The 72,089-nt window shown below is 39.5% G+C and overlaps 2 protein-coding genes, 1 long non-coding RNA gene and 1 pseudogene across 4 annotated transcripts; all 4 read right to left on the bottom strand.

Moving 5' to 3' along the window:
- Positions 1 to 22,547: 22,547 nt before the first annotated feature.
- LOC129534550 (uncharacterized) lies at positions 22,548 to 29,783 on the bottom strand. The gene is made up of 3 exons (XR_008681184.2): positions 29,615 to 29,783; positions 23,376 to 23,569; positions 22,548 to 22,648 (listed from the first exon to the last, which is right to left on the bottom strand). It is a non-coding gene; the product is annotated as an uncharacterized lncRNA (long non-coding RNA).
- Positions 29,784 to 38,689: 8,906 nt separating this feature from the next.
- On the bottom strand, positions 38,690 to 44,697 carry MARCKS (myristoylated alanine rich protein kinase C substrate). Of its 2 annotated transcripts, none has more exons than XM_031012006.3 (2): positions 44,168 to 44,697; positions 38,690 to 42,328 (listed from the first exon to the last, which is right to left on the bottom strand). In XM_031012006.3, exons 1-2 carry the CDS (start codon positions 44,267 to 44,269, stop codon positions 41,432 to 41,434), a joined length of 999 nt encoding a protein of 332 aa, XP_030867866.1. In that variant the 5' UTR covers positions 44,270 to 44,697; the 3' UTR covers positions 38,690 to 41,431. The 2 variants fall into 2 exon arrangements, with proteins under 2 accessions (XP_030867866.1, XP_030867865.1); XM_031012005.3 differs by lacking the exon at positions 44,168 to 44,697 and adding an exon at positions 42,639 to 42,759.
- A 16,459-nt stretch (positions 44,698 to 61,156) lies between these two features.
- Positions 61,157 to 61,245, bottom strand: LOC115935195 (uncharacterized; annotated as a pseudogene).
- Positions 61,246 to 62,443: 1,198 nt separating this feature from the next.
- Positions 62,444 to 69,824, bottom strand: LOC115934993 (large ribosomal subunit protein eL30-like). The gene is made up of 2 exons (XM_055391615.1): positions 69,806 to 69,824; positions 62,444 to 62,838 (listed from the first exon to the last, which is right to left on the bottom strand). The coding sequence occupies exons 1-2, from the start codon at positions 69,822 to 69,824 to the stop codon at positions 62,444 to 62,446; spliced, it is 414 nt and encodes a 137-aa protein (XP_055247590.1).
- Positions 69,825 to 72,089: the final 2,265 nt, after the last annotated feature.

Genomic DNA, 72,089 nt, shown 5'->3' with positions numbered 1-72,089 from the left:
AAGCCCAAAGTCCATAGAGCAGGCAGCTGGGAAGGGAAGGTCATAAGCTAGCTGGAATCCCATGAGCTTGAGCTGAAGCTTGGAGTCTCTGAACTTTAGGAAGAGTCTAGTTGCTCCTTAAAAGGGCTTTGGCTTGACTAAATCAGGCCCAACCAGTATGATGCCCCTTTTTTATTAACTCAAAATAAACTGACTTGGGACTTTAATTATGTCTATACAATCTCTGCTCAGCAGCACCTAGATTAGCATTTGGCAAAACAATTGGGATAAGGTGTGGATAGTCCACAAAATGGCCACTGCCCCCATCCATCCTCCAACTCTGAAGAGAGAATATCCTTGTGGTCCACCCTATCCAGAAACATGCTAGAGAGGGAATTCTGGGGTGTACAGTCCAAGCCATAACACTGCCATTCTAAGACAACTTTTCAGGTGGAGGATACAATTCTTAAGATGCTGAAAGTTGAAAATACAAATTATATTCTGTCTTTAATAGTCATAAGGTATAAGTTTCTCCATGAAGTATTGCAGGACTTTATTACTATTAAATGAGAATGTCTTATTTCAGAAACCATTCACATTGTAGTTATATTTTATTTTGTATTAAGTAATATACACATTTAATTTAACAAAGTAGAATATACATTTATAATTTAAATAAAAGATATTCATAAATAGGACCAAACTTACAATCAGGACACTAATTTTATAAGGAAAATTCAAAGGACCTCTGTTTTCATCCACGGCTTAGCTTCTAATTAGCTTAGTCTCCTTGGCCAAATCAGTTACTCTATATCTGAGTTTTCTCATGAGTAATATGAGGTAGCTGACTAGACTCACTCCAAGATCTTTCAAGATCTAGAAGTCTGTTGGCAGCATTCGCAAAACAAATGATAAATTATTTCTTAAAAACTGTCTATATGACATTATTGACTACTTACATGCAAATTCACTCAAATGATTCAATATCTCCTGCAAAATTAGCAAAAGTTTCTATTGTTTTTTGTATTCATTACTTTCTAGAAATCTGTATTTTATCATGGACCATTGACCTCCTTCAAGCAAATCCTCTTAGGCAAGCTTCAGAATGCGTCAGCCTTCACTGGATGGAAAATTTGAACTGCAGTGGGCTCCCTATATTAAGGTTGAACTGACAGGCTGGTTGTGGTGGCTGACGCCAGTAATCCCAACACTTTATTTGGGAGGCCAAGGTGGGCAGATTGCTTGAGCCCAGGAGTTCAAGACCAGCCTGGGCACATGCAAAACCTCATCTGTACAAAAAAAAAAAAAAAAAAAAAAGAAAGAAAGAAAAATTAGCCAGATGTGGTGGCACACACTTGTAGGTAGACATGCCTGTAGTCCTAGCTACTAGGGAGGTTGAGGTGGGAGGATCTCCTGAGCCCAGGGAGGTCAAGGCTTCAGTGAGCCATGATTGTACCACTGCACCCCAGCCTGAGTGACAGAGTGAGACCCTGTCTCAAAAAAAAAAAAAAAAAAGAGAGAGATGGAACTGACATGTATTAAAAATACCCTTTTCTTTTTCTACCATCAGCATTCCCTCATTCTGAACCCCATGCCTCAGAAAGGCTATGGGGTCGGCAAAGCTGTGCAGGGGAAAGGTGCCTGCAGGTAGAGTTTGAGGAAGAGAGCTCCAGTCAGGTCCCTGCCATGACCCTCCTCTTGGTTTGGTGGGTCATAGCACCTTAGGAAACAGCTAGGGGGGCAGGAAGTGTGTTGTCTTGAACTCAGCCCTGGTTTTAAATTCTGGCTGCAGCTCCTACTAGCTTTGTTCTGGGTGAGCCACTTAAGCTGCAAGCCTCCCTCTCCTCTTCTGTAAAAGTGACAATGTAATCCCTATTTCCCATGATCACAGAGCTCATCCTGGTAAGTGTCCTCCTGGCCTCCCTCTGGGCCTCAATTTCACTAATAATGAACCCCTCTGTAATTTGGGGGCTTCTAACCACGGCAAGAGAGCCTATAATCCAGGTAGAGAACTCTTCAGGGTAGAGACACCAGCCAAGCTCTCTTCAAGTAGAAAAGGGAATCTAGAGACAATGACATTCAGAGAAATGACTGCTTTGGCTTCCAGAGCCAAGGCTCCCAATCTCTATTTGAACTATTGAGCTGCCCTGGAAGCTCAGGGAGCAGGAAAAGAGGATGTGTTGTACTATCTGGTGTTAAAATAATCCAAAGGTCCATGCAGAAAAACAGGTGAGCAAAGCAAGCTGGCTGGCTGCCTTCAAGGACCCCAGCCCTCCTGCATCATGCTGGGCACTGTTTCTACCTCCTTCCATCCCTGTTTTTTCCATGTACCCCCCATCTTGGCTCTCTTAGGTCTCACACTTGTAGGCTGATGCACTATGATTTAAGGGTGATCCTCCCTGGAGGCTTCCAACTCAGAACTGTGACTGCTTCACACACCTTCCTCTCCTTTCCTCTCCTCTTTTACAACTGCCTTTTCCCCAAGTGTTTATACTGTAGTCTGCCAAGAAGAAGCTCTCAGCAAAGACAGTGGCCTGGTTTGGCCCTGCCTGTCACATGAAGACACAACAACTACTCCAGGTACAAATGTCAGATGGGGAGCATGGCCTAAATGACCTGCTGTGGGTCACAGTGGGAAGCAGTGTGCTGCTTGCTTCCTTCTAGGATGCAGTGTGCTGCTTGCTTCCTTCTAGGATGCAGAACAAGCCTCAACAGGTACCACTTTACATTTCTAAAAGATGAGGGAATAGTAACTTAAATTCTTGGAACAAAAAAACTGTGCCAGAGAGAGGAGAGAGAGAGTGAGGGAGAGAGAGAGAGGTAGGGAGATAGAGAGAGAGAGAGAAAGAGAGAGATTAATTCATATCAGAAGGGCTCCAGGGAGATATAGAGAATGCAGAAGAAATCACTGATACATGTAGATGTTCTATTCTTCCAGCCACTGTTCTCCACCATCACTCAGAAGCCTCATTTTCTTTCTTTTTCTTTCTTTCTTTCTTTCTTTCTTTCTTTCTTTTTTTTTTTTTTTTTTTTTGCAGTTGCAAGATTTAATAGAGTGAAGACAGAGCTCCCATACAAAGGGAGGGGACCCAAAGAGGGTAGCCATTGCCAGCTTGAATGCCTGGGTTTATATCCCGATCATTGTCCCTCCAGCTGTGCTCTCAGGCAATAGATTATTGGCTATTTCTTTACCTCCTGTTTTTGTCTAATTAGCATTTTAGTGAGCTCTCTTTACTACCTGATTGGTCAGATGTGAGCTAAGTTGCAAGCCCCATGTTTAAAGGTGGAAGCAGTCACCTTCCCAGCTAGGCTTAGGGATTCCTAGTCAGCCTAGGAAATCCAGCTCGTCCTGTCTCTCAGTCCCCCATCTCAACAGGAAAACCCAAGTGCTGTTGGGGAGGTTGGCTGATGACTGCTCTAACTGCTTCCTGCTGAATTGGGGCGTAGTAGGGGTTTTGCAGTTGAGATTTCCTCGGGAGGGGTGCCTTCGATGTCATTAACATTGGAGCATGGGCTAGCAGGCCGGTCCAGTGGTCTGTGGTAGATCTTAGTCATGGACTGCATCTGGGGCTCCATTTGAAGAATGTAGTTTTATAGCTTTAATTCTAGAAGAGACAAATTTAACAAGGAGGTTAAAGATACAGGGATTGAAATGTATGGCCTGAAGTGCAGGGGATTATTTTTTTGGCACACTTCACAGGCCCTATCTGCTTCATAGTTTTGAAAAGGCCTGGTCCAGTAAATAATAATTTGACTATCTGATGGGTGCTATCAATGCCTAAGTGGAAGGTTTGGTGAAGGGTTTTAAGTAATTTCTATTGGTTAGCTGCAGGCAAAAGTATTTTTCCTTCTTTGGTGGCTAGCCATCCTGAGGGGAGGAAAGTATGTCCTCATGAGGTTCGCTATTCTATTTCTCCTGCTGAGTACTGCGGCTTGGTTTCTCAGAGGGGATTACCCCACACTAGGGGTCCTTCTATAAGCATTTCTAATGGAGGGTCCTGCCTTGCTGCTCTTTTGGCTTCAACATCCGCTTGGTGGCTCCCTTCTAATTTCCTTTCCTTTCCTTTCTGATGACCCCGGCAGTGTAAGACTGCCACCTCTTTAGGTTTCTGTACAGCCAATAATAATCTCCTAAAGGCTTCCTGATGTTTGATAGGCATTCCCTCAGAAGTTAGGAATTCCCTTTCTCTCCATATTGCTGCGTGGACATGGAGGACTAGGTAAGCATACTTAGAGTCTGTATATATATTTACCCTTTTTCCTTCTCCTAATTCTAGTGCCCAAGTGAGGGCTCTTAGTTCTGCCAGCTGATTGTTAGTTCCTGGAGTCAGGGGATTACTTTCAAGTATTCCATTATCACTGACCACTGCATACCCTGTTTTTTGAAGTCCTTTTTCTACAAAGGAACTTCCATCAGTATACAAGCTGAGGTCGGGATCAGTCAAGGGAACCTCTAGAAGGTCCCCTCGAGTGGTGTAGGTTTGAGCAATCACCTGTTGATAGTTATGTTCTGTCTTTTCTTCATTGTCTGGAAGAAATGTGGCTGGGTTAAGAGTTGCACAAGTGCGCAGTCACAGCACTGGCCCTTCAAGTAATAGAGCCTGATATTTAAGTAAACGGTTGTCTGACACCCACAAGTCTCCTTTAGCAGTGAGTATGCCATTTACATCATGAGATGTCCACACAGTAAGATCTCTTCCCTGTATCATTTTAACTGCTTCAGATACTAAGACTGCTACTGCTGCCACTACCTGTAAACAATGTTGCCAACCCTTTACCACTACATCAATTTTCTTACTCGGGTATGCCTCGGGTTGCAAGCTGGTCCCTCGGACCTGTGTAAGGACTCCTAGAGCTATTCCTATTTTTTTTCTGTGACATATAAAGAAAAGTCTTGCCCCGTTGGCAAGCTTAACACTGGGGCTTGGGTTAGGGCCCTCTTTAGGGCCTGGAAAGCCACTTCTGCTTCAGGTATCCATCTTACTGAATGGGTATTGGCTTTCTGAGTTTCCTTAATTAGTGTATATAATGGTCCGGCTATTTCACGGTACCTGGGAATCCATATTCGGCAGAAACCTGTTATGCCAAGGAACTCTCTTAGTTGCTTTAGGGTTTTGGGATGAGGATAAGCCAGTATAGGCTGAATACATTCTTCACTGAGGACCCTGGTGCCTTTGGATAATTTTAGCCCTAAGTATTTAACCTGCTGTGAGCAGAGCTGAGCCTTTGGTTTGGAAATCTTGTAGCCACAGGTGGCGAGGAAATTTAAGAGCACTTGGGTGGCTTGATGGCACAAGGTTTCTGAACGGGCAGCTAAAAGTAAATCATCCACTTACCGAAGGACAAGAGTGTCCAGGTATGAGAACTGGCTCAAATCTTGAGCTAATGCCTGGCCAAATAGATGGGGGCTATCCCTGAACCCTTGGGGTGAAATAGTCCAGGTGAGTTGAGATGCTTGGTTTTAAGGATCTTCAAAGGCAAACAAGAATTGAGAGTCAGGATGTACAGGGATGCAGAAAAAAGGCATCGTTAAGGTCCAGGACTGTAAACCACTCTGCTTCCTGTGGTATCTGGGAAAGCAGAGTATAAGGGTTAGGTACAGAGGGGTATAGAGGAAACAACAGCCTCATTGATAATCCTGAGATCTTGCACTAACCTCCACTGTCTGTTGGGTTTCTGTACTCCTAAAATTGGAGTATTGAAGGGGCTATTGCATGCTTTTACTAGGCCTTGGGCTTTTAGGTCCTTAATCTTTTGGAGTCCTTGTTGGGCCTCGGGTCTAAGGGGGTACTGCCTTTAGTAGGGAAAGGAGGCAGAATCCTTTAGTTTAACTTGAACAGGATGGGCATTCTTTGCTCATCCATATTGTCCTTCTGTTGCTCAGACTTCGGGATTAATTCCTTCCTCAGGCAGGGGACAACAAATGGGTGTTCCTTCTCCTATGTTCAGGTGTATAATGGCCCCTGCTTTTGCTAGAATGTCTCTCCCTAACAAGGGAGTGGAGAAGCCTCATTTTCTTATTTGAAGTGTAGGCTGCCTGCGTCTATAGCTGGCTCTCCATCCCCTGTCCTCCATAGTCCTGACACTCCACTCCTTGTCCTTTTATCCATCACAGTTTTTTTTTTATCTTCAGTTACCTTAAAATAGAAATATCCCCCACATTCCTCAACTTCACCAGTAACAAAGATTGTCCTCTCCACCTTGGCCACCATACATATCATGACTCTCAATGACTCTACAGTCAAGATCTCCAACTCCAAACATCTGCTTGTTCACTGTTACCTGTCACTTTGCCTTGTCCTCCCCCCCAGTGCACATGCATGAGCACAGATGCACACACCCCTACAGGGAAAGACTCGGCCTTCAACTTCCCTGATAAAGTTAAAATGATCCTTCAGTTCGTCTCCACACCTCCAAATTTCTGAATGTCCTCATTCTTTTATTCTTCCTTTCTTTCTATTTAAAAGATGAAGTGTATTTCAGTCTTATTACATCATCCTTTTTAAGGTTAGACCTGTTCCCTTGGTGCCCCACAACTTCTCCAAGATCTGGCTTTACTTATTAATCTTCTTTCTGGCACCTTCATTTCTCCCCTGTCCACTCATCCTTCCTCTTAGAACTCTAAATATGATAAAAAAATATCTTCTTAAACACCAAGATAGCATTCCTATAACCACACTGCCCCCTCAAGCATCTGCCCTGTCCTTCCTATCACCAAACATCTTGAAAGAATAGTTTGTACTGACTTCCTGTCACCCATTCTGGCCTTTCCAATGAGGTCTCTGCCTCTGTGCTGTAGGTTTTTTTCCTAACAGCTGGGTTAATGCCATCTGTTATATTCAGTGGCTTCTTGCCTTCCTCTGACCAAAAGTTTTATGTTAAACTCTGTTTTCATTTTGCATTGTCTTCCTTGACAATTTCACCCTTTCCTAAGGCTTCTAACATTATCTCTATTTCTATAATTGCCAAATCATATCATCATCCCTGAATTCTCTTCATAGAACATAGGCATGACTCACAGACTGCCAAAATGAAAAAATGTATAAAACCCTGAAATGAAAGTGGAGGCAGATGGTCCTAGATGATAGATGGCAGGTATGATTAAAGCTGCCGGGGATGACAGAAGTATGGAGGGATCCCAAGCCCTTCCTCCCCAGGTCAGCTTTTCCCAGCTTTATATTATCTGCCAAGATGCTCATGCTGTGCTCACATATTCTTTTCTCATCAAGACTATCCTTTCCTCTATTCCATCATGTTCTTCCTCAATTCTGAGTTCAGATACCTCTTAGACACAATTCTCAATATTCTTGGCCTTGCCTCTTGTTCTAGCACTGTTTATAACATCCATTTCCACAAAGGCTTGGACTGACTTCAGGCAAGAGCAGGAAAACCCAGTGCCACTACTTGGGATGACTGTGGGGGAATGGCCAGCACAGTGCTAGGGCAAAATGTGAATGACAGAATGCCCTGTGGGACAGTTGTTGACCCACGGAGGATGGAAGGTGATGGATAAATTCTTCCCTTATCTTCTTATTTAGTAAGTCTTCTCAGAAGGTTCCTGTAGAATTGAGCCTCCACAATGGTGGCTACCTGATAAAGCATCTTTGTCCTGGCTTCCTGCTTATTCCCTTTTGCATTTTCTCGTTCCTCATTCCTACTCCCTGCAATCACATTACCAAATAAACTACTGTCAAATGACAAAATTACAACAAATTTACTTATAAATCATACGGGCTTTCATTTGTGATTCATGAATCCAGTCAGCTTCCATTCTAAAAAATAGGATGAGAGTTCCCACTGGGCAATGACAAAATACTCAGTTAGGCAGAAACAAGGAAACAGAATAATGAGGGGAAAAAAGCTGATTGGTTAACATCAGGTTACTTCAGGCTACTTTTTTTGGTGAAGGTTAAAGCATAGGGAACTTCCCAATTACACTGACTCAGCAAGACTGGAATCTCCTGTTTTCAGGAAAAACTGATCTGTTTGGGGATCTGTCTGCTTCCTTAAAGTTTCCGTTCAACTGTGTGGCATTTGATTTGTTCTGTACAACTGGGGCCTCATGGAAGAGCTCAGTAGAAAACAGTGGCTTCCCACAATTTTTGTTTGACATCGCCCACATGTAAGTCTTTCTTTCAGGCTCTACTTTGGGGAAATCCAAGCTAAGATTTGGAAAAACAGTTAATTATATTATGTAGCCTGTAAGATATGTTATGATAAATATGTATTACAGTGAAAACACAAAGGAAGGCACCAAAACTATACATAGGAATTGGGGAACTCTTCCCAGAGGAAGTGATGTCCACTTGACAGTAAAGGGTAAATAGCCAGAGGGAGTGGGAGGAAAATATTGGGGGCTGGGAGAGCAAACTTACAAGACAGAAAAGGATGTGTAAAGGCCTGGAGGTGATAAAGAATATGACACACTTTTATTAATGGTGTCACAATAGTCCCAGTAACCCAGGCTCAAAATCCCCTTGTGACCCTTGATTTTTCCTCCACCCAGGACCTTGACTCCTGATAATCACCAAGTTCCACTGGTGCTGCTTCCTCCACATTCGTTCCACTACCTTTCCTTCTTAGGGTGAAATCCTCAGTTCAGGCCCTCCTCCCTCCCTGTTGGCCATTGCTACAGCCTCCTAACTAGGATCTCATGCTCCTCCACCAATTCATACTGCATTCTGCCGTCAGAACAATATTCTCAAAACTCTGAACACACCTCTTTCCTATTTGAACACCTCCAGTAGTTCCCCCAGTTATGACTGCTTTCCCCTCAAGTTTACTTTATTGCTAAAAAATGCTAATAATTATCTGAGCCTTTGGCAAGTTGTAACCTTTTTCTAGTGGAGAGTCTTGTCTTGATGTTGCTGGCTGCTGATCAGGGTGGCAGTTGCTGAAAGTTGGAGTGGCTGTGGCAATTTCTTAAAACAAGAAAATGAGGTTTGCCTCATCAATTGACTCTTCCTTTCACAAAAGATTTCTCTGTAGCATGCAATGCTGTTTGATAGCATTTGCCCACAATAGATTTTTTTCAGAATTGGAGTCAGTCCTCTCAAACCTTGCTGCTGCTTAATAACTAAACTTATGTAGTATTCTAAATCCTTGGTTATCATTTCAACAATGTTCATAGCATCTTCACCAGGAGTAGATTCCACCTCGATAAATAATGTTATTTGCTCATCCATAAGAAACAACTTCTCCTCCATTTAAGTTTGATCATAAGATTGCAGCAATTCAGTTACATCTTCACATCTTCATCTTCACTTCTAATTTTAATTTTCCAGCTATTTCCAACTCAATCTGTAGTTACTTCCTCCACTGAAGTCTTGAACCCCTCAACATCATCCACGAGGACTGAAATCAACTTCTTTCAAACTTCTGTTAATGTCAATATTTTAATCTGAATCTAATGGCATCTAGAATGGTAAATCATTTCCAGGTTTTCAGTTTAATTTGTTCATCGGAAGAATCACTATCTATGACAGCTATAGACTTATGAAATGAATTCTTAAATAATAAAATTTGAAAGTCAAAATTACTCCTCAATCTATGGGTTTCAGAATGAGTGTTGTGTTAGCAGGAATGAAAACAACATTCATCCCCTTGTATATCTCCATCAAAGCTCTTGGGTGACTAGGTGCATTGTCAATGAACAGTAATCTTTTGAAAGGAATTTTTTTTTTCTTCTGAGCAGCAGATCTCAACAGTGGACTTAAAACATTCAGTAGACAATGCTGTAAACTGATGTGCTGTCATCTAGGCTTTGTTGTTCACTTACAGAGCACAAGCAGAGTAGATTTAGCATACTTTTTAAAGACCCTAGAATTTTTGGAATGATAAATGAGCACTGGCTTCAACTTAAAGTCACCAGCTGCATTTAGCCCCACCAGGAAAGTCAGCCTGTCCTTTGAATCTTTGAAGCCAGGCATTGACTTCCTCTCTCTAGTTATTAAGTCCTAGATGGCATCTTCTTACAATACAGTATAAGGTTGTTTTGTCTTCATTGAAAATCTGTTGTGTTCAACCTGAGAAATCTGATTGAGTAAAAAAGAAGGAAATGTATTGTTTAGTGTAGTCACCTTCATCAGTGACCCTTGGATAACTTGCTGAAGCTTCTTTATCAGCACTTGCTGTTTCACCTTCTACTTTTATGTTATGGAAATGGCCTCTTTCTTTACACGTCACAAATCAACCTCTGCTAGCTTCAAATTTTTCTTCTGCAGCTTCCTCACCTTTTTTTAACCTTTATAGTATTAAAGAGAGTTGGATTCTTCCTCTGGATTAGGCTTTGGCTTATGGCAGTGTTGTGTCTAGTTTGAACTTCTATCCAGACCACTAAACCTTTCTCTATATCAGCAATAAGGCTGTTTTGCTTTCTTTCTTTTTTTTTCTTTTTTTGACAGAGTCTTGCTCTGTGACTCAGGCTGGAGTGCAGTGGCACAATGTTGACTCACTGCAACCTCTGCCTCCCAGGTTCAAGTGATTCTCCTGCCACAGCCTCCCGAGTAGCTTGGACTACAGGTGTGCACCACCATGCCTGGCTAATTTTTATATTTTCAGTAGAGACAGGGTTTCACCGTCTCTACTAAAAATATGGAGTTTCACCATGTTGTCTAGGCTGGTCTCGAACTCCTGACCTCAAGTGTTCTCCCACCTTGGCCTCCCAAAATGCTGGAATTACTGGTGTGAGCCACTGTGCCCAGCCTTTCTTTTCATTCTTGCGTTCATTTGAGTAACATTTGTAATTTCCTTCAAGAACTTGCCCTTTGAATTCACAGCTTTGCTATTTGGCAGAAGAGGCCTAGCTTTGGCCTATCTTAGCTTTGGACATGTCTTCCTCAATAAGCTTAATCATTTCTAGCTTTTGATTTAAAATGAGACACATAGAACTCTTCCTTTCACTTGAATACTTAGGGGCCACTATAGGGTTATTAACTAGCCTACTTTCAACAGTGTTGCATCTCAGGGAATGGGAAGTCTTGAGGAGAGGGAGAAAAATGGGGAACAACTGATCAGTGGAGCAGTCAGAACACAAAACACATATCAATTAAGTTAGCTGTCTTCTATGGGTGTGGTTTTTGGCACCCCAAAACAATTACACTATAACAGCAAAGATCACTGATCACAGATCGCAATAACATATATAATAATAATGAAAAATGTTTAAAAGATTGAGAGAATAATCAAAATGTGACACAGAGAAATAAAATGAGAACATGCTGTTGGAAAAATGGCTCTGATAGACTTACTCAGTGCAGGGTTACCACAAACCTTGAATTAGTAAAAAACACAGTATCTTAAAAGTGCAGTGAAACAAGGTATGCCTGTATATATATGTGTGTACACAAAGACACACAACACCCCACTTTTCTGCACCTTGGATTTTCTCTAACAGTATACCTTGGACATTGTTGTGTTTATTCTATTTTATTTTTACTTATTTACTTTTAGCAACAGGGTCTCACTCTGTCACCCAGGCTGGAGTGCAATGGTGTGATCAAGCTCATCTCCTAGGTTCAAGCGATCCTCTTGCCTCAGCCTCCCAAGTAGCTAGGACTACAGGCATGTGTCACCATACCCACTAACTAAAACAATTTTTTTTTTGTGGAGACAGGGTCCTGCTATGTTGCTCAGGCTAGTCTCAAAACTCCTGGCCTCAAGGGATCCTCCCACCTCAGCCTCCCAAAGTGCTGGGATTATAGGCATGAGCCATGGCACCCAGCCTGTTTTTTCTTTTAAGCTATCTAAACAGCTTAATTTTATTGATATGCCATAGTTCATAAACAATTACCTCAAGATGGTTAAGTTTTTCTGATCTCGTGCTATAAAAATGGTACTGCAATGACTATTATTGAATCTACATCACTTTGCTCATGAATTAAATTTTTTTGTTTTTGACCGAGTTTTACTTTGCCGCCCAGCTGGAGTGGGAGTGCAGTGGTACGATCTCGGCTCACTGCAACCTCTGCTTCTTGGGTTCAAGCAATTCTCATGCTACGGCTAATTTTTGTGTTTTTAGTAGAGATGGGGTTTCGCCATGTTGTCCAGGCTGGTCTCAAACTCCTGGGCTCAAGCAATCCACCTGCCTCTGCCTCGCAAAGTCCTGGGATTACAGGCATGAGCCACTGCACCAGGCTGAATTGAATATTTGATCAACAATTTAGTGACATGGAAGAATTGCATTTGAGATTCTGTTCAAGCTTTATGTTTTGCTGAGATATCGACAGCTATGAAATTCTCACTGTATAATGCTACTTTTTTCATCTTTTGCATATGCCTGACTCATACAACTAATTGTTTAGATCCTAATATAGCTTTGACAGATACAAACATGTTGAACATCCCCAGCATCTTTCTCCTTATCCAGTTTTTTTGATGAGGACACACTAAAAAGTTCAGCTTAAAATCAGTGAAATAAAGGAGAGGAGAAATCACAAAGTCCCATGACTCCATGACTCCAGGGTGCTTCCTACTGAGTGGCCCTTCTGGAACACAGCAACCACATGTGGTTTTCAAAGTGTTACTTTTCAGATGTAAGAAAATAGAAACACATGAAAACAATTACACAGAGAAAAACTCAAGAAAAGTTGGAAGTATTTTTAGGATAACATAATGCAGCAAAAACACAAGTTTAGAAACATCTTTGAAATTCAAACTAGAATTCTTAGGTTATTTTTGAGTAGCTGAAGGCAGTTGAGAAGAAACAAATGTAAGACACCAACAAATCCCATAATTCTGTCACTGTGTGGTAACGGATAGGTAGGTGTGTGTGTGTGTGTGTGTGTGTGTTGCGTTTAAGAATACAGTGTTCAAGAAAAAATGTCAGGCCAACCATGTGTAAACAAATCTCTCCAAGTTCCAAAAATTTCCTGATGGAATATCTTACATCATCTCAGAATTTCAAAGTCCCTGAAAATAAGCTAATTAGTTGAAGGCTGACCTAAGAGGTTACTCTCTAGGCCAAGTGTTTCAAATGCCCATTGCAAAGTGATGGCAATGGATGTCTGAAGGCCATTTCTGCACTTGTCAGGGTATTCATCCCTTGGTAGACTCTTTAAAAATGCAATCTTAGAAGAGGAAGATTCACCTTTGAAGGTTACTTACTGATCTTTCTCCAGGCTTGGTCCATGCAGAAGAAAAAAGTCAGATGCACTTCTGGGTTTCACTTGGAAGAAAAACTGAAGCTGTACCTGCTCTCCTGCCTCTCAGATGAATGAATGTGGCCCTATGGGCTCAGTCTACCCTGCTACCTTGGATCTTAATCATGACTCATAGTGACTTACTAGGAAAAGCCTCTTAGCTCCTAGATTGCAAGGCATATAGTTCCCCAGTTTGAGGTGAGGCTGGGCACCTGTCTGCAGTTGAGCACACATCATTTGTGGCTCACCTCCTGATGTTCCTGGACTGGGACCCTTTCTCTGGGTAGAGCCAAATATGCAATGCCTGCCTTCTTCCTGCTCCCCTTATCACTCATCTCCTCCCCTCACTTAATTTTTCTTTGACCTCTAACTCCATACCTCTTCAGTCTGACACAATGGACCAGATACCAGCTTTGGAAACAAACAGATTTAGTTAAAATCTGGCTCTACCACTGAACCAGTGTGTGGACTCGTTGTTGCCTAGAAGAGTTAGCTCCTGCCTCTCCTCCCAATACCCTAAGCCTAAAGAAACCCATGTTACTGCAAAACAGATCTTAACCTTACATGTGCACATAAAACCAGTCCAAAATTATATTTAAGACACTCAAATACAGATTATCTACTGGAGAGGGCATAGGACCTAGGCTATTGTGGGGCAAAGACGGGAAGTATACTTTCTGTTGCATATTTTTAAAATTTTAAGTATTTGAATCATTTGAATATATTATCCACGCAACAAAAGTATAAGAAGAGAAATGAATAAAAATACATCTTAGAAAATTTTTATGCAAATCAAATGACTTTCCCATAGATAAAATATAACAAATTTATTTTATTTAATATAGAGTTTGACAAATAAATTTACTGAAATAGCCACAAATATGAAATGTAATGAACTGTATTATATCTGAATTATAATCTAAGGCAATGAAGAAAAACTGTATTATTTCAATTCTCTTTCCTTTTCCATCGAATGTGATAAAAATTTATTGAGTAAAATGCTAACGTTTATAGAGCACTTAACAGTTTACAAAGTCTTTCATGCACTCCAATTATGATCTTCCACTCAGAGAAGCAGCCAGGGAAGGCATGATTATTTCACTTCCCAGCTGAGGAAATAAATTCCCATTTGTCCAAAGTCACAGAGCAAACAAGTGGCAGAATTGGAATGTGAATCCAGTTCTCCTGGCTCTGAATGAGGCCATAATGTTTCCCCTAATTTCAGGCAGAATTCATACATTAACTGTTTAAATTAACTTAAGAGACTGGAAAAAGAAAAGTAAAATTTAAATAACTATCCTATTGACATCACCACCATACTCAAACATACTATGTTTTACACCTCACTAGTTCAACTTTTCTATTCTGAGACCACCAGTGTATTGCTCAGGAACACCTGACACCTTCTCAGACTGCAAAGTGGACATATTTATGGTGCATCCCTACTTTGAATGGAGTCAAGAGTAGAGAGTTAGAAACAGATGGTCTAGGTAAAAAATGAAAATCAAGGCCGGGAGCAGTGGCTCACGCCTATAATCCTAGCTCTTCGGGAGGATGAAGTGGGTGGATCATGAGGTCAGGAGATCGAGACCATCCTGGCTAACATGGTGAAACCCTGTCTCTACTAAAAATACAAAAAATTAGCTGGGTGTGGTGGCACATGCCTGTAGTCCCAGCTACTTGGGAGGCTGAGGCAGGAGAATCACTTGAACCCAGGAGGCGGACGTTGCAGTGAGCCGAGATTGCACCACTGCACTCCAGCCTGGGCGACAGAGCGAGATTTGGTCTCAAAAAAAAAAAAAAAAAAAAATCAAGACTTCTCTTACCCCGAAGAGCATGATGAACTAATACTGATACTATACGATGACAAGATATGCTATGTTGCACATCGGAAAAAGAGTATTTTTACATATTTAGTTTATTTAAGGGAAAATGGTAAATTGAATTATGTGTGCACCATGGTATGAAAAAATGTGAAAAAGGAGAATTTCGCTGTTTTGTTTTTTTCTCCCACTCCCACAAGCAATTCTCTTTTTAGCAGTAACTAAAGAAAGCTAAACATTTATTTTTATCTTTTAACTGTTCCATTTTGTCCTGTCATCATCTTTTGGTTGCATATAACTGAGTTTTTTTTTATTTAATCAGAAAGTTTAGGGTGATCTAACTGCAGGCAATCTAAATGCACGCATGTGCACACACACACACAGACACACACACACACACACAAGAACTATTATTTCATAGCATAGTTGTTGAAGGGCTTTGGAATCAGAAGGCCTGGGTCATGCCCTGATATTTAATACCTGTGAGACTTTGGGCAAGTAACTCAGTCATTCTAAAGATGACTTCCTACCTTAGAATGATGTGACAATCAAGCTAAAAAACATAGGTAAGTAAAAGTGTAGTTCTTGGAACATGACATTCATTTGCTCATGTATTCACTCATCATTTGTTCATGAATTCATTCGATGACTAGTTACTAGCACCTATTTCATACAGGCCCTGAGCCAGGTCCTGGAGATACAGCAGGGAACAAAACAGAGCAACTCTGGCCCCAGACAGTTTATATTTTCTGAAAGGAGACCAACAACAATATGTAAGGTAAAATTTTAGAGTGGCAATTAGTCTATTAAAAAAGTAATAGGTATAGGGGACAGTGTTAGGGGTGCAATTTTAATTTGATTGGAGAAGGTTATGCTAAGAAAGAATGGGTTTAATTCAAGTTAGTTGTTAAAATTATTATAATTGTTGCTGGGCACAGTGGCTTCCACCTGTAATCCCAGCATTCTGGGAGGCTGAGGCGGGCAGATCACTTGAAGCCAGGAGTTCGAGACCAGCCTGGACAACATGGTGAAACCTCGTCTCTATGAAAAATGCAAAAAAATTAGCCAGGTGTGGTGGCACATGCCTATAATCTCAGCTACTTGGGAAGCTGAGGCAGGAGAATCCGTTGAACCTGGGAGGCAGAGAATGCTGTGAGCTGAGATCGTGCAACTGCACTCCAGCCTGGGTGACAAAGCGGTACTTTGTCTCAAGAAAAAATTATTATAATAGTAATATATTCTATATTCATATATCATATTTGCAAGTCTTTGTGAGTAAACTAATGACTGTGATATAATTATAATAGCAAGCACAGAAGATCATTAAACACACATGGACAATGGCCACGCTCAGCTTTCCTCTCCGAAAAGAATTTAACATCCTAGAATTGTTCTGTGGCTCCCTATTATTAAACACTTAGTTTACATAAAATTTTATAGCAGATCTTGTATAAAAGTTATAATAATATTATGGTGAAAACTAGCCTGAATTTACAAGGCAAATGAAGAAAATAGATCTAATTCTTCAAAATAAATGCTTTCTGTAGTATGGAGTGTCCATTTTCCAGTTCCTTGACTTCGCAAAGTTACTTGCTCCTGGTCTGAAGCTTCCTTTGAAGCAGTTATTACATCTGGAGAAAACAGGCCCCTGTACCTGGGGTCAGGACATAGGGAAAGGTATTTTATTACTCTTCAGAAAATAGAATCTTTATTCAGATTCCTTTTATTCTCTTGGCCCCACTAGTTCTTCCCTTTATTTCTTATCTTTTAATTTATTTTCTTTCTACCTTTTCCTTTCTTCTTTACTTTCTTCTCTCAGATTCCTCCTCTTCTTCCTCTCTTCCTTCCTTCTTTTTGGTAGCTCTCTTCTCAGTGCAAGCTATGTAAAGAATAGGAAGCATTTTACCATCAAGTGAGAACATTTCAGACTACACAGAATGAGAATCTTCACAGTCGATAGGCTCCCTTCACTCAGGAGAGCTTGAATCATCTGAAAGCTTTGCCCAAATCTCCAGTAAGAGGAGTGGTGCCATGCAGCAGCTGTGTGTCTCCGAGAATTCAACCTCTCTGAATCTCAGTTTCCTCAACAACCGCAATTACACATTCTGGTGGAAGTTTGTTTTATCCATTAGAAATACTAGATGAAAGTGCTTGGCCCTTTGGCATTGCAATGCGGCAACTGCTGAGTGATGTCAATGCATGAAATTTGAAAGGATGGTGATCGATTCATTACATGTTCCAATAAAAATATTAATGAGTTATTTTTTAAAAGTGCTTGGCATTCTATAGGCACTAATGAGTTATTGTTTCCGCACTCGGAGGTGTTCTCTGCAGTTTTCTCTTCGAGCCCAATCCTTCCTTTCTGTCCTCTCGGATGTGTCTGCTCTTCTTCTCAGTCTAATATAAGCTTTTCCTCAGTTTCTTTGGGTTACCAAAGCAGCAGGTCCTTTCTCTCTGATTCTAAAGATCTTTGCCTAGGTCTGTGGTCTTTCTCAGTTAGTTGTTGGCAATGCCAGGGCAGGAACCAGGGCTCCTTGACTATGGGTGTGTGGCTTTTCCTTCATGACACCATATGGCCTCTGAGAGCTGGCATTTGATTTTCATTTAATTGAAATTCTCGTAGAAGATCATCAACAATACCATTAGCAGGAACCAGCTTTTTAAATGGTCAGAATAATCCTTGTCTGTTTTTGGAGATGTTGTCTTCCTCCTAGAACAGCTGTGAGTGTGTGAACTCATCAGTGATGTGGACACTGCCCAAATAGTAATCAGCAAAGAAATCTTATAAAATTACCAACAGATTACTGCTTCAGCCTGCCAGCACTTTCAATGCCAGCCAGCCTGTTTTTGTTTTTCTTTGTTTGTTTTCCACTGCAATAGGTTGCAATTTAGAGTAAGTCTTTGTGGACTATGAATGAAAATAGAGTTTCACACTCAATTGATAAGCTTTGACAAATGAAAAAACACATACATGGTATATTTGAGAGAATAAACAGGAACCTAGAAAACTAGGGATTCATCTCTCCCTTTCCTTTATCTTAATAATATGAGACAAATGTAATAAAACTCTGTCTTACCCCCATCATAATGCTGTACATGTAGGGAATGCCAAAGAAGTATATGATATATCTTGCCCTTCATGGTGGATAAATGTCAGAAATTGTATCACAATGACCATGGTACAAATAATTCACCAGGACAGAAAAGAAAAAGAGGTTAAAAGTTTCCATTTGCATATATTTCAATGCATTTTGAAGTCCAAAGGATACAAGTTACATAACATGTAAGTTAGATGCATTTCCCCAAATGCAAAAGTAAATATCTTAGTGCTACCTCTGCTTGCTGTTGCTCACATTCTCAATTTTCCCCAATGCCTCCTTCAGCTATCGCTCAATGACTTCTCTAAGTTACATTTTATAGATTCCTCAAAGAATCGTTGCTTCTGTGAGGTTACCTAAACCAGGGTCCCATAAAATTAAGACAATGAGACAGGAACCGCTGAGAGCACCGCAGGTGGCAGAGCAGTTCTCAAATCACCAGAGGTTGATGCCACCAAATGGCTCCAGGCCTGAGCTTCTTCCACGTGCTCCTACCTACTTTCTATCTCAAGGGAACTGTTCATTTTTTAAAAAAACAGGTTTACTGCTATTGCTATCCAAACAGCTATGCACTATTTTTTCTACTCTATTCTATGTCCTTCCTCTGGATGCATTTTGAAATTCTGTTTTGAAAGCATTTAGATATTTGGAGAGCATAAAGTTTTTAAGATTTAAATCAGTTTTGTCTTCACTAGTGATTATTTCCTTTTATTTTTAATTGACATAATAATTGTACATACTTATGGGGTACCATGTGATATTTTGACACACCTACACACTGTGTAGGGATCAAATCAGGGTAAATAGCAAATTCATCACCTCAAAACTTTATTTCTTTGTGTTGGGAGCATTCAAAATCCACTCTTGTAGGTTTTGAATATAAATTATTCACAAAAATTGAAAGTAAATTTTTGTTAATTGTAGTCATTCTATAGTGCCATAGAACACTAAGATTTATTCCTCCTATCTAGCAGTAACTTAGTATTTGCTAATCAACCTCTGGCTAGCTCCCTACCACCCCACCCCCAACACACACACCTTTCCCAGCCTCTAGGAGCCACTATTCTACTCTCTACTTCTATGAGGTCAACTTTTTTGCCTTCCATAAATGAGTGAGAACGTGCAGTATTTGTCTCTCTATGCCTGGATTATTTCACTTAATATAATATCCTCCAAGGTTCTCATTTTAACCAGACAACATGTCCTGGTATAGAATGTGAATTTAGATTTAGCAGGTCAACTTTTATTTCAACACTGTGGAGTTTGGAAAGCACCCAAGAAGTCAACAAGAAATCAAAGCTTTTAAGAAGCCTGGGGCAAGTGCATTTAAGTCCATTTTCCCATCTATCACCAGGGCACTGGGCGAGGCCACACAGGCTCTGTCCTGCACAACTTCAAGGAACATGCAAAGAGGCAGCCTGTGTATAACATGACGAAGGATGGACAAATTAACTGATCTTCAAATCCCTTTGAACTGAAATTAAATCATTCTGACAATGGATACTCCAGTATTTCTCTGTATCTTCTTCACATTTGCTTTTTAAAATGTCATTTTTTAACATATATTGTTTTAATAACTGTTGTGGATTAAATTTGGTTTAGAAATAATTTTCAGTTTGTTTGTGTGCTGCTTTATGTAATAAAATGAGATAGTAAATATTTAAAATGTTAATGAATTTTAAAACATTATAAACCTCAGGAAAATCAAAATCTAGTAACTCATCTGTCAGGCCATAGGTACGGTGATTTAAATTGAGATCACTAACAAATGTAAATGGATTATTAGATGTCAAATACTTTTACTTTCCGTTGTAATTCAAATTGAATATGGGTAAGGCTTAAACATCACCATAAACACTATTTGCTCTGGAGAGAACCTCCTTATAAGAATTACTGGTCTTGGAACTCAACAAAGGGAACTTAGTTACTGAATTGCCAACAGGAGACCCAGGGTGAAGTGATTCTGCCTGTTAAGTGACTCTAACAGTGGTAGAATCCAGCTCTTTTGTTTTAGGCAGTAGTATATTTATGTCAAATCATTATACTTCATATCCATAAAAGATGCAGGGAAGCTTCCAAGTTTACTAATGCCATCTTGACTGACATTGAGTAAGTTCTCCTTTCTTTGCAATTTTCAGCTCAATAGTATCTTACAGCGCAATGTGCCAGGAAGTCTACCAACTTGAAACTAAGCCTTTCCTGCTATAAATTAAACGTGTTTCCTCCTTGGTACAAACCAAATGCTTAATTATCTCTCTCCTCTTTCACAATCCCTTCATAGAGGCCAGGGCTCTTTGATCTTCCTATTTTTTTCCACCTCTAGAAATGGGCATTATTTTAAAACTTCCTCCAGTTTTATGGTTCATCTGGAGTCTACACCAACTTAAAAACTGGGCAGAGTATTCACTTTGATGTCTGAGTGTTTACTATGTGCCAGGATTAATGTTCACAATATCGTGTGATACATATATTATTACCTCATGAATCCTCACAGCAATCTTAAGAGGTAGTTCTGTTATCCTCCTTTTACAGGTGAGGAACTTGAGGCAGAGAGAGGCTAGGTAAATTGCCCAAGGTCACGTTGCACAAATTCCCCAAAGCAGAATGTGTGCTCATAAACATTGCTCTGCACTCCTTGTCCGTTACATTAAGCTTGCTGGTTTGGTTACCTAATTCCTAAACACTGATGACCAACATATACTAAATTGCCTCTGGAACATTCTTCTGGTAAGTAGTATTATTGAAGTCTAAAAGCAGGTTTACCCATGAAACACATTCAAGTAATCTGAGAATTTATGCTCTAGGCCTGGCGTAGCAGCTCACACCTGTAATCCCAACAATTTGGGAGGCTAAGGCGGGAAGATCACTTGTGCCTAGGAGTTTGAGACCACCTGGGGAACATAGCAACACCTCATCTATACCAGAAAAAAAAAAGAAAGCCAGGAATGGGGGTGTGCACCTGTAATCCGAGTTACTTGGCAGGCTGAGGTGGTAGGACTGCTTCAGCCTGGGAGGTCGAGGCTGCAGTTATCCACGATCGTGCCACTGCACTCCAAACTGGGTGACAGAGCAAGCAGAGACTCTGTCTGAAAAAAAAAAATAGAAAGAAAGAGAAAGAGAGGTAAAGAAACAAAGAAAGAAAGTAAGTTATGCTCTAAACACATCTCCTCATCCAGCACACTCTCCTCCCAGACCACTCCCATCCAGTTTTGTGGATTTCTTTTTTCAAATGATGATTTTGATATTCAACCCCTTTTTCATGTTGAAAATATGGTATATATACACCAAGGAATACTATATGGCCATAAAAAAGGAGTTCGTATCCTTTTGCAGAAACAGGGATGGAGCCAAAGGCCATTATTCACAGCAAACTAATGCAGGAACAGAAAACCAAATACCACATATTCTCACTTACAAGTGGGAGCTAAATGATGAGAACACATGGACACACAGAGGGCAACAAGACACATGGGCCTTTGAAAGGGTGGAGAGAGGGAGGAGGAAAAGGATCAGGAAAAATAGCTAATGGGTACTATGCTTAATACCCGGGTGATGAAATAATCTCAACAACAAAACCCCCAGGATACAGGTTTACCTATGTAACAAAGCTGCACTTGTACCCCAGAAGTTAAAAGTTAAAAAAAAAAACATTGAATTCTACTTTAACTATCAGATATTGTCTGTGCAGCATTTAAAAATGTACTAAAGCAGCCAAGCCAAGTGGGAGATAAAAATAGTAATAATAAAGGTAAAAAAAGTAATGTACTAAAAATATGGAGATTATATAGAGATTATATAGAAAACCGTAGAAAATTTAGACTAGCATTGGTAACTGAAAAGTAAAATAACAATCAATAAAATGATAAATATAAAAATAATATATTATTCTGAATTGTTCATAAGATAGACTAAAAAGACTTCCTAAGGAACAATTTTCTACACATTATACTCAGCCACTGCATAGTGTAAATGTGTGTTTTCAGATAATTGGGACAAACCTAATAACTTTGAGATAATAGAAATCAAAACAAACTGAAATCCTAGTTTGAAGGCTAAGACTATAATTTCAGTAAGTCTAAATTTAGTGCTTAATCCACTGAGTGTCCTTGGCAGTGAAATTGAGATACAGTACACACCAGTGACCTCTTCGTGTCACTGGTGAGCTTTCCTTGGCTCCCTTCTACCTATCTCTTCAACGGGTTCCCACTCCAGTGCTATCGGTGTGCTTGCAAAGGCGAGAGCTAAAGAGAACAGGTTTTTTAAAAAAAATTTAAATCACAGCTAATCTTTTCCCAAGACAAACAGTATTCAGTGTGAAAAGAAAGCTCCTGGTTAATTTATGTCGCTTAGAAAACCGAAACAGATAAAGGAATATCCTTTAAAAATCACCACCAGACTGTAATATAATCAGGAACTGGGTAAATTCAACAATAGAAGGAAGTCAAATAGACTGACCTTTCCCAAGTTGTTTTAAAACTGACATGTGAGTGGAAGTTACTGGTGTGGTTTTGTTGTCGCTTCTTGTTTTCCTAAGGAATTTGGAATCTGAGCAGGGAAGTCGCCTGTTCTTTAAACTAGCAGTAGAACAAGAAAGAATACACCCATCCTTCTGGGGGATAAAAAAATAAAGTTATTCTAGCTGGAATGCACCTCCCCAAAAGAGATAGATAAAATCACCAACCAAGAATTTAAACGAGAAGTATTATTTATCTCTTACTATTGGCCCGTACTGTCCTAAATATTGATAGTGATGAAGGGAACAATTGTGCAAAAGGAGTATTGAAACACATGGAGTTCATAAATGGTCTCTTCTCTCAAGAAGTTTACAGTCTAACTCAAAATTGTTGTATTTTAAGCATGTTTGGAAGTATTTAATTTTTTGCCTCATTGTTATTTGTCATTCTAAAAGTTACTGCTATAATGGCTACAGAAACTGTGGTTCCTGAGTTTTCTGACATAGAACCAATATATTGTTATATGTTACATATTATTTTGCCTTTTCATATAAATACATTAACAAATTACCAAAATGTAGGGGCTATTGCTAAGCCATCTGCTTTAATTTGGGTTTATAAAATATGATCACTAGAACTATGCCCCAGGTTTTTAAGGGTGCCTATCCAATTTACATTTTTCAGTCAAAAAGTAATGTCTCCAAATAAAACAGCATCAATAGCTTTCCAACAGCCAGTATTAGAAGGAGAACTCCATGGTCAGTCATTCCAGTCTAGGTTGTATCTTCACCCAGAATTGTTTCATGTTTGAAATCTTCAACTTCAAACCAATAATCAAATTATTTTCTATTCATCTAACTTCACTACCTCCTCTCCCATTACCATCTCTGAGTCTGTATGGGTGCTGCTGAGTTTCCATTGTCTCCTGTTTCTTCTGGGTTTCCGTGCAGGACTGCATGGTCAATGGCTTTTAACATCTCTCACATCAGTGTCCTTTCACATTCCTTCATCCTCCTCCCACACCTGTGCTGTTCATCCTCAACCCTGTGTCAGTTCATGATCTGTTTCCTCTGTAACTGAGTAGGCAGAAAAAAATCTCATCGCTGTGTTGATGACAGTGTGGCAAATTCATGTATTTTTTGACCTGGCTATTCTACTTGTTCTTACTTTTTAAATTCATTTCCTATGGAAATGCTGTTAACCTTTTTCATTCTCTTCAAGTCTTCCTCTTTATTCTCAAAAAATCATATTTCAGAGATAACTTTGCCTCTTCTTTCACATAAAAAATAGAGGCTACATGCAATGGCTCATGCCTATAATTTTAGCACTTTGGGAGGCTGAGGCGGGTGGATCACCTGAGGTCAGGAGTTCAAGACCAGCCTGGCCAACATGGTGAAACCCCATCTCTACTAAAAATACAAAAATTAGCCTGGGGTGGTGGCACGCTCCTGTAGTCCCAGTTACTCAGGAGGCTGAGGCAGGAGAATTGCTTGAACCCGGGAGGCAGAGGTTGTAGTGAGCTGAGATCACACCACTGTACTCCAGCCTGGGCGACACAGCAAGACTCTCTCTCAAAGAAAAAAAAAAGAAAAGAAAAAAAAGAAAACCATCAGGTTTGATCCTTTTCAGTCTTCTTACTGCAACTTGCCAATATTTATAGGTCATCACTTCACTCTTCAAGACCTAGCTCAAAAGCCATCCCTTTGTTGTGGCCACCCTGGATCATTCTTTTCCTCTGTCAGTCACATTGTGAATATAATCACTATCAAAATGACAGATATTTTAGGAATGTATTTCAAATTTCCTGCTTTCTACCAAATATCTCTTAATTTTTAGTTCAGGAAATGTAGCCTATAATACTTGTTATAATTTTTAGAGGTTAACTTTTAAAATAAGGTAATACATTCATATTATTCAAAATTCACCAGGCACAAAGATAAATTAGTGACCATTCTTACACTCTTGGGCTTAACTACACAGTTTCTTGTGTATTTTCTAAAGATATTAATGTAATATGTAAGTAATTAATCTTGCATCTTCCCCTGTGCCCATACTTTTTGCATACATACATAGTATATTATAGTATGTACGTATCACTATACTGTACTGATATACACCCATCACTTAACAATAGGTACTAGAAATTATTCCAAATCCATACATAAAGTATTACCTCTTTCTACTTTATAGATACATAGTATAGATTAGAGACTGCCACAAATTCCTGGCCACTTCTCTAATTAAGAGGTAGAGTCCACTTTTCTCCCGTTGTATCTGGGCTGGCTCTGAAACTTATTTTTCTCTATAGAATGAGGTAGCAATGATGCTGTATAATTTCTGAGATCTACAGCTTTTGAGATCTTAAGATATCTACAACTTTATGTCCTGAGAAAACTCTCTGTTGGAAGCTAGCCACCACGCTGGAAGAAGCCCAAGCTATGAAGAGAGGCCACATGGAAGAAAGCTAATGCTAAAACCCTCCAGTTCAACAATCCACGCTGATTTCCCGTCCAACAGCCAGCACCAACTAACAGGCATGTGAGGGAGCCATCTTGGATATTCCAGCTGATTTAACTCTCCAGATGACCCTGTGATGACCCTAGCGGACATCACACAGAACAGAACTTCTCAACTAAGCCCAGTCACCCATGGAATTGTGAGAGAAAATAAATAATTGTTATTGTTTTAAGCCACTATGTTTTGGGTAGTTTGTGACTATCAATAGATAACCAAAACACATAGTAATCCGTCATGTGGGTATATGTTGTTTTATTTAACCCAACCTCTACTGATGGACATTCAGGTTGTTTCTCCTCTTTTGCTATTATAAACAATGTTGTAATTAATAATGATGTAAATATGTCACTTTTCATGTGTGACTGTATCTGTGGGATGAGTTCCTAAAATTAGAATTTCCGGATATAAGAGAATATGCACCTACAGTTTTGATAGATATTACAAAATGGTTATCTGGGAGATTTCACTAACCTACATACTTCCAGCAGTAATATATGAAGTCACTATTCTCCTACACCTTGACTAATACTATGTTATTAAACTTTCTGATTTTTGCTAATCTAATTGGTAGAAAATGGTATAACTCTAATTTGTATTTCCATTTTTAAAATAACGTTGATCATATTTTAATATATTTAAGAGCCATTTGTATTTTCTTTTTTCTAAATAGTCTATGTTCTTTGCTCGGGTTCTATTGGGATGTTGGTTTTTTAAAAAATTGATTTATAAAAACTCTTTAGGGAGTTTAATCATTGATTTATGAGTGGCAAACATTTTTTCTCAGTTTGTCATTTTTCTTTTGGCTTTACTTAGAGTAATATTTGCCATGCATAACTTTTTACTTTTATGTTGTCAAATTTATCAAAATTTTAACTACTTTGATAGTTAGAAATTCTGCCTTGGATTCTTCTAACACTTTTTCTTCACATTTAAATTTTGTTGTATCTTTTAACACTTAAATCTTCTCTGAGATATGAATTTCCTTTTTTAGGTCATTTTCTGTTATATTTAATTATGTTTCAAATCTTGCCTACTGCCTGTGTGCTTCTCAAGGGCAGGAAACCTGTCTTTTTCATGGCTGTGTCCTGAAAACCTAGCACAATGGATCATATATAAAACACTCTCAATAAGTATTGATACCATATGAAATAAACTTTAGGCCTGCACTGGGTTCCAAAGATAAAGCCACTCTTTCTGACATCATCTGGGAGGAATTTGTTGACCACGAACAAAGAAGCTACATTTTGAACAAGCATGTTTGAAACTCTAGAACTTAAGGCTCAGCAATACAGAAATATTTTTGAGTCTTTTTTCTCCAGCTATATTTACTGTCTACCATGTGTGACTTCTCTCTCTTCTGATGCTAATTAATTAATACCCCACATGCCAAACCCTTATTTACCACCCTGCACACACAGATCTCCATTAGAAGTCTGGAATGTTGATGGTTGGGTAGGTATTTTAACCTAGCTTAACCTCTATCACAATAATTAATTTTAATTGCTTTTCATCTTGGTTACGTGATCCCCCAACTCCATGGAAATGATATAACCTTGTAAAAAATAAAAAATAATAATAAAAACCTTGACATGAGCTTCTTAAAGAAACAGACGTGAGATTTGACTTGAGCATTCAGTAACCAAAGGTATAAGATACTCAAAACAAAGGAAATGTGGTGCTTTCACTGCTTGTTTTTAGTGCTGCCACTTCTCTCCCAAGGAATGTCGCTGCCTTAAACTCTGTTCTGTGGCAGATACTTCCTGCCCCTATACATCACCTTCGGATGTACTAAATGATCAAGATCTTTACCATCTGGCCACTCCTCTAGCTCTAGTGTTCCAAATGGCTTACATTTTTAATGGTTCTTTGTGATCTCCCTGATACAGAAATACAGGTATGCAAGGACATGTGCACTCATAAAGAGTCTATCTTCCTTCTTTGCATTCCTGTGTGCTTTAGCCAGAAGAGATGTTTTAGGATGGTGGTACAGTGAGAAATTTATGAAACAAGGGCCACTGGGCCACTGAGATGACTATTTATGGTTAAGTGGAATCCAAAAGGATGATATGGGGTATCTCTTTCTTTACAAGTAGTAGCCACTGCCATTGAACAAATATTTAAATAATACAAACAATTGTTAACAATTATTTAGCTCCTCTTAAATGAGTCACGTGTCCCCTTTCCATGTATAAAAACTGTATTTATACTTTGTGTTTCCCTTGTGCTACTCAAAAGATCACAATAAAAACATTCTCTTGAAAAATTTACTTAGTTTATTTCACTGACTTAAAAAAAAATTTTTTTTACTGCATTTTATGCTAGATTCACACATTTCACATGGTGGTTGAACATATAAGGAAAGATATATTTTTACCACGGCTTGATAACATTTCTTCAAGATGCTATCCTCACAACAGATTATATTTATTCAGAAAATTTGAAGCCATCTATTTGAAATTACCTCTAGTAGTTTGTTAAAATGTAACAGATCCATTTATAGACTTTTAAAAGATGGAATTTTTATAAAGGTACAGTTGTTTGTTTGTTTGTTTGTTTTTTAGACGAAGTCTTGTTCTGTCACCAGGCTGGAGTGCAATGGCACCATCTTGGCTCACTGTAATCTCCACCTCCTGGGTTCAAGCGATTCTCCTGCTTCAGCCTTCCGAGTAGCTGAGATTACAGGCGCGTGCCACCACACCCAGCTAATTTTTGTAAAGATGGGATTTCACCATGTTGGCCAGGATGGTCTTGATCTCCTGACCCATTGATCCGCCCACCTCAACCTCTCAAAGTGCTGGGATTACAGGCGTGAGCCACCACGCCTGGCCAAAGGTACAGTTATATGTCAGTTATACAATAGATTCCCAATAGGGTAAGACCCTGGGGGAGTAACATCACTAGAATCCGATGTGTCCATCTCAAATAGTTTTTTACTGAATTGATTATGTCTCAATAATATTGTGGAATCTTGATAAAAACTTACTTGGCTAAAGTATACCATTAATATGACAATATTCTATAATAAATAAACAATGGTATTTACCATATTACCTTTACTATGTGTATTTGTATCCAAAACACACTCATTTATACCATATCAAGGCATAGCAACTCCAGCTTGTTTGAAGAACATTACTTGATAAACAGCAACGAAGACAGAAGAGTTGATGGAAATTCTGATATTACTACCACCTCCTTCCCCTACTACTGCCCTTGTAAAACACAGAAATAGTTTGTTCATGTGACCAAATTGAAGTCTTCTTTCACTCAGGAATATAGAGTATCCAACATGCATTGTGGTGCTTTAAAGATGGTCAAAATTCTTTGACATTATCTCATCAAGAGGTGGTGTCAATGTCCTTCTTTCCCAGAATCTGGGTGGGCTCAGAGACTGCTTTGACCAATAAAGCATAGTGGAAGTAAAGCTGTGCCAGTGTCTCGGGCTCAGGCTGAAAGAGACTGGCAGCTTTCACTTCCTGTCTTTTGAAAGTCTCTTGAAACTTCGGACCTGGGGGAAGCCAGCTGCCGAGTGAGAAGTCTGACCATCCGGAGATGGCGGTGAGTATAGAGAATTTCTGCTAGGTCTCCTGTGTTTCAGCCATCCCAGCCCAGGCACCACGACACATTATCAAAGGACTATCTTGGACCTTCTCATCCCAGCAAACATCCAATGGAGAAGAATGAAGACCCCAGACATATGATCCCACTCTAGCCATCCCAGGAGCCCCCAGCTATCCAAACAACTACAGCTGTGGCCACAAACATCGTGTATCAGGGACGAACTCTCTGCTTATGGCTGCTCTAATCCTTGACCTACAGAATCATGAAATTTGTGGATACGGTCATGATCTTGATTTTGGCGATCGTTTCACAGGTGTGTACCTATGTATGCTTATCAAAGTGTGCACTTTAAAATGTGCAGTTTATTATATGTCAATTATATATAAAGCTGTTCAAAAATTTAAAAATAATTGTTGTTTTATACCACTGAGTTTTCAGGTGGTTTGTAATATGACAATAGATAACCTGAACATGCACTTCCTATGTTTTATGTTTATTTCTTCCTGATATTTATTAAAATAAAAATATTATTAACATACAAACTTGGCATATAAAACTTTACTAGGTATATTAAGTACTTTTTTTGCAATATTCAATTTGTTTTTATTAAATGTCTATAATCTAGACTATAGATTATACAGTCTAGATTATAATCTAATCTATTATATTAGATATAATAGGTTAAATGAGTTGGCTTTAAAAAATCACATTATGGATTATTATTGATAATTTTAGTATTGTTTTTTACTGAAGTGAATTTCTTACCAGAACAGATTCTAGGCATTTGCACATTCACTCTTAAGTTTCTAGATCCAAGTCCATTCCCTAGAACATATTAGATATTCAACAGGTGTTTGGTAAAAACATAAATGAAATATGGAATAAAATCTAAACCTTTTCTTTTGTTTTAATATCTTTATCTAGTATATCTTAGTTTAAATGTATTGCAAATGATTTCAGGACACCAGTGTCTACCTCAGCTAGATTGCTCTCAAGTTTTAGTTTAATATTCAACCAAAAACGCACATTATAAAACAATGTACCTTCTTTTACAAAAAGTTTGCATGTGATGGAGCCAGGTCCCTTTGAGTCCAGCACCTAAGTGTCTAATCACTAATTCATCCTCGTGACCCCATCAGGAAATAACATGACCACAAGTCTAACCGACAGGAATGAGACCTACAGAAGAACAAAAAAGGAAAAGTTAATAATCTTTTTTCTGTCCATTTTCTTCTTTATTGTAGGTCAGATGTACGTGATGGTTACCATTATAACTACATACTATGAAAGATTAATCAGTGGAAAAAAACAAGTTAAAGACACACAAAAAACTTCAGAGAATCAACTTCTGGTCAAAAAAGTCCTCCTTTAGCCAACTCTAAACCTCATTCAACCATTATTCTCCATAGTCTTAGAAAGCATTCAGAAGACATAATATTTTTTAAGGACTTCAAGCAGCAAATGGCAGAAGTGACAAGAATTGAAAATAGAGGAAAATTTTGTTTTGTTTAAAGAATTCTAATTTTAATGATGGGAAGTATGCATCCATATTTATGCCAGATTCATATATATGAAATATATATATATATATTTCATGTAAATGTACTTTTGCTAACGAAATAGGAATTCAGGACAATAAGAAGGTCTAGAGGAAGCACCCTTTATGAGTAATTGGTTTCAATGTTCGTATTCTTGATCTAAACAATAAAAAAATCAAAACTCTGCATTTTCTCAATGAATATGTTTTTCTCTGTGTTTTAAGTCTCAAGAAGTTATGGTAGAAATGCTTTACAGAAAATATTTTTCAAGCCCGGCATGGTGGCTCACGCCTGTAATCCCAGCACTTTGGGAGACTGAGGCAGGCAGATCACTTGAGGTCAGGAGTTCAAGACCAGTCTTTCCAACATGGTGAGAACTTGTCTCTACTAAAAATAAAAAAAAAAATTAGCCTGGCATGGTGATGCACACCTGTAATCCCAGCTACTTGGGAGGCCGAGGCATGAGAATCACTTGAACCCAGGAGGTGGAGGTTGCAGTGGGCTGAGATGGCACCACTGCACTACAGCCTGGGTGACAGAGCAAGTAAGACTCTGTCTCAAGGAAAAAAAAATTTTTTTCATATGATAATACTACAGCTAGAAAGCTAGAATTCTTTCTTACTGATTGCTATATTAAGTCCTTTCTGTTCACTAAACATTACCAAGCATGAAAAAAATCTTTGTGCTGTGGTAAGAATGCTGAAAAATGTACAATTCAAATCCGGATATATGAATAACAACTTCTCACTATAGTTTGGAAAATAAACTAGTATTGGTATATTTTTTGTTTGTTTTAAATAAACTCATCACTGGAGTTCTAATAAATTTTGCTTCTAGACCATGTGAAAATTTTAAATTAGAAGCTATATAGCAACTAATTTTTAAATTAACATAAAAATTCTCATTTAAAATGTTCTGAAAATTTTTAAACATATGCAGTTGCTGTAATTTAATACATTCCTCTGTCTTCTACTGTCACTTAATACATTTCTCTGTCTTTTCTGTATCCCTTGTTTCCCGGCAGCAACTCATGCTTTCAAAATATCAGGAAGCAAATGAGAAAAGGAAAAAAAGACATTCATTGTATATGGTAAGCCAAATAATGAACTAGCTAGATAGTACCGCAGAGACTGGAGGAAAATGGCATTGTTAACATAATTGTTTTTCCAGTTAATAATTAATATTGTATAATCTGACCTTAATCTATAGGCTTCTTTTTCATTATAATCTCACCAGAAGTCCTTAATTCTATTCAAATGTTACCTATTTTAGATGATCTATTGCCTCATCCAATGGTTCCCAGTTTCTCAAATACACTAAAATAAATAGCTCTAGTTGGTGGTTTACTTAGAAAGAAATGTTACCCCGTGGTCACTTAAATCCAACATCCTCAAAAATTCTTTTTTTATATAAAGCTGTGAAGTAATCCTGCCAAAGGACACTTTGGGCTCTGCAGTGAGTATAATTTTTCCTTAAAAATTGCCAATTTCTTGATCTATATTCTATGATAAAAGTTTTAATATTTTGCTAAGTTAATTAGTATTGCCTATTGACCAACATGTTCTATTTAGTGTACTGCTTCACCAAGTGCCAACATATATGTCTCCAGTGACTGCTGATGGCTGAGTCTCCTTATGTTAGTAAATTTCTAAACATTTTTCTTAGTACATGGAGTAATGTGTTATGTTGATCAATGTTTGATGACACTTAAATGTAACTACATTGCAGTAATTCGAAGGTAAGAAAAAGTTGCCATGACTCCCATTTCTTTGAAATTGTGTACAATGAAAGGCTTCTCAGCATGATACCCCAACTAAAATTTAGGCGTGTGACAGCACTTATAAGTAAATCCATTTTATTTGAGTAAATATTGAGTTCCATTTACCTTTTAGCAAATTCCCAAGTATCATCTCCATAAATTTAAACTGATTTTACTTACTGAGTTCTATTATTAACTTTAAAAGACAATCTACTTTGGATCATTTTGAGCATCACATATTGCTTACATAAAATAAGTTTAAATCTGAGTCAATAATGATACTAAGCAAACAAATAAAATCATTGGTCACTGTATTAAGTCTGTTTTCATGCTGTTGATAAAGACATACCCATGACTGGGCAATTTACAAAAGAAAGGTTTAATTGGACTTACAGTTCCACGTGTGGCTGGGGAAGCCTCACAATCATGGTGGAAGGCGAAAGGCACATCTCACATGATAGCAGACAAGGGAAAAGAGCTTGTGCTGGGGAACTCCTTTTTTAAAACCATCAGATCTCGTGAGACTTATCCACTATCAGCACGGGAAAGACCTTCCCCCATGATTCAATTACCTTCCACCAGTCCATCACATAATACATGGGAATTCAAGATGAGATTTGGGTGGGGACACAGCAAAACCATATCAGTCACCTTTGGAGAATACTAGAGAATTAACTATTCTGAAAATCAGTAAATAAAGGGAAAGAAACAAACATTTTTTCTGTCTTTCCATAAAAAATTGTACTTTGAACAACCAAATGGGTGATAATGAAAGAAAGTTCCTCTTTATAAAAGTAACTGAAGAGGCCAGGTGTGGTGGCTCATGCCTGTAATCCCAGCACTTTGGGAGGCTGCGATGGGCAGATCACTTGAGCCCAGAAGTTTGAGACCAGCCTGTGCAACATATCTAGACCCTGTCTTTAAAAAGAAAGAAAAAATTTAAAACAGTAACTGAGCATCAGCTATTGTGGGCACACTGCCTATGGGTAGCCCTGCTCCACAAGGAGCAGTTAAAAAAAAAAGTAACTGAGTAGATAAATGAGAAAGGAATGATAATTACAATAACAAGATGTGGCAATCCTGATTTAATTAATGAATCTAAGCAAAAAGCAATGACTTTGAATAGAACACAGAAAAGAAACAACTAAATATTATGTGCCTCCTGGTTGAAATATACACTATTATCTATGATTTCATCTTTTGAACCTGAATCTGATCAAGCCTCTAGATCTATTCATCAATTTATATAAAGCACAAGAGACACAGAAAAGACAAAGGAATGTACTAAACTACAGCATGAGGTACAATCAGCAAAATTCATACCATGGAAACTATAGAACAAACAATTTAGTTTCTTGCAGAAATAAATTGCAAGGGAAAAATAAAGACATGGTTAAAGACACTTCGGAGATATGCTTACCAGATGCAATTTATGGATGTGTATTAGCGTTCTCCAGAGAAACAGAACCAAGAGGATATATATATGGGTATATAAGAGGGAATTTGTTACGGAAGCCAGCTCACATGATTATGGAGGGTGAGAAGTTCCACAGCATCCCATCTGCAAGCTGTACAACCAAGGAAGCCAATGTTGTAATTCAGTCTGAGTCCGAAGGCCAGAGAAACTGGGGCCATTGGTGTAATCTTGGAGTCTGAAAGCTCAATGAAGTCAGGAGAAGATGGATGTCCCAGCCCCAAGAGGGAGAGAATTTGCCCTTCTCTTTTTCTTCTATTGGAACCCTTAACAGATTGGATGATGCCTGTCCATATTGATGAGGGTGGTTCTTCTCTACTCAGTTTACTGCTTCAAATGCTAGTCTCTTCTGAAAATTCTCTCACAGACCCACCCAGAAATGTTTTACCAGCTATCTGGCTATCCCTTAACCCAGTCAAGTTGACACATAAAATTAACCATCACAGAATGTTATTTGGATTCAGATTTTAATCAACAAAGTGTGAAAAAATAATAATATTATTGGAGAAATTTGTGTGTTGGCTGGATATTTAATGATGACAAGAAAGTTTTCATTTTTGCAGGTGTGCTAATGGTATTGTGGGTTTTGTTGAGTCTTTATCTTCTAAAAATACTTCCTAAAATAGTTACAGAAGAAAAGATTTATAATCTGAAATTTGCTTCCAAATTATCCAAGAGTCTGGTGTTGGGGTTGGGGACTGAGTGGAAGTACAGACAAGGCAATCTTGGCCATGGGTTCATGCCCAAATTTCTTATTCTTATTATAAGGACACCAATCAGATTAGATCATGGCCCACTCTAATGGCCTGATTTTAACTTAATCACCTTTAAAGTTCTCTTTCCAAATACAGTCACATTCTGAGGTACTGGGGGTTAAGGCATTAGTGGGAATTTGTGGGGACATAATTCAGTTCATAACAAGTCCATTCAGAATCTTGCTCTGTTTATTTGTGATATCAATGCCATATAAACTGCTTAAAATGGTTACCTTCAATATTGGCTCAAAAGCTAAACTTTGTAAGCTCCTGGCATTAATCACCATGCTATACTTTGCAAAGTCCACAGCCCAACAATCCTAACCACTCCTTCACTTTCAGACTAATTCTATAGTTCTATTTTCTCCAATATGGTAGTCACACATGAACTAGTAAACACTTGAAATGTGGCTGATCCAAACTGAGATGTGTTGTAAGTATACATTACACTGGATTTCAAAGACTTAGCAAGAAAAAAAGAAAGATATCTCGTTACTAGTTTTTGTATTGATTACATGTTGAAATGATAGTTTGGATATACTAAATTAGATTATTAAAGTTAATTTCAGCTGTTCCTTCTTCCTTAAAAAAATATGGCTAGTAAATAACTTTAAAATTATGTGCTCACTTTATATTTCTATTGGATGGCACTTTTCAAAAATACAGGTACCTGTCATTTGACCTAAGATTCGCTTCAAAGACTTTCTTTGACTTCCAATTTATAACTCTCCCCAATAATCCCTTTCCTTTTTGCACCACACATTTAATAACCTAGGTGCAGAATTCTAGCGCTATATACAGTCCTTAATTCACATTTCAAACCTGAAGAACATGTGCCTACTTCTTAGGCAGGCAACATGTAATGCTAACTGAAAAAATGCCACTGAAATTTGTTATATTTATTGAAATCCTAAGTGATGGATAGTTCTGTTGCCTTTTACCATTTCCAAGGAAAAAGAGAAGCTATAATAATAGCAATTGACAAAGATACTCTCATTTTTCCTTTACCAGTGGTACTAGATATTCTCAGGTTGCCACAGTGGCTTACACCTGTAATCTCAACACTTTGGGAGGCCAGTGTGGGAGGATCACTTGAGTCCAGGAGTTCAAGACCCCATCTCTACAAAAAAATAAAAAAATTGGCTGGGTATGGTGGTACACGCCTGTAATCGCAGCTACTTTGGAGGCTGAGGTGGGAGGATCACTTGAGTCTCAGAGGTCGAGGCAGCAGTGAGCCATGATTGCACCACTGCACTCTGGCCTGGGCGATAGAGTGAGACTCTATTTCAAAAATAAATAAATAAATAATGTAAAAAAGATACTCTCATATTTCATTTATAAACAACACTAGAAAAAGTCTTATGCCCCAATTTTACCAAAAACTAGAACTGGGCTTATACAGATTTCTAGAAATTTTTGCAATACTTACATATTTGCAGCTGCTAAATTTTGTGACAAAGATAAATACTTCATTTTGCTTAAAAGTTGATGCTGAGAGGAGGAATTGTAGTTACGAGTATTTCAGCATCAGTAATTTTTTACTTTTTCAGGAACATAAAATATGATTAACATCCACTGCTTGTATTTCTTGGCAGGCTCAGTTGTATCTTACCCAGATTTTCATTTTAGTACAATTAATCCATACAGGTTTAATTAGGTAGATTTAAATGCTCATCAAATGAGTATACTTATTTGGCAGCACAACAGTGGCTCAAAACCTACAGGATTAAAAACTTTGCATTTTGGCTTATCATCTATATCCCTGAACGATAGTTTCCACAATCATCAAAGTAACCTTTAAGAATTGTCAAGAAATCAAATAATGAAAATGTCAGTTTTAAAAATAATTTTAAGGCATTGAAATAGGAAAAAAAAGGTTTTTGGAGTGTCAAGTTTTTATCAAGACTCCTTGTAATTAGATCTCTTTTTCACATCCTTAATTTTGATTGTCTCCTGTAAAATTATCCTTATTAAGTAAAGTCAACATAGAATCTCAGAATAATTATTTTTATAGTTGAAGTATCCTTCCAAACATTTCCTCAAGCAGTACTTTTGCAGCATTTTGGGGTAATTGGATTACCCGTTTGGAGGATTGAGATGGAGGAAAAAGGGGAGAGGGAGAGTACCCTGTTACAGAGAAAGCAAAATACTACAGAAGTGGATTGCTGAATACCTTGTTCCTTGAATGCACTTCAACACTGCACATTAGTAAGCATTATAAAGAATCAATGCAAACATTAATTTAGCTTTCTCAACATTACAGTCTGTAAATGAAATTCTTTAGATTTAAATTGATTACTATAAAAGGTTTACTTTTTTTCCCTTCTTGTATTTCCAAGGGCATACTATGCCACTTAGCTGTGTATGTAACTTCATTTAGCCTCTATCAAGGACCTGAAACAAAATGCTTATAAAGAATGCTATTTTGTCTTGGCGTGGTGGCTCACGCCTCTAATCCCAGAATTTTGGGAGGCAGAGGTAGGCGGACTGCTTAGGCTGGAAGTTCGAGACCAGCCTGGACAACATGGCAAAACCCCGTCTCTACGAAGAACACAAAAATTAGCTGGGAATGGTGGTGCATGCCTGTAATCCCAGCTATTTGGGAGGCTGAGGCACAAGAATTGCTTGAACCCAGGAGGTTGCAGTGAACTGCACTCCAGCCTGGGCAAGAGTGAGACCCTGTCTCAAAAAAAAAAAAAAAAAAAAAAAAAAAGCTCATATTTTGATACTAGATGGTTGTTAACTTTGTAATGTGGAGTTTGAGACCATAATTACCCCAGAATTCTATAAAGAGTTACACAGTTTATTTTTGAACATTCAAATTTCAAGTCTCATAAGCAAAAATTAAAAAAAATGTTTCATTTACATTTTCAACACCAATCTATAAAGAATTTTCTTTCTTAAGAATGAAATACAACTCTGTAGTCCCAGCTACTCGGGAGGCTGAGGCAGGAGAATGGCGTGAACCCGGGAGGCGGGGCTTGCAGTGAGCCGAGATTGCGCCACTGCACTCCCGCCTGGGCCACAGAGCGAGACTTCGCCTCAAAAAAAAAAAAAAAAAAAAAAAAAGAATGAAATACAACTTATATATCTAAATATGGGGCTTCCCTTACAGTGGTCTTGAAAGGTTTATTCATTAATTTAGTTGATGCTTTTAAGATTCAAAGTATTTTTAGAATTTAACAAGAAATGCCTATTATCCAGAAGACAGTTTTTCTAAATGATGCCAAATCCTCATCTTTTGAGAAAAGGTATGGCTTACAGTAAGTCATTATCACTCAAAGTATTAGGCAAGAGATCAAACTATGTATTATCATTTTTTCTTAAATATGAGCCATAACTATAAATAAGGAGTGATTTCCATATGTCTCTGAAAGAGGAATTTCAGAGAACCTTTTGGGTTGAATAAATTCCAGACAAAAAATTGATCTCTGTTTCACCTACCTACAACTTAAATGAAGAACATATGTAAACAAGTAACACTGAAAAGATTGCTTTTTATAATTCATTAGTGATTGGCATGTTACTAAAGGTAAAATAGAAAAAAAGATAATCTCATCAGTTTTAGTCAACTACACCCAAGTATATCTATTGAATACTTCTAAAATATTGAAAACGTATAGGAAATCCTAAAGTTGTTGAAATTGACACCAAACCTTTTAAAAGTATTTATTTTCCATTTTCAGAATAGCATTCTTGAGTATAATTTAAAAAGAGTGCTGGAACTTGAATCCCCAACAGGGGGGACTGGAACATTTACAGATTAAAAGCATTTTAAAATTCCTGTGTGGCACACTCTACTTTCATAGGATATGGAGAGGGGAAAAAAATGCTCAATTTGCAGTGAATGATTAAAGGGAAGTTAAAATCTAATAGATCTCTTACTTAAATACTTTAAAAAATTTTCAAACTTGACTGAGGCTACATTAAACTATACTCCCCTACCAACTGCTAATCAAGGATCTATCTAAAAAATATGACTGCATGTCCAGGGATGTGTGGTGGCTCATGCCTGTAATCCTAGAACTTTGGGAGGCCGAGGCAGAAGGATCGTTTGAGCCCAGAGTTCAAGACCAGCCTGGGCAACATAGTAAGACACCTGCCTAGAAGTAAATAAATAAACATACATAGATATATATATATGGCTGTGAAAAGTACCTTACTCCAAATCCTTAACTTTAATTGAAAAGATATGTTTATATTCATATGATAAAAAAATTGCGTTGTTTCTCAAATATATTATCAAGTTCTATCATTAAAATTTTTAATTGGCTTGGGGGCATACAACTCACCTTCGATGGATATAATTTTATTTGTTAAATATAATGCCAAGCATATCATTTAAATCTCTTAAACTGAATGCTTACCTTTAACACTTAAGATTTAAAAATTTTCTCTAAAAATATTTGCATTTTAAAATAAAATTTGTAAAAAAATCCTATTTTAGCAGGCTTGATTATATCAACTGGTAAAACTTTATTTTACAAGCAATAGGAATTGGATCAAATGATTATTATAACCCAGAGGAAGTATTTTGTAACCACAGCAAATGCCATTATACATACTGCCAATACAGATTTAATAGACAATACTGAACTGTACAAGAGTTATTTATTTTTCCTTAATCTCAAAGCTATTTTTAGTAATACAAAAAAGCCATATTAACATTTTTTTCCGTTAGAAAACATGATGTACAAAACTTTGGATGAAAAGATACGTCAAATTTCATTTAATCACTTGGAGGAAAATCCACCAACTCCATCAATACCACCCAAAGTGTTTTAGGCAGTGAATAAAATCAAAATAATGCATCTTAATAAACTCCAGCTGTTAAAAGAACAAACTTAGCAATATATAACAGTTTGCTACACAGGATTTTTGACTATTCACTTTGGGAGTTATTTTTAAAAATCCACTTTTTTACTGAGTCCTACTACATACCAGGCACTGTACTTGGCCATCTAGGTAACTAAGAAAACGTTGGTTAAGATAGGAAAGACCCATAAATCAGTCCTTTGGTTACCAAATTCAATTTTTAACTTTCAAACATCCTCCAAGATCAAGAAACCCTAACTAAAAATACACACCCTTCTAAGTGTTATTTGATTTTATTAGTAGCAAGGGTGTTTGGTAAGGTCATGAACCACTATTTTTGATCCATTATTCCAATTAAGAATGCGTGTCAAAAGCTAATTTGTTATTTTTCTAATGAGTTTAAGATTTGGCATTCAGTTGTTACACATGTGGTTCAATGATTTATCATGAACCCTAAACTGCACACTGCTCAAAAACAGCAAAACAGATGTGCATTAAATGAAATAATGGTTTTTGATGCATATCTTAAATTTCAATCAGTTTAGGGTCTTTTGAAGAAAAAGATATCCAGTTATTGGGTGGCAAAGAGCAGAGGAGGTAAACTAGTAAAGATTATTAATATTCAGTGAAGTATTATTGTCTATCTTATCCTTTGAGTAACAAGATGCTAACACACTTTCAAAAAAAAAAAAAAAAGGATGCTTAAAACTATGCTAAAGGCCCATGAACTGACATCATCCATTCAACACCATTACTTTGTTACATAAACCTGTTTTCTTAAGGTAGAACATATTATGCAATAATTTGGAAATTAGCCAAGCACTAAACAATTACAATAGCAGGTAATACACCATCAATTTTTGAAACACATTTGGTCACATTTCATGACCTATCTGCAGTATGGATTCTATAGACTCTCACTCAGTTTAAAATTTGTTTCTGGACCTGAATGACAAGAGAATGGCTTTATGAAATTTTCTCATAAGACATTTAAATAGTCTTAGGTTCACACCCCTTTTGTTGTAAATGATTTAATCTGACATGCTATATAGCTACAATAAAAATAATTATGTTCAATTCTTAAATGAAAACTAAATGCCAATAAATGGTAACAGATTTGACATGGAATGTTGTAAGATCTTCCTCTACGTAATCTGACACTGCGGATTATGAATTTCAGAGCTTGAAAACTTCAGATTAAGAACCACAATAAAATTTACTCCTGATGGCATGCAAGATCTTCCTAAAAATTAACCTAAGACCTAGAAGTCTCAGCATTATTAGAACATAAAAAAACACAACAAATTTGTACATTTTATTCACATTTATTTTTCGCTTTTAGTGTGCTCACAGAAAATTAGAACACCTTAAGCAGGAGTTTAATAGCAATTTTTGTAAGCAAAGTTACATTCCATCTCTAAGTCAAATTGGTCAAAGCTTCTCCAGTATTTACAAAACATGATAGACAAGATGCTACACAAAACCATTGCATCTGAAGATTTTTTTCCTTTATTCTCAAAGACGACTGGAAAAGAAAGCATTATCTGCTGTAATCAAAAACATACCACAGTATAAACAGTAACCATTCCACTTATCACAGCTTGGTTGAGTTTAAAATTTGTGTTTTAAAAGGTCCAAGATGACTGCAGTTTTACAAAAATGGGCAGGGTGGAAAGTTGCAAACTTCATGTGCTTCTGGATATCAAGATTTGTTTTTATACAATAGTCACAGTTAAAAACACCCTGCTGGTAATACATAATTACACTTTATTAAGGTCATAAACCAGCAATAAACAATAAAGCCTATACAACTTGTAGTTCTACTTAATCACTGACTGGTACAGCTAACATGAGATAAGTGAAAAGTTCCTATGGTTTAAATGAACTCCTAAGACTATGATCATTTTTTTTTTTTAAATCTGGGTATTGGTGTTTTTTCTTTTTTCCTCTTTCCTTCTTAGTCAAGACTTGTAGTGTTGTAAACCTGCCTCACAAAATACATGGTAATAACTTTTCTTAAAAAAAAAAAAAGACAGCCTTTACACCATTTCTAGTGGCACACTATTTTGGCAATGTTATGCACCACTTCAATTTCCCCATTGTGACCCCTATCACTTCATTTGATATCCCTTTTTGACCCACCCATCTCCTTCATATATGGGCATGTCCATAGATTGACAAAGAAAGTTTACATTTTTGAATAAAGATGCAAAGTATGCAAAAACATTAATACTGATGCGAAAAAATAAAAAATAAAAGAGAAACAAGGCAGAGGAAGAAGGTGTTTACGCTCTCCTCGACCTGTTGGAATGGTGGTTAACAGAATGATTTGAGATGGGATCTGTGGGGAGAGGAGAAAAAAAAAAAATTTGGTGCTTAAAAAAAAGTAAAATAAAAAAAGACATCTTTAAAATCAATCCCTGGTTGTAGACAAGTTCTCCAAAACCAGTACCTGGCACCACTCCAACAAACAAACGGGGGAGAAAAGTTCTTCGATTATCTCACAAAAGCTTGCTCTTTTACTCTGCCGCCTCCGCTGGGGGGGCTTCTGGACTGCACTCGGGCTGGGCCTCCTGTGAGGGGGCTGCGCAGGCTGACGAGGCTGCGGCGGCCGCGGGCTCCTCCGCGGGGGCTGCCTCCTGCTCCGGGGGCGCGCCGGACCCGGCGGCGGAGGGGGCCTCGCAGGCGGCGGCGCTGGCCCCGGCCTCCTCGGCCTTTTTCTCCTCCACCTTGCTGGGCTCCTCGGCGGCCTTGGTCTCGTCGCTGGCGGGCGGCTTCTCTGGCGCGACAGCGGCCTCCTGGGGCTTGGCCTCCTGCGGGTCGCCACCCGCCGCCCCCTCCTCGCCCGCTGCCGCCTCCTCGCCCGGCGCCGCTGCCTGCTCCCCGGAGGCCGCGCCCGCCTCGGCGGCGGCCGCAGCTGCGCCCCCGGCAGCCTCGTCCTTGCCGCCTTCGGCAGCGGGCGCCTCAGCCTCACCGCCTTCTCCAGCCTCCTTCTTGTTCTTCTTGAAGGAGAAGCCGCTCAGCTTGAAAGATTTCTTGAAGGAAAAGCGCTTCTTTTTTTTTTTCGGGGTCTCGTTGCTGGGCGAGGGCGTGGCCCCGTCCTCGGCCTTGGGCGAAGACGTCGAGGAGGCGGCCGACGCGGCCTCTCCCTCCGCGGCCGTGGGCGAGCCGAGCTCGGCAGCCTCGCCTTCCGCGGGGGCCTCCTTCTCTACCGGGCTGGCCCCGGCCTCGGGGGCGGCGGCGGCGGCCGGCTCATCTTTCTCGGCCGCGGAGGGCGACGCCGCCCCGCTCCCGGCGGCCGCGGGCTCCTCCTTGTCGGCGGCCGGGGCGCTGCCGTTGGCCTGCAGCTCCTCCTTGGCGCCCGACTCGGCGGCCGCGGGCGAAGCGTCGCCGTTTACCTTCACGTGGCCATTCTCCTAAGGGGCAGAGAAAGCGGGAGCGTCACTGAAGCGGCCGGGGCGCCGCCATTCCCGCCCCCAGCCCTGGACCGGGAGTGCCCCGCTTCCCCCTAAGGCCCCTGTGGCCATCGAGACCCCACCCCCACCGTTGCGGGAAGGGAGGCGCGGGTGGATGCCCAGAAGAGAGCCCCACGAACAAGGAAATGGGCACCGCTGCCTGGAGACCCCCCCAAAACACAACTGTAGCCCCCAAGTACGGCAATGGCCTCCCAGCCATTCAGCAAGTGCCCTAAAGACGAAGTCCGAAACGTAGCAAGCAAAGGCTAACCATGCCAGCCCTCGCTTTATCGGGGGCTTGGGGGAAAAAAGGTGCCACGGACTACTTGACACAGCAAACGCCCTTTGGAAGAAGGCACAGCGCCAGAGCTGGTGGTTCGCGCCTACGTTTCACATCCCTCTTTCGCCCTAAATACATAAAGGCCTCTTCAAAAATACCAGGAATTCCCAGGGGGATCACAGCACTCGAGCCAGGAGCGCCCGCGCGGGGCCCTCCGAGCTCCTGCGCCCACCCAGGCCTTTGGCACCGGCAGGGGGCGCTGCGCCTCCACCGCGCCGCGTTGGGCGCAGGCAGGCGAGGAGGGGCGGAGTCGCCGGGCCACCCCGCCCTGCCCAGCCGGGCCCTGCCCGCAGGCCGAGGCGCCCCCGAGCCCGGATCGCGCAGCCCAACAGTCCGCAAACAAAGCTCAGGTGGTTTCCTGGCCTGCCGGTCGGGCTGAAACCAACAAGGCAGGGGGAAACCCATTATTTCTGAGGTCTCGCCTCTGCTTCCACGCCCACCTTCCCCTGCGATTCTGCGAAGCCTGGGCGCGCCTCGGCGGCTCATTTTGCATTTTTAACGGGTTTAAAGCCTCTTGGCAGACCTCGCTTTCCCCAGTAGGTTAGAGCAGGCGAAGCGACACGATCTCTTCTCTAGGAAAAGAGGCGTGGTGGGTGCCCAGTGTTTGCGAAGCAGCCACACATGGCCGACCTCTCGGGTCCACCCAATCGTGGCTATCTGCCTGGGTCCAGGCAGCGCCGGGCGGCCCCCCGCGGGTGGTCGAGGCGCCACGCACAAGAACAATCCCGACCGAAAGGCACGAACCGCCTCTTTTGGACCATCTGGAAAGGTTCTTAAATGGCCCACGGAGTGTTCCCACCCCACAGATACCATTTAAAAATCAAATGGGTGTGTAATTCCACAGACAGCTACGAATAAAGATTTAGGACAGTGGGAAAGCCTCATCAAAAGGTACCGAAGCCGTCTGTCTGGCCCCAGCCAGCCACCTTTCCAAGAACCCAGGGCACGCCGCCGCGGCATACAATAAGACAGCCCTTCCCTCCTCGCCTTTCTCCACCACCATCCCCATTGCGCCCCCCTTTCCCGACTCCCCCCCTCCCGCCACACACAATCACACCACCAGTTCAGAAATCTCGAAGACAATCCAGCTTCGACAACAAACCCGAGAGCCACCCAAACACCATTGTGCCCCCAAACACAAATGCAACCTGGCTGGGGGCGGGGGAGGAGGGCACCTAGCTAGTCACGTTCTGCCAATCTCCAAACCACGCCATTTTAGACGATTTATCACTCCTTTCCTCCCGTCTACTCAAGAATTCTCCAGGATTCTAAGGAACCACTCCTTTGGTGTGGGGGGAGACCCCGGCTATGAAAAATCCACAATTTAGGCTATCCATTTCCATTCAACTTTCAGACTCGAATCCAGCCACACTCCTCTCCACGAATGAGCCTTGGGAGCCACCAGGAGGGAAGGAGAGAAAGACACCAAATAAATGACCACAACCACAGGTAGAATTTACCTGTCCGTTCGCTTTGGAAGGCGACGAGGCCACAGCCGCCTCCCCAGGCCTCTCCGCGGCGGCTTCTCCCTTCGCTGCGGTCTTGGAGAACTGGGCACCCATGCTGGCTTCTTCAACAAAGAAACTCAACAGATCCAAGAGGGGAAACAAAGAGCCTCGGGTTGGTGTAACGACGGAGCGAGCAGCAGCAGCAGCGGCGGCGGCAACAGCGGCAGCGGCACACACACCGGAGGGAGGGGGGTGGGGGTGGTGGAGAGGACAGAACAGAACCGATTAAATACACTCCGGATAAAAAAATTTTAGTCGAAGAGATCAAAAAGCAGCAGCACAGGAGGGAGGGAAAAAGGGTGGAAAAGTCGAGCACAAAAAAAGGAGCCCAAGTGTAGTTCGAAAAAAAAAGAAGTAATAAAAAAATCCCAGATTTGTAGCCGCACTGTAGACAAGAGGAAAATGGAGAAATCTCCCTGGTTGCTAATAAGATGCGGGGTCCAACGCCCAAGTGCACAGATGAATGGGCTCGCGGGCGCTGACGCGGCCCCCGCGCGCGTCGGCCAATCCGCGCGCCGCACACAAAGCAGGGGGCGGGGTCTGCGCGCCTGGCGAACAATGGAGCCGCGCTTTGCAAACGGTTTGAAAATCAGCCTCAGACCGAGAATTAATGTACTCCAAATAAATAAATCAATTAAAAAATACATGGCACTCGTCTCTCTCTGCTTGAAAATAATAATGCATTTCTTGATTGGCTTGCTTTGTTTGGAATTAATTAACACGGGAGGGGGGTACTTGTGCATGGGGCGGAGAAAGCGTTAACTTGACTCGCATTGACTCTCGTCGGTCTATATCCGTGTGTCTCTCTCTCCACTCGCTCCCCTCCCCCATCTTTCCGTGTGTTTATGTGTATGTGTGTGTATGCGAGTGTTAAAAACAATGGTTGCGATTTGTGTGTTTGCAGCATGTTTTCTTTCTTTCTTTTTCCATATTGGTTTTACAGATAATGCTCAGGGTTTGTTTTTTCAACTGCTGCAATGGTTAAATCGTCCCAAATTGAAAGGTATTTAAACCACGAAGATCGAATTTCATCAAGCGAGATCGCAAGTTAGAATTAGGTCTGTAGGCCAGATGTGGAAAATGCAAAAGCGGCAAACAGCGAAGCCACACTCCCTTCCCTCTCCCACATTGGCATGAAATAAAATATTTTGAGATTGGCCTTGGGCGCTCAACAAATTCCCCCTTCTCTGGCTATTCCCAATTAGTGATTTTTTTTCCCCACAATTCAAAGTGAGAGCCATTTACAGAAGATCGAAACTCTTCGCGTTTTATCACTGTTTTAAATGACATAATTTTCCTCTGTGGTGAAATAAGACACAGCCTCAAGTAGACGAATCCATATTTACAGTTGGGATGTTATTCGCGTCAATATGGATCGTTTTCAGCCTACTGCCAGAATCGAATGGACTCTTTGAACGTGTGAGTGTGTGAGTGCGCACGCAGGCGAATGTGCTCCTGAAAGGAAGGGAGGCAGCAGCAACGATGACATTCTAAACCGGATTGCAGTTCTAAGGAGAAATGTTCTGTATGTTGAGAGATAGCAAGATCCCTGAGCTCTCCAAGTCTAACTTGGGTTAGAGGAAAAGCTTCTATAATGGTACACAGGATACCTCCATCTGTCACTGCACTCCTTGCCACCGAAGTACCAGACGCATTTTGTGCGTGAGAGACAAGGCACTGACTTAAAATATGGGGGGTGAGGGGAACCAAGGAAACAGCTTAATAAGCATCTTCTTCCCAAAGTTTTCACTCGTGGCAAAATCAGACCACCTTTTCTCGTTTACATTTGGTGATCTTGCAAGGAATAATCTTTCGCTTACGAAGGTGAGAAGCAGTCGAGGGAATGGTTCATTTCTCCTGGTGCTGGCTCTGAATTCTCAAACAGTTTTATTTTCTGCTCATTGTAGGGAAATAGGTCACACTCTGAGTGAAAAAGACGGTTGGTTCAAGCCAGTAACTCTTTGTTCAAGCGTTGCTTTAAAAATCACCAAGCTGAACATTGTTACGTGAAGCTTCGTCTTCTCACTGTCCAGTTCCTTCAGATGCATTATTCGACCATGGTCATATTCCCCAGAGCTGATGTAAAGACGTTTCCGTAGAAATGCATCTTGCCAGCAAACGTGTTATTACCCTTAAGAGAGCCCGCTGGCCTGGCCCACGACCCCAGCCGCCAGGATGGACGCAAATCCCTTGTATTAGCAGTTCCAACTTGAAAAGCCAACTGGGCTGATCCGACACCACCATCCAGGCGATTCCCAAAAGCCCATTTAAGGCTGTTGATTTCCCCCCACCCCCAACGTGAATCATGCCCCTTCCTCCGCATCCCCCTCCTATTTTAAATTGGGGTGACTGCTAGCTCGCTTTCAGATTTTCTCCCAGACGCGTCCTTAGCCCTCCATTTGGGGGCTGCTTTTATTGCTCCTTTGTTACCAGGCTGCCGTGTAGCTTTCCCCCCTTTTCTTTCTGGTACGCCTATTTGCCTGGTATCGGCTGGTCTCCCTGGCAACGGCCGGGGAAGATTCGGAGCACTGGGCCGGGGAGGGGGAAGAGGCGGAGCCGGCGCTGGTGGGTGACGGTGGGGGAGACGGGGGCTGGGAGGGGTGGAGGGGAGAGGGGCCGAGTGAGAGACTGGGAGACAGACTGCGAAGCAGATGGCCGCGCGAGGGGGCGGGGTGCGGGCGGGGTGCGGGCGGGGGGACAGTCCCAGCGTCAGGGGCGCAAGGGAGCCAATCAATTCCCGCAGCAGCTCCCGGGCAAAAAAAAAAAAAAAAAAAAAAAAAAAGTGTAAACACATAGATTCCCTCCTCACGAGCGGTCTCGGTCTCTAGTTTACAGTAGAAAGATGATTTCTTTTTGATACGCAAGCGCATTCTACGGTAGCTGGAAAGCCGACAGTCCCCAGCAAGTGGCAGGCGGAGGCTCCTTGGGGGCGCTGCCGGCGGCCGCTGAGGGCTGGGCCACCCTTTCCCCAACCTCCCCCAGCGACTAGCGTCGTCCAAGCAGGGGATTTCTTCAGCTTATAGGGAAGGGGGTCCCGGCGGAGGATGGGTGAGGAAGAACGGGCTGGGAAATGGGAAACGGTTGTGGTTCTTCTTGAAAACCTGCATAATGACAGGGAAGGAAGGCCAAGAACGTGGAACTAGTAGGGAAGCAGTACAGTGCAAGTGTGGCTCCTCAGGAGTTTGGTGTGCTCACACGCAGAGTTAAAGGTTTCAAATAAAGCGCCGAAAGTGTTTATATAAATATGACTAAAGAACCCAAGAGTTCATAGTGAAAATGTAAAACCGGTGTCTGTAACCAAATCAGCAGGAAGAAACGGTCATTTATTTTTTATTTGTACTCCCCTTTCACCCTGCCCTAACATATTTGCAAGATAATAATAATCTGTGTATAGGTTTTTTTTTTTTTTTAGAAAAAAAGAGCAATTTATTTAAGAGACCTGTTATTTTTCTGCAAAATGTTAGCGCTGGAAAGAATTTTAGAGACCATTCCACAAAATCTTGAGGGCCCAGTGTGCCAAACACAATAATCTAGATCTTGTTTTCATATCATTGAACAATATAAACTCAGTCTCTGACCTCAGGGGCTTCCAATTTAGAAGATCATCTAGTGAAGTTGAACTGGAGCACCTGGCTTCCCCCTCTCAACGTTGAAGAAATAGGCACCAGAGCGTTGCCAGATTTCTCAGATGGTAGAGCCACGAATAGAGCTGAGCCCCCTTGATGATTCTGAGTCCTGACTTTTTCCACCACTGCCAGTGCTGCCATCTTCCCTTGATGGCACAGATTCACTCAGTAGGTCAGTCATTCATTCTTAAAGTATTTATTAAGGTCCTCCTAAGTGCGAGGAAAAAGGCTTTAGACATCAGCTTACACCAGGGACAAATATGGACATGGTCTTTCCTCTCATGCAGCTTACATTTGTATTATTATTTCTTAAAACTTCTTAATATGTGAAGAAAGAAAGAAAAACAAGATTAACTGTGTGCTTAAAAAACAATACAAAAGATGACAGCCACTTTGTAGATTCCAAATTAAATACGCCTTTTTCACCTGGAAGCATTCATGCATTCACAACATATGCAATCCCACTGTGCAGGCAGTGTTCTGCTCCATCCTTCATCTTAGATTTTATGCTACTTGAAATTTAATTCCACAGAAATTGATTAGCTTGCAGTGTGGTGGGGAGGAAAACAGACATAGCCCCTCAGTTCATTCGGCAAGCATTTATTGAACTCCTATCATGTAGTGGGCATTTGGGATATGTCAGTGAACAAAACAGACAAGAAATCTTTATAAAGCATACATTCTTGGGTGGGGAGAAAAGCACAAGTTAAAAAAATGTAAGTCAGCAAATTATATGAAATGTTAGAAGTCTGTAAGTGTTGTGGGAGGGGTGGAGGGGTGGAGTGGTGGGGGAAACTAAAGCAAAATAAGGGAGATGGGAGTTCAGGGGAGAGTTGAGATGTAATTCCATATAGGCTGGGAAAGGCCTCAATGAGAAGACAAACTTTGAGCAGATTTGAAGAGGTGAGGGAATTAATAATGCAGATGGCTCACTCAAATGCTTCTAGCCTAACAAGAGAGGGGAGAAGCCAGCATTTAACAATGAGATCACAGACTGAAATATAACTTTAAACCGTCACATGTACTCTTAACGAAAATAGGGAGTACATGTGACCATTTGAAGTCCTATTTTGTGCTATAAGATAGTATAATTTCGTTAGGAGGGTTAAAGAAGGCCTTTTGAAATAAGTAACATTTAAGTGGAAACCTAAAGGAAGAGTAGGCATTAGTCAGGTAAAGAGGTGAAGAGCTGTGTTCAGATGGAGGACATAGCAAAGCCCATGAGGAGGACGAGTTCAGCATGGATTTGGGAGGAAGGTAGAGAGATGAGTTAGAACATATTTTCAGATTCCTATAAAACGTCTCAGTAGAAGAGTGAAGTTCACAGATGTAAGTCTGAAGTTCAAACTACAGTTTTGAATGTAAATACTGATTTGTGATCATTCCACATGAAAATATTTTTAGAAGCCAAGTCACAGGAAAATGCAAAAGATAAGAGATTACAGAATGATGCCCTGAGTAATTTCTGCTCTCAGAGGATCCGTAGAAAAGGAGCCAAGATGGCAAAGAAGACTGAGAAGGAATTCTCAAAGAGTAGACAGAAAGCCAGGAGAGTGTGGGGTCAGGAAAATCAATAAAGACAGTGTTTCAAGGAGGAGTAGTGAGTTTTGTCAAATGCTGTTGAGTGTTCAAATGAAATACTGAGACGTTTCCATTGCATGTTGTAGGACAGAAACTACTGGATACAGGCTCCAGAGCAGTTTTTGTAGTATGTTGAGAGTGGAAGCTGGATTTCATGTGTTGAGGATAAAATGGAAGACGAAGAAGATGATGGCATAGTCACCTCTTTATAAAGCTGGACTCAGTAAAGGTTTAGGGAGACAAGGCAGTAGCTGGAGAGGGCTGGGACAGGTTGAGCATCCCTGATGGGAACATCTGAAATCCAAAATCTGAAATTTTTGAGTGTTAATATGACACCACAAGTGGAAAATTCCACATCTAGCCTCATGTGAGGGGTTATGGTAAAAACACACATACATGACACACAGTTTATTCAGTGTCTCCAAGGAGAAAAAACATCCCCCCAGCCCCTGTCAGCTGCAATATATGTTTTCTTTGCACGTCCAGATTCCCCCATGCAAGCACACCACAAAGGGTACTAAAGTAGTTCAATGTACACAAATTTTTTTCACAATGTACATAAATTTCAATGTACACAAATTTTGTTTCATGCACAATATTATTTAAAATATTGTATGAAATTATATTCAGGCTATGTTTATAAGTATATTTGAAACATAAATAAATGTCGCTTAGACTTGGGTTCTCATCCCCAAGATATCTCATTATGTATATGAAAACATTCCAAAATTCAAAAAAATCTGAAATCTGAAACACTTCTGGTCCCAAGAATTTCAGGTAAGGAATGCTCAACCCACTTAATGTTTTTTTGGCTTGTGTTATGCTGTCTTGGATGGAAGGCATCAGAGCATGTTTAACTGATCTGGAAACTAATACAGTAGAAAGGAAAATGGAGATACAAGAGGAAAAGGAATAAAGAATGGAAAAACATTTCTGAGAAGGCAGGAAGGGATGGGGATATAGGGCACATGCTGAGAAATTGGGTTTGAAAAGACATTCTGCTTTTTAAAATATTCTGTAATGAGAGAACGAGAGGATGGCTATAGATTTGCTGGTGGGAAGATGAGAAAGTTTCCCTCTGATGGTTTCTATTCAGCTAAGAGGAAAGAAGAAAAGGGAGAGTTGCAGTTTGATGACCTTATAGAAGGTGTGGAATAATGACTGGGAGGCATAGGATTGAGACTTTTGGGCATGGTAAAACTTTAGAGCAGTAATGAGGGCCCATTTGAGGTTGATAAATCTCAAGGATGCTTAATCAATATATCAAATATATCTTTCTACAATCCTCTTTAATATTACCAGCCATTCACTCTTTTAACCTATGCCCAATTTGTGTTATATCTATAAGTCAATATTCGCACAAAAATAGAATATAGATTAAAAGGCAGTGCTATTACAAAGCACAATGTCAGTTAATCCTATATTATTTCATACAGATATGCATAAAGAGGAGGAGGGAGGGAAGATAACCTACTCTGTACCAGGGACAGCACTGTGTGAGTTCACTAGGCTTGTGTTTCACCCTTCCAACAGAACCTGAACTTGTATCATTTTCCCATTTTACAGATTTGGAAATTGATGTTCAGGAAGGTTTGGAAAATAAAGTTCAATAGTATGTTAGCCGTTGTTCATTGAAGTCTATCTGCCATCTAGGAATCTAATAAGAGCTCAAATGGTTGTAATAGGCACAGAACCTTATATGTAGTTGGAGTTTTTTTTTTTAATTAAAAAATAGAGACAGGGTCTCACTATGTTGCCCAGACTGGTCCCGAACTCCTGGGATCAAGTGATTCTCCCACCTTAGCCTCTCAAAATGCTGGGATTACAGACATGAGCCACTGCCCCCAGCCTGTAGTAGGAGCTTTATTAGTTTTTAAAATTGATACTAAAACTGCAAGCTTCTTTACTTTTAGACTTTGCTTTAGTGTTCTTTATTAACTATCCAGTAGTACTCAAATAGAAAGATTCTTTCATAATTAGGAAACATCAGAGTCACTGCTTATCTGTCTGAAGAATCAAGAACTAACACATCTACAACAGGAGTGACGTTTCTGGCATGTTAGATCTCCACATGGTCGGAACAGGTGATCACTACAAAGCCACTATAAAGAAGAGTGTATTTTTTGGTCACTGCTATTCAGGCACACCAATTGAAATAACCATACATATATATATATATATATATATATACACACACACACGCACATGTATATACATATATATATACACACACACATATATACATATATACACACACATACACATATATACATATACACACACATACACATATATATACATATACACACACATACACATATATATACATATACAAACACACACACACACACTCAAATATATATATATATATATATATGTATATATATTCTTTTTTTTTTTTGAGACAGGGTCTTGCTCTGTTGCCCAGGCTGATCTAACTCCTGGGCCTAAATGATCCTCTCACCCCCTCCCCAGCCTCCCCAGGAGCTGGAACTATAGGCATATACCACCATGTCCGGCTAATTTTTGCATTTGTTGTAGAAACAGGGTCTCCCTATGTTACCCAGACTGGTCTCTAACTCCTGGGCTCAAGCAAATCTTTCATCTCAGCTTCCCAAAGTGCTGGGATTACAGATGTGAGCCATTATGCCTGGCCAAGATTTTTTAATATTTGAAAGAGTAATCAAAGAGTAGGACATAATATTAGAGACAAATAAACAAAAAGTAGGAAAATCTTTAAAGAAAAAGTTTTCTCCAGAAATTTTGAATCAAAACTTAACCATAGTAGCATTTCTCAAAATTTGCAATATTTATCCTCCAGGGACAGGCTGAAAAGTTTCCATATAAGCTTTTGGAAGAATAGAATGAAGGTGGAAGATTGGGGAGGGCACAGGGATAATTCCCTTTCCAACTTTGTTCTCAGAGATAAGAGGCAAGTAAATAAAGAAAAGCAATCAAAGTTTTCATTAAAAGGATCAGGCGATCAGGTTCCTGGTCTTATAGAGTTACCTAGTCACTTTTCTCATTGTTCTTAACTGGCAGACCAGAAGTGGAGGTAAAACATTCACATAGAAAAAGTTGAATCTTCGGCATGATGAGTATAGGGACCATACAAGGGGTAATTTTTCATTGCTTCCTTGGTCATAAATACTTTCTGATATTAAAAAGGAGATTTAAACAGTGGCTGAAATGAGCTATTTGAACTAATCTGTGGTTCTAGAAATTAAAGCATAAAATCAAACACTTCTCTTTATTCCAAATAACAATGCAGTTTTAGAAAAAGATGTATTAAACTCTTAGAAAGAACTTGTTGCAATCAATAAATAGAAAGTTTTTATTAAGCTACTGCTAAAGTAGAACTTTAGTAAGCGCCCCTCCAGTCTGACGGACTTTTCAGTGCCTTCAACACTCTATTAGGTTTTGTGATGAGATGACTGGGAAGGACTTCATTTGCTCAGCAGATATTTATTAAGTACCTACTTTATACCAGGCACTGGCGTACAGTGATTTGCCTCCATTACATATTTGAATCCCTACAGTAATCTTATAAAATAGAAACCATTACTCCCATTTTCTTTGTAAATCAAATCCCTGAGGCATAACATAACATGCTCAAGTTTATGCTGCTCATAAGTGGTCTGGACTGGGCTCTCAGTCCAGCTCTTGATAATTCCAAAGCTGTGACACTGTTTCCCTGACTATATCATACTGCCTCAGATAAAGTTAAGAATTTTATGGGATGTTTCCAGTTTTTGTGAAGGTTACAAAAATGATCAAGATACGCTAAAAATTGTCTGAAATATATTAAATATTAAACTTTATCTGTTGTAAGAGAAGTATTTAGGGCTACATCTGCAAGATGGGAATTAGCATTCAAAGAAACACACACACACACAAACAGAATCTGACAGGTCAGATTCTTGAATCTGGAAACATCCTTAGTAACTTTATCCAGAATATTGTCATCACAAAACATATTTTTGGACAACTGAATAAAAACATAAATGGTTAAGTTGTGCCAAAAACTTACCTCTACCTTTCCTGGGGCAAAAGTGTGAGTGCTGCTTAGAGCAGAGTGAAGCTTTTTGGAATGTAGGTAAAGTAGGGTGTAGAGAAAGGGAGAGAATGTTACAGTTGGAAAGAGAATCCAGATGTGAGATGTGGCTGAGAGATGAGATCAGAGATAAGAAGGTACAGCCCTTCACAGTGCCACTGTGAGAAAACTGTAAGGATTCCTGGGATGGAGGGGACTCATGGCTGAGAATGTAGGGAGTGATGAAAATGTGACATTCTTCCATTAAGGCTACAGTTGGAATTTGATTTACATTTTGATTGTAGGTGTAAATACTTGACAGTTTTAAAATTTCAATCACTATTGTATATATTATTTTATTTAATAGCCACAGTAAATTCAGAGATCAATTAGATCAATTAGGTGAATTCCCAGTTATAAGGCTGTTAAATAATTTGCTTAAAATCCCAACTACAGGCCGGGCTCGGTGACTCACGTCTGTAGTCCCAGCACTTTGGGAGGCCGAGGCAGGCAGATCATGAGGTAAGGAGTTCGAGACCAGCCTGACCAACATGGTGAAACCCTGTCTCTACTAAAAATAAAAAAATTAGCCAGGTGTGGTGGCACGCGCCTATAATCCCAGCTATTCAGGAGGCTGAGGCAGGAGAATCGCTTGAACCTGGGAGGCGGAGGTTGCAGTGAGCGGAGATCACGCCACTGCACTCCAGCCTGGGCAACAGAGAGAGACCTCATCTAAAAACAAAAAAATTCCCAATCTCAACTATAGCTACCCAGACCAGCCAGTATCTTGTGGTCTGCTGGGACAGACAGGGACTTTGTCACTGCCCTATGCTGAGGTCTCTGCCTCTTCTACATGTCTTCCACTCCCCTTCCTCTCCAGTGTGTGTGCGTGTGTGTATTTTTTTTAGATGGCTTTTTGCTATGTTGCCTAGCTGGAGTGCAGCGGCTATTCACAGGCCTAATCATAGCTCGCTGCAGCCTCAAACTCCGGGGCTCAAGCTACTCATCTTCTTGAGTAGCTGAGTCAACAGGCATGCATCACCACACTCAACTCGTCTCCAATATTGAGGAAAAGATACTTAAGGCAAGTTTTCAATTGACTTTGGATTTTTTTCTCATTGCTTTAAATATTGCTTTTATGCCAATGACACAACCATCAGAATTTCCTATCCTAATGGCTAACTGAAATTCCAGCTCTGTATTTTCCATTGTCTCCGTACTGATCTGGTAATTGCTGCTCGTATATTTCTCACCACTTTCTTAAAGTCAGGTTATTGTTTTCCCATCTAAACCAGCTCATCTTCTGAGTGATCTAGTGTACCATGTCTTACACTTTCCACTCAAGATACTTTACAATGAGTCCAAAATGTCTCCAGGAAAGCTGATGATTTCCTTCCCTTCCTTTCCTTCCCTTCCTTCTCTTCCTTTCTCCCCTGATGATTTCTTCAGCTTTCTTGGAGACATTTTAGACTCATTTCTCTCCATTTTTCAGGCTAAGAATAGAACCAGGTATAAGGCCTCCTTAGGTTTCAGTATGGTTAAACACTCCACTACCAATTAGAATGTAAAACAAAAAATAAAATAAAACAAACCCTGAAGTTTTTGCCCATTTGTTTAGTTTATAAACCTCTTTTCACCTCCATCATCTGTCACATCTCAGGCATATATTACATTATGTTCCTTTTTTCTCTAAAATTCCTATTGATTAGACTTTACTAAATATAAAAATAATTGAGTATCAAGGAGAAGACTGGAATTCTCACTGTATAATTTGTTATCAGCTCAGAACACCTCATGGATTATCCTTGTCAAGTTGTGTTGATTTATTTTCCTTTCGAACATCTCTGGTATTTTCTCCCTTCCAAGGACTAAAACTCAAGTCAAAGTTCTTGATATTTTCTGCCTGAATTACCTCCTAGGTCATCATTCCCCTCTCCAGGGCATTCAATGCCACAAATATCTCTCTTGTCACATCTCTGATCAAAAATTGGCTTCTAGTTGCCTGGGATCTAACCCTCCCTGCCTGACTTCCAAGGCTGTTTACAATCTGTCACCATAATCTCTAGACAGAGGACCAGTTTGGATCACTGAATGATGATTTATTAAACTCTTCCTTATAATTGTTTTAATTTGCCTCCCAATAAAGAACTAGTAGTTACAAGTTTTTAATATAGACCCAATAAATATACTTTATAGAGAAAAGACTGAAGAATTCCAAGATATTTTATAATTTAAAAAAATTTAGGAAGCCAGTTTTTCACCAGTGTCTCTCCCTCTCTCCTTTCTTCCCTAAAAACTAAGCAGATTTCAAGGAGGTTATGAACTGATCTCCCTTTTTACTGAGAAGAGAGCCTTGTCTTTGAACTTCTCAGGGTCCTGTCACAGTCTTTTATGTTTGTCTGACTCAACCACAGCAACAGTTGCATCAGTAGGGGCAAAATGTCCTCCTAAGAAGCAGAGAAGAGAAAATGACAATTGATAAATAATAGATATTTCCTCCTGATTATGTTGACAAGACAGTTTTCCTTCTTGATCAAAATACTTTTTTTCATGTCCTTAACATTTTATTTTCTAACACTAACACGTAATTTCTTTATCTCCTGCTTTTTCCTACTGTAGCTTTTTTTTTTTTTTTTTTTGAGAGGGAGTCTTGTCTCAGTCACCCAGGCTGGAGTGCAGCAGCGCAATCTTGGCTCACTGCAACCTCTGCCTCCCAGGCTCAAGTGATTCTTCTGTCTCAGCCTCCCGAGTAGCTGAGATTATAGGCATGCACCACCACGCCTTGCTAATTTTTGTATTTTTAGTAGAGACAGGGCTTCACCATGTTGGCCAGGCTGGTCTCAAACTCCTGACCTCAGGTGATCCTCCCGCCCCGACCTTCCAAAGTGCTAGGATTACAGACGTGAGCCACTGTGCCCAGCCTCTACTGTGGCTTTAAATGTCCTGAATACTTAAACTATAGAGTGGCCATTAATTGAATAAAATGGGTAGTAATTTTCCCTGCATCTACTTTTATATTCTTTTCACCAAATGACCAATAAAAACATTTTTTACAACTTTTCAATTAAAAAATCCGTATTATTGTAATTGTGGTGTTTTGAAAATATTCAATAACAAGCAGGATAAAGAACTATTATAGTCTAGGCATCATCACTACTTTTTGAAAATAATTTGATTTTCATTTTAACTACATTTTATTAATACAATCAAAAGATTCATTCAATTTACTAGGGGAGAATTGTAAAAAAATTTATTGGATATCAAGTAGGCAAATATCTAGTTAAATTGTTTGGTCCATATCTTTTTATTTAATGCTTTATTAAAAACTTTTAAAATTCTTAATGAGCTCCTCAGGACTATTTCATGAAACATATTAAAATGCAGCTTATGTCATTTTATACATAAATACATATATATAATTCCTTATCACAGTGTGTATATATGTGTGTATATATATATATATGCATGAACATGGCAAGAATATAAAGTTGAGAATGTTGATTTCCATTGTCATTGTATCAGAACTCATGGGAACAAGCAACTATCCTTTGTAATTATCACTTTATCAGAACACCCATCAGACACATGCCAATCTTCAAATCAATTTAGGGGGGGCATTCCTCTTTGGGACTGGCCCCAGAAGCCATATAAGAAACTGTTTCAATACTTTATATTTTATCATCACTTTTATTACTGGAAACTGTGTTACCCACTTTGATCACTCTTTAATAATACTAACACCGCCCAGGTGCATTAAACATTTGAGTGTTCAAACAGCTTTCAAAATACAATTTTATTCACTGTGCTTTTGGCTGTTGCTAAAGTAATACGGTACTTGTCTTTGGGGAATTTGCTCCCCTGGGGTGAAGGAGCTACACTGTAGTAGGACTACACTATTTGAAGACATGGGTTCAATTTCAGGTTCAAACATCTGGTGGCTACGTTGTGAACTAATGCAGTTGACTTCGGTTCTCTAAGCTTAAGTTTCTTCCTTTGTAAAATGTAGATAAAAGTTTCTATCTTAAAGAAAGAGTTCTAGTTCTAAGATTTAATAGAGCTATCTAAAGGTAAGGTATGGTGATGTTGTTGTTTTAGGTGTTCTTTTAAAAAAAAATATTTATTTATTTTTGAGACAGAGTCTTGCTCTGTCGCCCAGCCTGGAGTGCAGTGGGGAAATCTCACTGTAACCTCCATTTCCCAGGTTCAAGTGATTCTCCTGCCTCAGCCTCCCAAGTAGCTGGGATTACAGGTGACACCACCATACCTGGCTAATTTTGTATTTTTTTTTTTTTTTTTAAGTAGAGATGGGTTTTTGCCATGTTGGCCAGGCTGGTCTTAAACTCTTGGCCTCAAGCAATCTGCCAGCCTTGGCTTCCCAATGTGCTGGGATTACAGGCATGAGCCACCGCTTTAAGCGTTCTTTGTAAGAAGTTTTCTGGTGCGATTTGGATGAAAATGGGCAGAAGCTGTAATGAAAGTTTTGAGATTTAGTAACCCCAGGCACCAGCAATTAGCGGGTCCTCAATAAAAGCTGGTTTGCCTTTCTATCTTATCATCCTGGAATAAGATGGGTTTGGTGAAACCCTCTGACTAGATTTGGAAGCGAAAGGAAAATAAGAAAAACCTGTAACAGCAGAGCTGTAATAAATTACTCACTTGTAAAGTAAGCATTTGCAATGAACCCATTTTTTTGACTCCTCCCTTGGGAATAATTCCCAAAGGAATTCTGAGACACTGACCAGGGATTACTGAAGGTGCTAGACGGCCTGTAGAATTGGTGATTCCAAGTTGTCCTTTCCTTCCAGTAAGCCAGCCTCTCCCTTGAGGGAGGTGGGATTATAGTTCTTAATTAATGTCAATTTTAATTAATGTTTAGACTTTTACGTGATTAAGCAAATGCTGTGTCCCCACATTTTGCATTTCTTAAGCTATCTTTTCTTAGTTCCTGCTTTTCCTCAAGTATTTTACAAGCCAGAGCTGTTTAATGTAATTGGACATTTCATCTGCACTTAGCTAGGACAGCCAGCCTTGCTGTTTATCTGGGGGTAAGCAGCACTTTGAAAAAATTTACATTAGATTAAAAAAAAAAGTCTCATCCAGCCTGGTGCAGTGGCTCACGCCTGTAATCCCAGCACTTTGGGAGGCTGAGGCAGGAGGGTCACTTGAGGTCGTGAGTTTGAGACAAGCCTGACCAACATGTCGAAACTCTGTCTCTACTAAAAATACAAAAATTATCCGGGCATGGTGGCGCATGCCTGTAATCCCAGCTACTTGGGGGGCTGAAACACAAAAATGGCTTGCAGAGGTTGCAGTGAGCCGAGATTGCACCACTGCACACCAGCCTGGGCAACAGAGTCAGACTCTATTTCAAAACAACAACAACAACAAAACAAAAGAAACCTCATCCTTCTCACAGAAAGTCTAGATAGATAAATGAGCTTTCTTCGGGTTCTCTTGTTCTCTCACTTTTTTTTCTTAAGTGCTGATTACCAATCTTGTTAGCAGCGGCATATTAATAATTTATTTACACCCTGAATTTCTTTGGGCAATATTTTATTAATACCTATGCAAATTTTATTTTTGTAGGCTTGCTTTTCTCCCAATTTTGAAAAAAAATTGTTGAAAAGAGATAATTTACAGCAATTATAATTCTCATAATAATTATTATCCTCATTGGTATTAAAAGATATGAAACATCAATATACTGGGAGGCAGTGCTCTGTTAGGAGCAGCAGTTAATAATTTTGGAATCAAATAAATAGCTTTGAATTTAGGCTTTACTATTTCCTGGCTTTGTGACTTGGGGTTAGGTACCTAATCTTCCTCATCTGAGAAATGGGGGTAATAGGAACATTGCCTTCCAGAACTGTTTTGAGACTTTTCCTAAGGACCTGAATATAGGAAGTTCTCATTAAATGATAACAAATCTGAGTCCAGACCATACAAGGGTAAGGGTGGGGGTAGGAATATCAAATTGATTTGTGGAAGATCAACTGTTCATATATTGGTAAAAACTGTGTTTTACAGCAACTTCATAACTTCCAAAGCATTTTTGGATCCATCGTTTTACTTAATCTTTATAATAAATGGCAGGTGAGAATTAATTTCATTTGAATGATGAAATAGATACCAAGGTCTGGAAATTTTTCTTTAGATTATACTGTAGATAAGTTGCAGAAAGTGATTTCAGATGCCTGGTAACTGCGTTTAAAAGAACCCTCAAGAATCTTAGAACTTCATAGATCAGTCATCAAATTTGAATGGAATTCTCATTATGTGGTCACCAGTATCATGTGTTTCAAGGTTGATGTCCTGCCCAGTGCATGGCTGCACCACATCATTTTGACACAGCATCTTTTCCACAGTGGTAGGTCCTCTGGAGGCATTCAGTCCTCTGGGAAAAATTATGGACTTTTAGATTTTGCTTATATTAAAAAGCCAGCTTTAAAAGTTGGCTTCGTGTATATTTAAAAGGGGTACAGAAAAAAACTTTGATAAAATTTTTAGTACCTTTGTAGCTGAGCTTTATAAAAGCTATAGTTATTTACATAAATACAAAAATTAAGGAGGCAAAATGAACATGTAACAAAAGAAAGTTCTGGACTTTGTAATTCTGCTGTTTTTTATATTACCAAGTAGTTCTGGATAAGGCAGGAACAACATTAATAGTACAGTTTGCTAACTCCTATTTTTTCCATGAAAAATTTTAATGAGAAAAAAATGCATTCTTGTAACGTTTTCAAATAGAACAGGAGTATATAAAATAACTGAAGTAAATTCCTTTTCATTGATCCTTTTTAAGAATTCTACCTCCTGTTAGCAAGTTGTAGTGTATTTTTTCAGGCTTTATTTTATTCCCATGCTTGCTCATGCACAGATATATACATGAGTTTTACAAATGGGATGAATGACATTATTGTATGCAATCTAGATGCAATCTATCTAGATTGCTTTCTGACTTCTTTTTTGAACTTTATATCTTGAAGAATTTCCCTAGGAGTATATGTAAAACAACCTAATTCTTTTAAATAGCCATATAGTGTTTCATTGTTCATATGGAAATATTAAAACTTAGTCATTTCTTTCATTGATGAATGTTCAGGTTGTTTAAAATTTTTCTCTATTCTATCATTAATATTCATATATATATTTGTCCACATGTGTAAGTATTTTTGTAGGATGGATTGTTAGAAGTAACATTGTTCCATCAAAGGGCATAATCTTTAACATACTGATGAATGTTGCTACACTGACCCACAGAAATGCTATGGTTGTTTATATTCAGATGCATAGTGATGAAAATGCCCTTTTCCTTATACCCTTACCAAAACTACATACTATCAATTGTTCAATCTTCTTTAATCGGTGGGAAATCACGAAAAAATTATTGATCTTTATATTCATTGATCACTTTTTTCTTTTTATTTTGTTCATTTTTATTCTTTTACCTTATTATATTGGATTGTCTTTTCATTATTTAATTGAAGGAACTCTTCAGTTTTTACATATTATAGCAGTTAATTCCTTTCTGTTGTATGCTACACCTATCTCCTTTCAGTCTGTTTTGTCTTTTATTAAACATGGTTTATGTGATCTTTTCCTGGGCAGAAAAATTTAAAGCATCGTGTAGTTATATCTGTCCGTTGTTTCCTTGTGTTCCTTGTGGCTTCTGAGTTTTTTTTTTTTTCCTCCCGAAGTTCAGGTCAGATGGGTAATGTGCCAAGATTGTAGTGCATTTCACAGATGCATGTGAACACCCAATCATCATTGCTCATGAGCTACAAAAGGAGCAGACTTCTAAGTTTTCTATCTTGTTTAGGAATGATATTTCCTTAAGAGTACATATGTATTCGGGTTGGGCGAGGTGGCACACGCCCGTAGTCCCAGCACGTTGGGAGGCCAAGGAGGGAAGATCACTTGAGGTCAGGAGTTAGAGACCAGCCTAGCCAACATGGTGAAACCCCATCACTACTGAAAGTACAAAAAATATCCGGGAGTGGTGGTGCACACCTGTAATCCCAGTTACTCGGGAGGTTGAGGTGGGAGGATTGCTTGAACCCGGGGAGGCAGAGGTTGCAGTGAGCAGAGATTGCACCTGGGTGACAGAGCAAGACTGTCTCCAAAAAAAGAGTACATACATATTCTTATGCTTTCCTCATATTTGTTAAAATTTTTAATCTTATAATTTAATTCAATTGGAATTTATGGCCGGGCACAGTGGCTCACGCCTATAATCTTAGCACTTTGGAAAATCGAGGCAGGTGGATCACCTGAGGTCAGGAGTTCGAGACCAGCCTGGGGCAACATGGTGATACCCCATCTCTACTAAAAGTAAAAAAATTAGCCAGGCATGCTGGCATGCACCTGTAATCCCAGCTACTTGAGGGGCTGAGACAGGAGAACCGCTTGAACTCCGGAGGCGGAGGTTGCAGTGAGCCAAGATTGCACCACTGCACTCTAGCCTGGATGACAGAGCAAGACTCTGTCTCAAAAAAAAAATAAATAAATAAAATAAAATAAAATTGGGAATTTATTTTGCAGTACAGTGTGAGGTAGGAATCTCATTTGATTATTTTTCCCTTATGTTCTACCACAATTGATTTGAAATTCTTTCATTAGTATGCACTACAGTTCCCATGAAAACATGGGTCTATTGCTGGATTCTCTCTTCTGTTTAGTGAACTATCTTTTTAGTCCTATGCCAATACATTTTTGTTTAATTACTATAATTTTGTAATGTATTTTGATATCTGGCATGGAAAATCATCTTTATTTTTCTTTTGCTTTAAAAGTCAACATTCTTACTTATTTACTCTTCCAGATAAAATTAGGATCAGCCTTTCAATTCTAAACATATTTTTTCTCTGAGTACTTGATGCGATTATACTTAGATAATAAATTGGCATAAAATTGATATCTTTATAATGTATTTTTTTTTTTAGAAAAAGCAAGCTTGGCAAGTTTTATTAAAGGAAAATTTTGCATAGTTTACTTTCCACCAGTCTGTTCTGGCATGCTTCTAATGATAGCAGAATCACCTGGATCAGTGAGCGCCAGTGTGCATACTCTGTAGTATTTTCCGCATGCTGTGCTCAGTTCAATATTATTGCCACTGTAGTGATGGACACCAATTTTGGCCAACATTGCATAGTACTCTACTTCTGATTTCCACAAAGCTGGGCAGTTGTAAGCAAGGATGACCATTTTTGCTGTGCCTTGTCTGATCATCTTTAGAGTCTGCTTGTACCCCAGCACGTACTTTCCACTTTTCATGAGTTGGAGCCGAGAATTAATTGACTCCAGTGAATTTTTCATCTCCTTGGTTGGGATGGCCCCAATCAAGAGCAGCTGCCAAGATGGCTGGGGAGTGAGAAAGGTGATATCTGTATAATATTATATATACAGGTATTCAGGTCTTTTTTTCATCCTTACATATAGGTTTAGAGTTGTCTTCATTATACGTTATGCAAATTATTCCTAGATAATCTATAATTTTATCTTCTTCCTGTTGTTTTTAAATGAGTTATCCACATATGTGCCACATGCAGGAGGAGATGGCAGAAATAGTAAGTGATTTGCCTAAGTGCAACTAGTTAATAACAGAATTTAGATTAGAGACCAAGTCTTCTGACTGGGACTCCCCCCACAATAAGGCAGATTCTTTTACTACTGCCCCATTCTTGTTGCTATCTTTCTCTCTCTCTTTTATTTTTTATTTTATTTTATTTTATTTTGAGATAGGGTCTTGCTCTGTCGCCCAGGATGGAGTGCAATAACGCCATCTAAGCTCACTGCAACCTCTGCCTCTGGGGTTCAAGCAATTCTCCTCCCTCAGCCTCCCTAGTAGCTGGGATTCCAGGCACCTGCCACCATACCTGGCTGTTTTTTGTATATTTAGTAGAGACAAGGTTTCACCATATTGGCCAGGCTGGTCTTGAACTCCTGACCTCAGGAGATCCACCCGCCTTGGCCTCCCAAAGTACTGGGATTACAGGCGTGAGCCACCGCGCCTGGCCTCTCTCTTTCTCTTTGAATGTAGCTTCATGTTGAATAATGAATCTGAGTCAAGAAAAATATAGCCTAATCCCATAAATTTGACTTATAAGAAATTGGAATAAATGTGTAAGGTTCATTTCTCAAATTCTATTCATGTTCGAAGTAAGTAATATTTATGTTGATGGAATTTAGGGAGTCTGTTTTTAACCTAATATTTCTTCAAAGGCTTCACACAAATGAAACCTAAGCAAAATTTCTTAAATAGTAATCTCAAATTTTATCTATGAAATAAAGCTCTAAAAGGTCATCTTATTCATAAGTTTTATATCTCATTAAAGACTGAAAAAACTCAATCTCATTATAATTAAACTTTGCATTTTGTCTTTTATTTAGTGAGTTGCAAAACAGAATTGTTTGATCACTGTCAACAGTTGAAAACATGATGGTAGTTTCAGCAATTATTGGTACATTGTGAGTCTATCATCAAGTATTTTAATACCAGTGCAAATCAGTGATTTCAAAAAATAAATTTTGAAATAAATAAAACCAGAGTGTTTAAACAAAACTTAAACTAAAGGCACAAAATGTATAGATGCAGGCTTAATGGTATACCCTAACAACCGTTTCTGCAGGTGGCTTATCAGGAGGAATCTTGATGCATTCTGTCCCTTGAATAGGCAAAGGTCTCCAGCCACTTTCTTTAAAGTTAGTAGGTGTGCCGACTAATTCCATTTCACAAGGAGAACCCTGAAAGGTTTAACAAACTGCATCTTTCCCCCCCATTCTTAAGCACAGTGCCTCAAACAAGATGCTAGTTATGCCTGTGAGATCAGATCAAATACATAACAGTGAGAAATTGAAATTCATAGTCAGTCCACTTAAATGCTCATCCAGTCAAAAATAGATTTGGTAAATTATAAAAACATGGCTTATTTTAAATAGAAAACATTTAGAAAAGGAACTGACTGAGAGGATCAAAGATAAGTGGAACCAAGTTTCATGGTATGGAGGCCAGTTGAACAAGTAAAGAACACAAAATAAAATACAGACAGTTTTCTTCTTGATTCAGGAGGTAGCTGAATTTCCTGCACTTGTGGAGAAAATCATCCATGCTTGAAAAGGTCTAGGTGTCCTGGTTGAAGCAGTATAAAAGCTGAGGATTCTGACACTCTTGTTTTCGTGGTAGGCTCCTGACTTGATAATGAGCCAGTTGGATATGAACCCTCTTTGACATCCATTGGTATGCAGATGACAGCTGTGGAGTCTCCCACAAGTGAAGAGAAGGACTTGAGTAGGTCTTACATGTTAGTAAAATCTTTATGTTACTATTTGTAGAGGTCTCACAGAATATCTTTGCCTTCTACTTTTAGTATTTGTTGCTCCCTTCTGGTGAAGAGTCCTGGGAAGACATAGTGCTGATAGTGATCCAGTACATCAAATACCATGACTGTTCTTTGTTTGTTGTCCTCAATCTGGGTCCTCTTAACAGAAAATTTATTATTTTTTAAAATAAAATGTCTTCATTTTAAAAATGAAAATATTTTCCACCATTACATGTAAACTTCAATATATTTACTATTTGTGTCTCATTCTCATTGTTGCCCATATGAAACCTGCAAGTTCTATCAGACAGGCCTCCTGTCTTCGTTCTTGCACAAGGCAGCCACACCTGGAACGAGAGCCACTGGGATCCAGTGCTCAGCCACAGGGGCTGGAGGTAGCTGTGTTAGGAAGATGGTGCCCCAGCTTTTCACCGAGGCATTATGCTTCTTTGGCTGACACAAATCTGCTCTACTGAAAAACATTTGTAAAGGAGCTTTGCAGAGTGTAACTTGCCTGGTTTGCAGTCTTGTTTCTTTCTTAGCCAAGAAGAAGCAAGGGGCTCATCAAACCAAATTTCAACCTTCAGCTTCACTTGAAAAATCATGGTGGTTGACATAGGGATCAGCAAAGTCTTTGAAGTTCTTTGGCATGCAAGGCAAATTATAATTTGGTTCTTAAGAGAAATGTTTTTCCTTTTGTGCTATTTGGTATCCTGGGCACAGAATTCCTTCCCAGTCTTCCATAACCAGCATCCTGGGTATTTTTGTATTAAAATTGTACCTTATGTTTTATCCTTCTCTTACTGGATATGTTTCATCCTTTTTACTTGAATAATTAGGCCGAGAGAATAAAAATCTAGTTTTGAGTCAAATAAATTAAAATTAAGTGGTTATTGAGAAAGAGGCATTTCAATTTCTTCGTTTGTGTTTTTATTTCCAGTGGAGCACCATCAATAAAGACTCTTACAATCAAATATGATAGAAATTCAGGACCAGGCAAGGTGGCTCATGCCATTAATCCCAGCACTTTGGGATGCCAAGGTGGGCAGATCACTTGAGGTCAGGAGTTCAAGACCAGCCTGGGCAACATGGCAAAACCCCATCTCTACTAAAAATACAAAAATCAGCTGGGTGAGGTGGAGCACACCTGTAATCCCAGTTACTCTGGGGGCTGTGGCATGAGAATTGCTTGAATCTGGGAGGCGGAGGTTACAGTGAGCTGAAATTGAGATCGTGCCACTGTTCTCCAGTCTGAGAGACAGAGGGAGACTCTATCTCTCAAAAAAAAATATATATATGTTTTGGTGAATTTCTATTTTATGTATAAATATATATAGTATTTTATTTATTTATCATGTACATATAACAGAAATTCACCAAAAACTTGACTCTTCTTTAAATCTTACCAATTAATGAAAATAAATGTTTAATTAATCAATAAGCATGTATTTTTGAGCGCCTCTGAGTTTAAAGATATTTAAAGTACTGCTGTTAGACTGTAGTGGTGGTAACAGTTCTTCCTAGAGCCTGGAAAGAGGTGGCATTCTTCTTGCACCAGGTTCAGACTTAGCTATTTTGGATCATTCCTTACTGAGAGTCAGCTAATCCCTCCTCAGTTCCCTCTTTATCACTAGTCTCAAATACAATGACTGTCTATTGCACTTATGGAAAATACATCAGTGGGGTGCTCCTGAACTTCTTTATAAGTTGAAGTGCCATTGCTGAAATTCATGCAATGCAACATAATAATGTGTGATTGACACTAAAATAGGTGTTCAGCATTTTGCATTTCTATAAGTTTCAGAAAAACTGTAAGGTTTTTGTTGTTGTTGTTGTTGTTGTTGTTGTTTTGTTTTGCTTTAGAGACAGGGTCTTGCTCTGTCACCCAGGCTGGAGTCCAGTGGCATGATCACAGCTCACTGCAGCCTTGATCCACCGGGGCTCAAGCAATCCTTCCATCTCAGCCTCCTGAGTTGCTGGATTTATAGGACCATGCCATTAGACCTGGTATATATGTGTGTGTGTGTGTGTGTGTGTGTGTGTGTGTGTGTGTGTGTGTGCGCGCGCACGCGCATACATACATATGCAGTGAGACAGGGTTTCACTATATTGCCCATGCTGGCTGGTCTTGAACTCTTGGGCTTAAATGATTCTTCTATCTTGGACTCCCAAAGTGCTGGGATTACAGGAGTGAGCGCCACCATGCCTGGCCTAGAAAAACTGTAAGTTAAATGAGAGCATGTGTGATAAGAACTGCCCTCTCCTATAATTCCCCTGTAGTCTCTTAATGCTTTTATACCTTACCAGGCCCAGCACTGCCCTGGTTTAGTTGACCTAGGGTAACTTAACTCTGTGTGAGTTTTCTTCCAGAATACAATCCTCTATACCAGGGCTCTATACCAGGGGTCAGCAACAGTTTTGGGTAAAGTGTCAGGTATTTCAGACTTGGGGAATGAATTAGTTTTCTAGGCTGCTGTAACAAAATGCCACAAACTATGTAGCTTACAATAACAGAAATGTATACCCTTGCAGGTCTGGAGTCTCTGAGAGAGAACACATTCCATGCCTTTTTTTTTTTTTTTTTTTCGAGACAGAGTCTCATGCTGTCACTTAGGCTGGAGTGCAGTGGCATGATCATGGCTCACTGCAAGGCCTGACCTCCTGAGTCCAGGTGATCCTCAGGCCTTAGCCTCTTAAGTAGCTAGCACTATAGGTGTGCACCACCATGCCTAGTTAATTTTTGTTTTATTTTTTGTAGAGACAGGGTCTTGCTAAGTTGCCCAGGCTGGCCATGCCTCTTTTCTAGCTTCTGCTGGTTGCTGGCAATCCTTGACTAGTAGATGCCTCACTCCAATTTCAGCCTCATTACAGCATGGCTTTCTTCCCACTGTATATCTGTGTTTTTATATAAGGACACCAGTGACTGGATTTAGGACCCACTCTAATCCAGTATGGCTTCATTGAAACTTAATTACATCTGCAAAGATCCTATTTCCCAATAAGGTCACATTCTGAGGTTCTGGGTGGACTTGGGAGACATTATTACTAGTACTCCTGCAGAAAGTCATCCAGTCTCTAGTGTAGCAGCAAGACAGCCATGGGCAATGCATAAATGAATGAGTAGGCTCTGTTCCCATTAAAATTTTATTTATGAACATTGAAATTCGAATTTTATGCAGCAATTTAAAAGATCATTCTTAGTTTGTGGGTCTTACCAAAAGAGGGATGGGGTGCAGGGGGAAGATTCAACCCAATGCCTGTAGTTTGCTAACAGATATGATATAGTGATGGTGAGGAGGTAGATGTAACTTTAGGGTAATTTTTCTTCTTTCTGCTCATAAACAACCACATGCTGAGGAAACCTGTTTGTGATTTGCATCAAGAAACTGTCAATGGCCTCATGTTTTAGCAGAGAGGAAACCAGACTGATGCCTGTTTGGCAGCAGCATTCCTGGTGTGCTTGCCAAAATTTTGGTGAGGATTTTGCTGTCAAGATTAAGAGGTGATGCAGGCTTAAATGAAGAACATGACCCGGAGTCCTCGTGTTGAAGGATTAGGACATTTCCCTCATGGGATCATAGCTTTCTCTGTGCCAAAGGTTTCAGTATACTTTTGAGGTGATTTTAAATTAAAGGCATTTTATGACTCAATACTACGTGGCATTCTGGTAAGATGTTGTCATTCCCTAGGTACTCATTGAAGACTAGATATTAGATAATATTCTGCACATCTGAACAGACTTCATCTTCTAATGCTAAGAGCTGCTATTTTATCTTGAGGCAAAATAAATCTAAATTTTCTGATTTATTATGCATATGCTTCTAATGAGATTTATGTAATGTAAAATTTGAAGTTATTGTTAAAGGTTGTGATTTACTTGTTTTTTCTAATTACAAAACCAAAACTGGCTCATTGTAGAAAATTTAAATAATGCCAAAACAGATAATATAAAAATAGGAAAATTTCCCATAATCTCAGTTCTCAGAGATAATTTCTGAGATTTTGGTATGTATTTTTTCTTTTTTTTTTTTTTTGAGACGAAGTCTCTCTCTGTTGCCCAGACTGGAGTGCAGTGGTGCAATCTCTGCTCAATGCAGCTTCTGCCTCCCAGGTTCCAGTGATTCTCCTGCCTCAGCCTCCCCAGTAGATGGGATTACAGGCATGTGCCACCATACCCGGCTAATTTTTGTATTTTTAGTAGAGACAGGGTTTCACTATGTTGGCCAGGCTGGTCTTGAACTCCTGACCTCAGGTGATCTGCCTGCTTTGGCCTCCCAAAGTGCTAGGATTATAGGCATGAACCATCGGGTATGTATTTTTTCAAACATTCCTCCTACCAAGTAATTATAAAAGCAAGTGAAAAGATAAACACTGAACAGACATTTTACATGTTTTTAAGAGATTTTAGGACAAAGTATATGAGCAAAGTATCATTAGTTATTATACCTAATTATGCATTAGATTCACAGCATGCTAATAGTAGAATATGAAATAGTTGTACCTCCTAATGTTAAGGGATATGTCTTTGTTTTGTTTTCGTTTTGTTGTCAACAAGCAGAGACTGACCTAGTAGAAACAATAACATCCATATACATATATAGTAAAGTCCTATTATTCAGAAACTCACTAAGCCGTGGGTTGAACAATGAGTCTTTTCTCCTTACTAGAGAGACTTGAAACAGGTATCCACCTTCTTCAGTAAGAACATCAATAATTTAATAGGGTTTACCATCCACAGCATTCTGGAAGCCTGTTTCATTTAGGTAGGACTTCACCATCAGAATCTCAAGTGGATATCGTAATGACTGCTGTGGTTTATGCCCTTAGCAGCCCAGAACAGAATGGTTGAATTACTACCCTCCTTAGACAACACGGAAATCTTGTGTATAAAAGTGGATAATCCTCCCCGTGTATACAAAAGTGGCTAGATAATCTCAACACTTGGGTTATGCCTACAAGATGCCAGCATACTTTAGTGTCTTGGGAGGTAATATGGGCTTTGGAAAGACACAGACCTGGACATGAATCTTACCTCTATTTCTATCATCCATGGGGCCTTAAACAAGTTACTTAAACTGTGTTTTGGTTTTCTCATCTACAAAATGGAAATATATAGTAATGTGTCTGGAGTTGGTTCCTTCTGGTGTGTTCATGGTCTCGCTGACTTCAAGAACGAAGCTGTGGACCTTTGGGTGAGTGTTACAGCTGTTAAAGATGGCACAGACCCAAAGAGTGAGAGGTAGCAAGGTTTATTGTGAAGAGCGAAAGAACAAAGCTTCCACAGCATGGAAGGAGACCCAAGTTGGTTGACGCTGCTGGCTGCAGTGGCCAGCTTTTATTCCCTTATTTGTGCCCGCCCATGTTCCATTTCTGTCCTATCAGAGTGCCTTTTTTTCAGTCCTCCCCACGATTGGCTACTTTTAGACTCCTGCTGATTGGTGTGTTTTACAGAGCACTGATTGGTGCATTTTATAATCCTCTGGCTATCTACAGAGCACTGATTACTGCATTTTTACAGAGCACTGATTGGTGCATTTTACAATCCTCTTGCTAGCTACAGAGCGCTGACTGGTGAGTTTTACAGTCCCAGCTACAGAGTGCTGATTGGTGCATTTTACAATCCTCTTGCTAGCTACAGAGCGCTGACTGGTGAGTTTTACAGTCCCAGCTACAAAGTGCTGATTGGTGTGTTTTACAATCCTCTTGTAAGACAGAAAAGTTCTCCAAGTCCCCATTCCACCCAGGAAGTCCAGCTGGCTTCACCTCTCAGTAACACTTTGCAGGAGTGTTAAGGATTAGTGTTGATGTGTGTGTAAAGCACTGAACCAGTATCTCATATTTAGGAGGAGCTCAAAAATACTATTTTTTATTGTTATTACTTGAGTTTTTTTTGTCTTTTTTTTTTCTTTTTGTAGAGAACAGGGTCTTGCTATATTGCCCAGGCAGGTGTCAAACTCCTGGGCTCAAGCTCTTCTCCTGCCTCTGCCTCCCTAAGAGCTGGGATTACAGATATGAGCCACTGTGCCTGGCTACAGAGAGATCTTTTGATGACCCAATCTGACTCTCTTATTTAACAAACGAAAAAAATTGGGTTCGGAAGGCTTACTGCTCTTAGGTTATTCACGTAGTTGGTGGTAGACCAGAAAGGACAATTTTGACACTATGTTTCTTACTCCAGTCTTCCCTTCCATCATTCATTCTTTCTTTTAAAATTTTTATTTAATAGTCCCAGACACTGATAAATTCATTCATGTCTGTAATTTCTTTAGCCATACTGCTTATTACATAACATACTGCTTATTACATAACAAGTTCTCATTCAATAAAAAGTCTGAAGATCTATACATTGCTTTTAAAGAAAAATGTGTATATAAATGATGTCCTCATTAAAGACTCAGTGAATTCTCATTTTTTCTGTCTGTCTTCCATTCCTGGTGTTTGCTGAGATTTATATTCAGTTTTTTCCACATTATACTTACAGGTTTACTGAATTTCATAAGACTGGCTCAATTTCACAAATTTATCTGGACTCGAAATATTAGCAACTGCTGTGTTCATTGTTACTGCAAGAAACACTTTTATATTTTCATATAATTTCAGTATACTACATATATACGCATATATATCCATGTGTACACACACATCTGTGTATATATGAAAGCTTATATGTTTTATTTTACACTGCATGAGCATGATTCTCCAACAGAACATGTAGATTTTTCGAGCACCCTAGGCATTAAATTGACACGTAGGGTCCCAAAGACTTCTTTAACAAGAGATCAATATTCTTTAAGCCTATACTTTTTACACAATAATTGGAGAATAATGGTCTGTTCTTATCTGGTTTTCACTGAGATCTTCTCATACAATGACTGGTGAGATGTGCAGTCCTGGGCAGAGGCACAATGTGCAGCCAGCAGCTAATATGTTCCTTGGCATAATAACTCACCTTGCCAGAATGACCCAAAGAAGCCCTGCCTGGTGAATTCCCCTGAGCCATATGGGCTGTTAGTTGACCTTGTACTGGCTGCTTACATTTTCTTAGCTTCATTAACTTTGCTTACATAGTTGGGGAAGGTTCAAATGACGTAATCCAGGTAAAAACCATTTGTAAACTACTAAAAGCTACAGAAACACGAGCTATTAATATAAACACACTCTAATAACGTACCAATAGGAGAAACCAACATAATTATTTAAAATTTTTAATAATTAGGTTCATAAAAATTCAAGGATTTTGGAATCACTCTCTGTACCTTTTCTGTATCTTTAGGTTTAGCAATACTCAAGAAATATCCCAATTATGGGAAAAATCA

Source organism: Gorilla gorilla, chromosome 5 (assembly GCF_029281585.2).
Source record: "Gorilla gorilla gorilla isolate KB3781 chromosome 5, NHGRI_mGorGor1-v2.1_pri, whole genome shotgun sequence".
NCBI lineage: Eukaryota > Metazoa > Chordata > Mammalia > Primates > Hominidae > Gorilla > Gorilla gorilla.
The sequence above is the reverse complement of the archived record's forward strand: the minus strand, read 5'-3'. Positions and strand labels throughout refer to the sequence as shown.

What these genes read in the sequence shown, in the direction of transcription:
- MARCKS (XM_031012006.3), bottom strand. Translation starts at nt 44,269, where the DNA reads ATGGGTGCCCAGTTCTCCAAGACCGCAGCGAAGGGAGAAGCCGCCGCG. An exon ending in CTTCCAAAGCGAACGGACAG is followed by an intron (nt 42,329 to 44,167) that starts GTAAATTCTACC and finishes TCTGCCCCTTAG; the next exon opens with GAGAATGGCCACGTGAAGGT.